The 70173-nt window shown below is 47.6% G+C and overlaps 6 protein-coding genes across 7 annotated transcripts; 5 read left to right on the top strand and 1 right to left on the bottom strand.

Moving 5' to 3' along the window:
- The first annotated feature begins 7285 nt into the window (after positions 1 to 7285).
- Positions 7286 to 11176, top strand: LOC136471315 (amino acid transporter AVT6A-like). Of its 2 annotated transcripts, none has more exons than XM_066469045.1 (6): positions 7286 to 7838; positions 8450 to 8874; positions 9572 to 9724; positions 9833 to 10036; positions 10123 to 10588; positions 10706 to 11176. In XM_066469045.1, the coding sequence occupies exons 2-6, from the start codon at positions 8463 to 8465 to the stop codon at positions 10836 to 10838; spliced, it is 1368 nt and encodes a 455-aa protein (XP_066325142.1). In that variant the 5' UTR covers positions 7286 to 7838; positions 8450 to 8462; the 3' UTR covers positions 10839 to 11176. The 2 variants fall into 2 exon arrangements, with proteins under 2 accessions (XP_066325142.1, XP_066325141.1); XM_066469044.1 differs by having other exon boundaries at positions 7286 to 7968.
- A 1658-nt stretch (positions 11177 to 12834) lies between these two features.
- On the top strand, positions 12835 to 14090 carry LOC136468682 (biogenesis of lysosome-related organelles complex 1 subunit 2-like). The gene is made up of 2 exons (XM_066467169.1): positions 12835 to 12960; positions 13767 to 14090. Exons 1-2 carry the CDS (start codon positions 12835 to 12837, stop codon positions 14088 to 14090), a joined length of 450 nt encoding a protein of 149 aa, XP_066323266.1.
- A 2515-nt stretch (positions 14091 to 16605) lies between these two features.
- On the top strand, positions 16606 to 21932 carry LOC136475946 (uncharacterized). Its single transcript, XM_066473604.1, has 6 exons — positions 16606 to 17151; positions 19571 to 19607; positions 19700 to 19936; positions 20008 to 20055; positions 21033 to 21475; positions 21615 to 21932. The coding sequence occupies exons 1-6, from the start codon at positions 16778 to 16780 to the stop codon at positions 21688 to 21690; spliced, it is 1215 nt and encodes a 404-aa protein (XP_066329701.1). The 5' UTR covers positions 16606 to 16777; the 3' UTR covers positions 21691 to 21932.
- Positions 21933 to 32372: 10440 nt separating this feature from the next.
- On the top strand, positions 32373 to 33262 carry LOC136471314 (uncharacterized). Its single transcript, XM_066469043.1, has 2 exons — positions 32373 to 32527; positions 32610 to 33262. Exons 1-2 carry the CDS (start codon positions 32431 to 32433, stop codon positions 32855 to 32857), a joined length of 345 nt encoding a protein of 114 aa, XP_066325140.1. The 5' UTR covers positions 32373 to 32430; the 3' UTR covers positions 32858 to 33262.
- Positions 33263 to 50327: 17065 nt separating this feature from the next.
- LOC136475945 (lycopene beta cyclase, chloroplastic-like) lies at positions 50328 to 51989 on the top strand. Its single transcript, XM_066473603.1, has one exon. The coding sequence runs from the start codon at positions 50329 to 50331 to the stop codon at positions 51787 to 51789; it is 1461 nt and encodes a 486-aa protein (XP_066329700.1). The 5' UTR covers position 50328; the 3' UTR covers positions 51790 to 51989.
- A 265-nt stretch (positions 51990 to 52254) lies between these two features.
- On the bottom strand, positions 52255 to 64669 carry LOC136475944 (protein STRUBBELIG-RECEPTOR FAMILY 8-like). Its single transcript, XM_066473602.1, has 16 exons — positions 64396 to 64669; positions 64134 to 64266; positions 63521 to 63592; positions 63371 to 63436; positions 63227 to 63298; positions 63051 to 63122; positions 55817 to 55888; positions 55664 to 55729; positions 55526 to 55591; positions 55118 to 55446; positions 54371 to 54624; positions 53792 to 54063; positions 53577 to 53712; positions 53333 to 53472; positions 53096 to 53252; positions 52255 to 52828 (listed from the first exon to the last, which is right to left on the bottom strand). The coding sequence occupies exons 1-16, from the start codon at positions 64481 to 64483 to the stop codon at positions 52670 to 52672; spliced, it is 2154 nt and encodes a 717-aa protein (XP_066329699.1). The 5' UTR covers positions 64484 to 64669; the 3' UTR covers positions 52255 to 52669.
- Positions 64670 to 70173: the final 5504 nt, after the last annotated feature.

The following is a 70173-nucleotide window of genomic DNA, read 5'->3' as shown; positions in this document are numbered from 1 at the left end:
CTCTTCAAGATCTTTCATGAGCTTCTCATTGTCACTCTTGAGCTTGACATACTCATCATAGTCATTGCACTCAACCACTTGCTTACCTTTGCTACTAGATCCATGCTCAATGCTCTCATCAATTAAATCATCACATGAGGTAGCTATATCAATCTTAACAACATGGTTAGTAGCATCATGTGGCTCATTTGGTAAGAATTCTTGTGCAATAATAAGGGTATCATAATTGATCTTTAGAGTTGTATATTCATCTTTTAGCTTGTTGTGACTAGTGATAAGCTCATTGTGCACCCACTCAAGTTTATCATTTTTATCTTTAAGCTCTTTCTTAGAAGATTTGAGCTCCTTGAGTTTGGATGATATAGAATCATTTATTTCTTTGAGCTCATCATTAGCCTTTTCTAATGTATCACACTTAGCTAAGAGTGAATCATTTTTAGCATCAAGTTTTTCATTTGTAGCTCTACTCTTTCTAATGATCTTAGTATATTTTCTTAATATTTTGACAAGATCATCATATGTAGGTGAGTCATCATCATCGCTATCGCTATCATCATCACTAGCATGTTCATCATCACTACTATCATCACTTTTAGTTACCTTGCGTTCACCTTTAGCCATAAGGCATAGGTGTGTAGAGGATGATGGCGATGATGGCGGTGAAGATGCAAGATCAATAGCAATGGCGGCCACCTTTTCATCGTCACTATCATCATCGGATGATCCACTTGATGAATCAATGTTCGTGAGCCAATCACCGACAATGTAGGCCTTGCCACTCTTCTTCTTCTTGTAGAAGTCCCTCTTTTTGCCATCTCTCTTCTTGTATGGCTTGTTCTTTTTCTTTTCATCTTCATCGCTTGAATCATCTTTCTTGCCCTTGTTCTTGAACTTGTCTTTCTTGGGCTTTGTGCATTGATGAGCTAGGTGGCCAAGTTCGCCACAATTGTAGCAATCCATCTCGGAGATTGGCTTTCTTCTTGAGCTAGTGAAGAACTTCTTCTTCTTGCCGTCAAACTTGATGCCACTCTTGTTTAGCCTTTTTAGCATCTTGGTGGTCTTCTTCACCATGAGAGCAAGGCTCTCTTCATCATCTTCATCACTTGAGCTCTCATACTCAAGTCTTCCTTTGCCTTTATCTTGGCTAGCTTTGAATGCTAAGTCCTTCTCTTTCTTCTTTGTAGAGGATGAGCCATCTTGTGGTGTGATGTGCATGTACATCTCATGAGCATTGATCTTTCCCAAGATTTGTGTCGGTGTAGCAGCGGAAAGATCACCTTGATGTAGCACGGTCACAATGTGCCCATATTTGTCAATGGGGAGGACACTCAAGATTTTTCTCACAACGTCGGATGGTGACATTTGAGTAAGTCCAAGCCCATTGACTTCCTCTACAAGAACATTTAAATGAGAATACATCTCATTAGCACTTTCTTTGGGAAACATCTCAAAAGAATTTAGCTTTTTAATTACAAGATGATAGCGTTCCTCACGCTCACTCTTGGTTCTCTCATGGAGCGCACAAACGTCCGACCATAGTGCATGGGCGTCTTTGTGGTTCCTTACACGATTGAACACATCTTTGCAAAGGCCTCTAAAGATGGTGTTGCGAGCCTTTGCATTCCATTTTTCATAATTTACTTCATCGCCTTGAAGTTGTGCGGCATTCTTAGGTGTTGGGAACCCTTGAGAGGCGGCTCTAAGAATTCCAACATCTAGAGCTTCTAAGTATGCCTCCATGCGGATTTTCCAATATGAAAAATCATCTCCCTCAAAGATAGGAGGAGGTCCATCCCCGTGAGACATCTTGCTCTAAACGATTAAGCTTAAAAACGTGAGCACAAGGCTCTGATACCAATTGAAAGGATCAAGATGCCCAAGAGGGGGGGTGAATTGGGCTAATTCTAAATTCTCTTGCAATAATCAAATCCTACGGATAGCCCAATTAACCCCTTGTGCCTAGAAAAGTGTTTATATCAAACTAATGCACAACAACCTCGCAACCTATGTTCCAAACTTACTCTAGCAAGCAATTCTATGGATGTAAAACAAGTATTGAATTGCTCAAAGTATATACTCAAAGTAAGTGCTCAAAGTAAATAGAGAGAGAAAGGAACGCGGCGATGTTTTGCCGAGGTATCGAAGAGTCGCCACTCCCCACTAGTCCTCGTTGGAGCACCCACGTAAGGGTGTAGCTCCCCCTTGATCCGCGCAAGGATCAAGTGCTCTCTACGGGTTGATTCTTCGACACTCTGTCGTGGCGAATCACCCAAAGCCGCTCACAACTTGAGTTGGGTCACCCACAAGCTCCGCCGGGTGAACACCGAACTCCCAATCACCACCAAGCCGTCTAGGTGATGGCGATCACCAAGAGTAACAAGCACGAACTCTCATTTGACCACGCGAAGCCTAATGAGAAGATGGATGCACACTTTGCTACTCTTGATTTGCTAGTGAGGCTACTCTCTTGGATTCTCAAATCACAAACACCTCACTAGGACCTTGCTCTTCTTGGCACTCACAAACGTGTTTCTCAGCTGTTGGAATGAGCAAAAGTGACTCCACTCACGAGTGGAGCTTCTATTTATAAGGCAGCCTGAAAAACTGACCGTTATGAGCTTCTGCGGGACGACCGGACGCTCCGATCATTTTGACCGGACGCTCCGGTCAGTTCAACCCGTGCAACAGTTTTCAAGTGATGACCGGACGCTATCAGGGTCCGGTCAGCAATGACCGGACGCGTCCGGTCGCTCTTGAATGCTTACTGTACTCGACCGGACGCTGGATACTCAGGGTCCGGTCAGTATCGCCCGGACGCGTCCGGTCGCTCTTTCTCAAGTCTGGACCCTTATTGGAGTCGACCGGACGCTGGCCCTCAGCGTCCGGTCACAACGACCCTCCAGCGTCCGGTCACACCAGACTTGTTCTCCTCAGTCAAATGAACTGACCGGACCCTGCGGCCAGCGTCCGGTCGCACCGGAGCCAGCGTCCGGTCAGTATTTGACCCTCCATTCACTTCCAACTTTCGAACATATGTGAATGAAGTTTGCTCCAAAGGATCTTAGGCATTCATAGGAGCTACCTAGAGCTAGTTTTAACAAGTGTGCACCACACCTAACTCACTAGACTCAACTAGGTCAAGCTACTCGTTCATACCCCCCTTCATAGTATAGCCAAAGGAAAAATAAAGTCCTAAACTACTCTAAGTGTCTCTCTAACTTCAATTGACACTTAGAACTAGTTATCCTTAACCTTGTCGTTCATCCTTTGAGAACCAAAACGATTTCCATCGTAGGGGCATGACAACCTCGATTGCCCAATTGATCTCCATTACCATGACCTAACTTAATTGTCTCTGCAAAACACACGTTAGTCATAGTAATCTTGTATTGACATTAATCATCGAAATCCAACTAGGGGCCTAGATGCTTTCACTAGTTATTTTTTATTTCTTTTTTTCCATAACGTGTTTTTCCTTTTTTGTCCGATGTACTTTGAAAATACCTTATCAAATTGACTCAATAATATATATATGATTTTTCTACGAATATGATTCCATTATTTTATGCAGTTACAACTTAAATTTAATTTATATCAATTAAAAATCTATAATTGCACTTAATAAATTAAAATTATCAAACGGATCCAAAAAAATTACCAAAATTTCACATGAAATAATCTATGTTCTCTAATGCCCGTATAAAAAGTTTTGAAGTCAAACCCCAATTCGATTATCACTTTGACTCTAAATCTTACCGATTCCTTCTTAACGCTACGATTCTTCTTCTGGGATGCTTCGGTTTGTAAACGTCGTACGTGACAAATTATGCAAAATCTTCTTAATTTTTTACCACAACCTCCATGTATGATATCATCACATCATGACAAATCTAATGATTTTCAGACTTCGTTTGCTTTTTTTTATAATTTAAAAATCATTCGGCCACACGTTTGTCGTCGTGTTTCCTGAACAAGATGTTCAAAATTTCTTTTTATTTCCCGAGTAAGGCCTCACACTAGACTCAATAATATGAATATTATTTTTCTACTAATTTTATTCTATTATTTGAATCACTTGCAGTTCAATTTTGACTTATACAAAAAAATTCCTTGAAATACAATAAATTAATTAAATATAGCAAACAGATCCACAAAATATATCAAATTTTAACATGGAATACCACATGTTGTATGTGGAGAGTAAAAAAAGTTTCCAGGTCAGAAGAGAAAAAAATAAAATTATTTGTCGAGTGCCAAATAATTACACTCGGCAAACATATTTCTTTATCGGGTGCCAGACAACTACACTCGGCAAACATATTTATTTGCCGAGTGCCTAGTTTTGCCGAGTGTTTTTTTTCTAGTTTGCCAAGTATCGAACTTTGTGAAAGGTCCTTGTGTGGTTTTGGTAATTGAGTGACAACCTAGGTGGACTAATTATATTTATGTAAGATACATAGGTGATTAGTCCATAGGTACATGTGTGTGAGCAACATATGCCATGAAGGTGAAAATGGCTTAGAGATGTTGCAAAGCTCACACATGTGATGATGAAGGAGCTCATTGCACATGAGACATGACATTGAGTCATGTGATCAAGGCGGAGAAGATCAAGACAAGACTTGGCTTGATGGACCGGTTGCAAGCGTGAAGGGCCAGTCAGAGGCTTTGGAGCAATGGACCGCGTGGCGGTGAAGCTTGAGCAAGACTTGGCGCCGATGGACGAAGGCAATGGTGAAAAGCAAGTGAAGTCAAGATCGATGAACCAATATGATCACGTGATGATATGAAGTAGATCATATCATTGTTGATCGTATTGGTGCATATGTTGCATCGATATTGGAGGAGATGGAATGGAATGCGCAAGGTAAAGGTATAACCTAGGGTATTTCATTTCACCGGTCATAGGTGTATAGAGAAGTTTATGACCGGGTTTAGGATAGATAGATGTACTATCAAGAGGGGCAAACTTGTTTGCATATCAGTCATCTAGTGTCATTCGAGTGATCTAACTTTGCATCGTCGCTAGGATCGAGTGGCGTGGCAAGTTGAGTGGCTAACACCCTTGAAAATGTTTGTGAAAATATGCTAACACATGTGCACAAGGTGATACACTTGGTGGTTAACATATTTGAGCAAGGGTGAAGAAGATAGAGTTGAAAACGAGTTAGTCGCGCTGGTTACAGAGTGACAGGACGCGTCCGGTATGGTGACCGGACACGTCCGGTATTTGGCGACGTTCTCAGCGACCGGACGCGTCCGGTCGCCACACCGAACGCGTTCGGTGTGAATCAGCAAAATCGGTGTTCGGTGAAACAGTTGATCGGACGCTGGCAGCGTCTGGTCCGGTGTGACCGGACGTGTCTGGTCGTCCGTGGGTGCTTACTGTACTCGACCGGACGCTGAGGCTCAGCGTCCGGTCAGCTTCTAACAGTCACGTCTAGTCGGCCCTGGAGGCTTACTAGACTCGACCGGACGCAGCGGCTGAGCGTCCGGTCGTTTTGTGCTGAGCGTCCGGTCGTCTTGTCAGAGAGTCGTTGGAGGCAACGGTAGGACACGTGGCGGTCAGACAGCTACCGGACATGTTCGGTATAGCGACCGGACACGTCTGGTATTCACGATCGGTGCGTCCGGTGCTGCGTCCGGTCGACCCGAAAAATGCCCAGTGAAGGGGTAACGGCTTTATTTGTTCGTGGGGTTATAAATAGAAGTCGTGGTCGACCTTTGGCCGAGAGCTTGAAAGAGCTGAGCACACTAGAGCTTTGGTGGCTTGTGTGGTAGTGCTTGGGAGCCCTCCATCTCACATATACTTGATAGTGATCATTCGATTGTGTGAGAGCGATTCTAGTGCGATAGCATCGTGAGGTTGCATCGAGTGGCACTAGGTGATCGAGTTGCAAGCCGGTAGTGCATGTTACTCTTGGAAGTTGCCACCTCCTAGACGGCTTGGTGGTGGTCTCCGTCGAAGCCCACAAGAAGCTTGTGCGGTGCTTCGGAGAAGTGCTTTATGAGGGGCATTGTGCTCGCCCCACAGGAGCCGCGAAGAGCAACTTTAGTAAAGCGTGTTATTGAGCTACCCTCACTTTCGGGGTAGGTTCTTACGATGCCCGACGTGCGGGCTTGGCGGGTGATGCCAATTAGCCACCGAACCACTAAGTGAGCGGTCGACACAACGGGGACTAGCGTGTTGGCAAACACATGAACCTCGGGAGAAAAATCATCGTGTCAACCTTGTTCTTCCTGTTGATTTGCATCCCCGTTACACAAGCTTGCGATTATTTTCATATACATTAAGCTTATGTTGTTGCTCTTGTAATTAGTTAGCTTGTATAGCTTACTAGTTACCTTCTTGCTTGTGTAGTATAGAAGTAGCTTTCTTGCGTGACTAATTTGGTTTGTGTAACCTTGTTAGTCACATTGCTTAGTTTGTGCAGCTAAGTATTTGCGCTCTCTAATTTGGCATTGGTTGCATTGTTATTGAGTATTGCTAGTGAGCTTAGTTGGCTTTGTGCTTTTACTTACTAGCATGTGTAGGAGCTCCCTTGTTGCTTAAAGTACTAGTGTTATAGATTTGTGTGACCTTGCTCCTAGAATTGGTTAGGTGAGCTCCAACTAGCCTGGCACCTTTGTTGTTTGATTAGTATCTTTGGAAGGTGCTAGAGAACATAGATAGAGGGGTGTAGTCTTGGCTAGACCGATCATTTTAATTCCGCACTTGTTTCGGTTAGCCGACGCGATTAATTTTAGAAAAGACTATTCACCCCCCTCTAGTCCACCATCTCGACCCTTCACTTTGTCGAGTGTTTTTTTGCCTCGTTTGCCGAGTACAATTATTTTACCGAGTGTTTTTTCGCAGCACTCGGCAAAGAGCTTGTTTGCCGAGTGCCCAAGGGAATGTACTCGGCAAACATAAAAACACTCGGTAAAGTGTCGATTTCCGATAGTGCAGCTTCGTGATGTCACACGAGCAAAAAGAAACTGCCGCAGAAAAAAATCTTATGGACCAAATTTTGATTTTTAGTGGTGAATTATTGGGTATACTCTTAGGGATGGCCTAATTTATTCCTCCTATTTTTTTAAGTTGAAAAACACTATATTTTGGGGAACAAAATTTGAGGTATTCTTGGATAAGATGTTAGGCTAATATATAAGCCGTTTGTGATGATTTATATAGCTGATTTGTTGAGATATAGAAAAATACTATACCGAACGGAGCCGGCTTATCAGGGCAGGCAAACAGAGCCCTCGTCCGGTATTCACGGGGGGTGACGGGATAAGATTTGGAGATCGGATGCATGCAACTGTTTTCCTTTCCTCCCTCTTCGGTCGGATAAAACCCACCGCCAACAGAATTTCCACCCATAATCATCATCCTCAACAACAGTCTCCAGTCTCCACCGACCTCTGCCGCAGATCCATCGCTCTCAGCCACACCACATACCGCCGCCGCCGCCTGCCTCTCTTCGTGGATAAGGCCAGGCCAGTCCGGCCGGCCAGGCATTTTATTTGCGTCCAAGAAAGGAGCAATCCAATCCGGCAAGTAAGAGGAAATTACTAGAAAAGGGCAAGTAAAGACCGGCCGCGTCACCGGCACCGCGGCGGCGGCATTGATCCTGCCCTGCGGAAGGGAGGGAAGGAGGGAAGGAAGCCAGGATTGGGACGCAACCTGAGCTGGAAAGTTGGGCCTTTTCCTCGAAAAGGGACGGGGCCGCGGCGACCCGGGGCGGCAAGATCGCCCTTGGACGGTTCTTGGTAGGCGGAGAGAGATATTATATCATAATAATACTCTGATATCACTCACCTACCCGGTCCGGCGTTCGCCTATAAGAAGACCGGAGGTGAGGAGGAGGGAGCTCCCTCTCTCTGCAACCACAAGTTGTCCTCTCTTTGGTTTAGTTTAGTTTGCGCTGCTGGATTTGTTCAGGGTTTTGGTCTTGTGTTGAGGAAAAGAATTGGGGTTCTTGAAAGGTATGTTCTTTCCTTCCTCTCGTGCGTCCATCTTTTAGAGCGATTGATGTGAAACCGTGCTGCTGTTAGATTTCTTTGCTTGGCATTTGGGTTATCTAAGAGCCGATCCCAACATTTCCTCTTTTTTTCCTGAAGAGAAATTTAGTGAACCTGTTTGGATTAAGGGGGATAACAAGATCTTTTGTGGATGATGTGTTGAGTATCTTATTAGTAAGTGTCTCTATGAATTAAAGAAGCTGGATTTTAGCATACCTTACTTATGTGAGTTTTGGTGTGCATGGATTTCTAAGCTCAAATTAGCACTCCATAGTGATGTGAAAATCACTGGAACTTCCTGTGTGGTTGTTACTACTAGTTCCCTAATCCATAGGTACATCACATCGGAGTTGATCATCTAATTTAAGACTAGTCAAGGAATAATGGTTGAAGATGACTAGCAAAGGAAGGTTCCAATGCGCTAATTCAAGTTTCTCACATACAGGTGAGTGAAACAAATGGGTATTGGGAACAGATCATCAAGCAATGTATCGCACAAAGCGATGCAAGATGAGACCACGCCGCTTCTCCCGATCAAAGCTGAGGAGGACGCAGTTCATGAGTTTGACGGAGCTTCTTTCTCTGGTGCGGTCTTCAATCTGTCGACGACCATTGTAGGGGCCGGAATCATGGCTCTGCCTGCGAGTATCAAGATGCTAGGCCTTATCCCTGGTATTCTAATGATCATCCTTGTGGCGTTGCTCACCGAGGCATCCATTGACATGCTGGTCAGGTGCAGCCACCAGGGCAAGATTACATCCTACGGGTGGTTGATGGGTGACACTTTTGGTCAGTGGGGGAGAATTGCGCTACAAGCATCCGTGGTGATAAACAATGTCGGCGTGTTGATTGTATACATGATTATTATTGGTATGCATCTGAACATCATCATTTATGCCTACTTTGGTGTGCTCTCGAGTATTAAACACTGGTGCTTGGGAGTATATGTTTAGGTACTACTACAACTTTTAAGTTGCTACTCAAAGTTGTGTAATCTAGAATTACTTGAAAGCTCATGAGTTCCTCAGCTATGCATGTTGAACAATTCATAACAGGAGCATCCTTAATTGTTGATAAAGCTTATGACGATAACTATGTTTATTAGGTTGATCCCCTGCTTTGAAATGAAAAGATATAACAATCTATTCTTCATCTTCGTTTGCCTTGGTTTTTAAGTTACTTTGTTTATACCATTGTAAGGTAATATAATTGTTCAGTTATAACTTCCAAGAAGGGCGGGCCTGGTGCAAGCGGTAGAGTCTTACCGCCTGTGACCGGAAGGTCCCGGGTTCGATTCGCGGTCTCCTCGCATTGCACAGGCGAGGGTAAGGCTTGCCACTAACACCCTTCACTAGACCCCGCACAGAGTGGGAGCTCTCTGCACTGGGTACGCCCTTTTTTTTATAACTTCCAAACGTTGTAACAATCTTATTTTCATGATTATGTTCATGAGAATAAAGTGTATGAAGTGGCCATTGTTCCTTTAGGAATTACTTATTATCCCCTGGATCAGACCATGTGGACTACTACTGATACTGTTTGTTCATTATTTTATTTTTTTATCTAGGCGATGTCCTATCAGGAATATCATCAACAGGTGTTCATCACAGTGGCGTATTTGAGGGGTGGTTTGGACCTCATATGTGGAATTCTCGTCCCATTGTACTCCTCGCTACAACTCTTCTTGTGTTTGCTCCATTGGTGAGCTTTAAGCGTTTGGGTAAGCATGTTGTCCATTGACAAAAATGACACATGTTGTCCATTGACAAAAATATGTCATTTTTACTTTCTGGGACCCCTTTACTTACTGTTACTTCTTTGGCCACAGATTCATTGAGATACACATCTGCACTATCAGTTGCTCTTGCTGTGGTTTTTGTTGTCATCACTGCTGGGGTTGCTATTGTCAGACTCATCCAAGGAACTGTGGAGTTCCCTAAACTGTTTCCTGAGATAGATGGAGTTAGTTCTGTCTGGAAACTGTTCACAGCTGTGCCTGTTCTTGTCACTGCCTACATCTGCCACTACAATGGTGCGTCCTCCTAGTGTCCACTTGGTTTGCTGTTTGTCATTCGTTTCTGTATTACTAAATGTGTGTTTCTTGTGCTTCTATTACAGTTCACAGCATTGATAATGAGCTGGAGGACAAGACTCAAATTAAACCAATTGTACAGACCTCACTGGGACTCTGCTCAAGTGTTTACATTGCAACAAGCTTCTTCGCATATCTCCTCTTTGGCGAGGCTACCCTGGCTGATGTGCTTGCCAACTTTGACTCTGATCTTCGCATTCCATTCAGCTCTGTCTTCGATGACATAGTGAGAGTGAGCTATGTTGTCCATATCATGCTTGTCTTTCCTATAGTCTTCTTTGCCCTTAGGCTCAACTTGGATGGATTACTCTTTCCCACCGCAAGGCACATTTCCCGTGACAACAAGAGGTTCACCATTATCACCATCTCACTCATTGCTGTAATTTATCTTGCTGCCATCTTTGTACCGAGCATCTGGGATGCGTTCCAATTCACTGGCGCCACAGCTGCTGTGCTTATCGGTTTCATCTTTCCTGCCATGATTATACTCAGGTAACTTGTTATCCTCAACGAGTGGTATATGACTATGTATCCCTGCTTTGTAGGTATATTAGACTTATGCCATTTTGCACCTAACAGTATTTTTGCTAATTCGCCTTTTTTCCATAGGGATCCATATGGTGTTTCGACCAAGCGTGACAAGGTTTTGGCGGTAACAATGATTGTGCTTGCTGTGGTGTCCAATTCTGTGGCCCTATACAGCGATGCGCTCAACATCTTCTACAGGAAGCAGGAGGCCTAGAGTCCATACCTCAGGGGAAAGAAAAGTTCTTTGTACAGGTCTAGAGTGATTGTTGAGCTTTAAGCTACTACTGAGCAGCGTGCCACTATATTTCATGGTGGTCAATAATTTTTGTTTGGTCACTTGAAAGAAACTTGGTTTGCTGCGAATATTTGTCTAGTTTCCTGAACATAAACCGCCTCCACATCTGGGTGGGCCACTTGTGCTATGATCACCCGTGGATCAATTTTTTTGTCTTCCGTGGTTGTTCATCCAGTCATCTTTAATGCATGACTGAAAATGCTGTATATATACAATATAATATATAGATGATAAAGGGTAGATTCCCTACTTTTTGTCTTGTTTTTCTATTTGCATCTGTTGTGTTGATCTTAGAAGATGAGGAGGTAAATGTCAGCTGGCGATGTGTTTTATAACAATATCCGCTAGCTTATATGCACTGATGCAGTTGCAAACTGAAACAGGTACTCCCAATATATGAAACTCTGACGGGAACGTATCTAGTGCAAACCAACCACCCCGTGCAACCTTAGAAACTACGAATCTGGGTCACAAGATGCCAATCCAATAGACATGATTAAAGGTGAGATTTTGCGCTTAAGCCCCCCCACCAGCAGGCCATTTTTTCAATACCCTCTGCCTCTTCTAACCCTGTCCATTGGATTAGCATCTTGTTGTCCAGATTCACAGTTTCCAAGGTTGCACGGGGTGGTTGGTTTGCACCAGATATGTTCCCAAAACTGAAACCCACGTCAATTTGGAGACATCAGCTGGATGGTTAGACTATCATAAACGTGCAATCCTGCATCTGAGTAGCTTTGAAGCAAGAATGTCTTAGGTTCTGACTTTAACATGGATACTTCTATATCTGCCCGGAGGGATCATTTAGCTAATCAAAGTTGCGTTTGTTTGACAGATTCTTGCAAAGCATGGAATTTGCGTTGCGGGCAAGAATATGATCTTGTTTGGATACACTTGTACCTATCTCAATCTGCGTGTATTGAGATGGTCGAGTGAAAAATTAACTAACTTCATGCCAATCCACTTCAACGCACAAATATTGATATAATACGAGTGCATCTAAACACGTCCTAAAGTGATTTAAGAATTTATATTAAGTGAAAAATGGAAACATTATGGGTTAGAGCTGTCAAACAGGGGATCCATGCTACGATACCGCTGGAGCAGTAAATTTGAGCTCAGAGTTAAACAGCACACGGAAAGAGATAGGGCTGTCGGCGCACTTTAGTTCCAATTTTTGTGTCGCCTCATGTTTATTTTTTAAAAAAGTTTTTTACTCCTATCTCAGAATAAATCAACTCCTGGAGTTACCTTAACTCAATATGTTTTTAGTTTGACCAACTTTATGGAACAGTAATATCATCTTTGATACCAAATAAGTATATTATATAAATATATTTTATGGTGTATTTAGTGATACTAATTTGCATTAACTAATATTGGTGTTATTTTCTATAAATTTGATTAAATTTAAGTAATATTTAGGAGAATTCTAAAAGTTGATTTATTTTGGGATGGAGGGAGCAAGATACAGCAGAGAAACAACAGAGTCCGGAAGAAAATCAGATTTTTAGGATATATATATGATTATCCTGACCAAAATTATGTACCCAAAACTACTTTTATTTTTCGATTGGGTAAATTTACTTCGAACACGAGTTGTTGGGCCAGAAGCCTCTCCACCGCGACCACCGGCCTCCGTTGCGGCTGTAGGGGCTCCCGGGCTGGCTCTTCCGTCCTGGGCTCCTGGCGAGCTTCTAGCAGCTGGCCGCCAGAAGAAGGAAGAACCACACGCCATCGGCCCATCACCAGTTCACTACCAACCACGTAGTGGGCCTTACGGGCCTAATATTGTGGGCTTGTCCTTGCCACGGCGCATCAGACCAAAAAGCTAGGCGTCGTTGGCTCGTTGCGATCCAAGACTGGCACGGAGCGGTCAGCGACTCAGCTGTTCGGAGGAAGCCCAGCGCCGGCGATGGCGAGTGCGAACCCGGCGGTGGCGGAGGCGGAGGCGGAGGCGTCGGTGCGGTGGGACGATCTGTCGGAGTCGCCGGCTGAGCTCTTCACCAACGTCTCCCTCATGGTCCGCGGCGAGCTCCAGGTTCTCTCTCTCGACTCTAATCGAATCATTCTGGGGGTCGCGCAATTACAGCCGCGTCCTCACTTTCCTGGAATTAGGCAAGCTGGTTGATTATGGTCCATTCCCGGTTATCGATTCCACGAGAGGAGTAATTTTAAGTGCGCATTAGTTAACTGCTAATGCTTGGTGATGATTTGGTATGGCAACGTGGCAAATCACGCCGTAACCCTAATGTGAAAGACTTCCCCACTGTCCTGCTTTACTGGCGGCCAGCAGCTTCAAATTCTTTGTAGTTAGGAAGATTGTTGCGTGTATTCTCTAGCTGGATGTTTGCTGAATTCGATGCATTCAGGGTTTTTCTTTTTTCCATTTGCTGTGCTCCCATGTGTGCTAACCCTTGAGTTCAAATGATGGGGTGGTAGTGGTAGCTCTGCTTCTCCAAACCTCTCAAACATCTGTTGCAAATGGAAGTACGTATCTACAGTTAAGGTGTTAAATATGCTATGCTATTTGCAGTGCTGCTGTATCTAAATGAATTCCTGGTGAATGAATTTCTTCGGACCGGTAGTCGGAGCAGCTAGTTGTGAGTTGTGAACACTGATTACTTAGTAGTTTCTAGTATTGATTTATATTTACAGAAAAGAACAAGAACGGCTCAAGTATTGATTTAAGTTAGAGATGTGTGACTTAGGAAAAAGCTATTGTGAACTATAATTTGGAATACAGGGAGTATTGGTTATGTTGTAAGCTGCCATTTGCGGTTACAAGCAACTTTCCATTAAATTTAATTTATTGACCAGGACTTGAGTGTATGTCATTGCTTTCAGGGGACTAACAATCAGCTGGCTCTGCTTGAGAAGATGAATGACCGTGTAGCACAGGAATACAGCAACTATGGTGACATTGCCGCCGGTCTGCGAGTCTTTGTAGAGCAGCTGAACGAGAAAAACCGAGGCTTCGACGATTACGTGCCGCAGATCGATGCGATAGATCAACAGGTGACTGAGTTTGAGGCAGTGGTGTCCATGCTCGACAAGCACGTTGCCCTCTTGGAAAAGAAAGTAAAATCGGCCTATCACATTTCTGCTACCCAATGGTCTCCCATCCACAGACCACTACTACGCAGTTTCTTTTGCCGACACTTGAGTTGAGCTTATCCAAGAAACATATTATATTCTGGATGAATGACGAGACAGCGCTGTAGGTGCTGCTAAGTTTCCACCATTGCAATGATGCAATCAGATTCCAAGTTGTGCTGGAGTAACTTTTAGACAGATTAGCCAGCAGTTGTGATTTTGTCCCTCACAGTAGTAGTACTGTATTTTGTAGTAGTAGGTATTAGTGCCAGGAAATTGATACGAGTGCTGGATTTTACGGGGCCTAATCATTGCCTACTGAGGCACAAGAAACCTGTCCCTGTTGTGTACTGTATAGTAATTTCTGGATCAATGGGCGAACTGCATCTTGCAGTGTACGCGCATGCTTCCAAGATTCCTGCAGATTTTCGGTCCACGAAATTGGCTGCAGGAGACTGGTCAATGACATGTGGAGGCTCTGGAGCTGAATCCTCCAGTACCAAAAAATTCTTGAGCTGGATGATTTCACATGCAGATGCAGCTCTGCATCTCATGCTTCTTTTATTTATCATTGCCGTTGTGCTGCCTGAGCTCTTCTACTACGTGGGGCTGAACTACACATCCTTTTTTTTTGTTTCAGCGGAATTTGATCGTTCGGATGCCTTTTCAAACTGCATGATTTTCGAGCAAAATCTGGCCGTCTTTGCTTCGATGGGATCAACGCCTCAGGCCCCGTTTAGTTCCGAAAATTTTTGGATTTTGGCTACGGTAGCACTTTCGTTTGTATTTGATAAAAATTATCCAATTATGGACTATTTAGGCTTAAAAGATTCGTCTCACGATTTCTCGGCCAATTGTGTAGTTAGTTTTTTTTCATCTACATTTAGTACTTTATGCATGTGCCGCAAGATTCGATATGACGGAAAATCTTGGGTCGGAACTAAACGGGGCGTCAGTGGAGCACGGCACAGGCAGATTTGACCTCCGTTTGTATTGCACCGGGAAACCCGTCGACTTGACCTCGTGCTCACTGCCCAGACGTCACAAGATGCGAAAGGGGATTTGTATATATTCGAGCAGAACATGTTTCCTTGAGAATGCGGTGAGTGAGACCATTCTTGGAACAGCGACACTTGCCCTCGCCACAAGTTAAATTAAATTATTAGTCAACAAGAGGACAGCGATTGGTTTGGTTTAGACTAATGTAACGTGACAGCCAATCGAACAGGGCGATCATCATATCCTGCGCCCGCAGACACTGTGCGGTGGGGCCGGGCCCTCTGTCAGAGGGTGCAGGCAGCAGTGACAGTGAGCGGGCGATGGGAGAGCACCTGTCAGTCCAAAATAATGGCGTGCCATGGGCCATATGGCTGGCCTCGGCTGGTTTAATTCGGGAGGCCGCATTGTATCGTGGATTATTTACTGCTGGCTGGTTTGGTGTGAAAGAAAAACACTGTTCCCGGCTGGAAATTTACGATCATTTACGAGCAAGCGAACAGGCGTCGGTCCTTGGACTTTTGGGATATTAATAGGCTCCGTTCCCTGGTATGAAACTGAAACTGGCTGGAAAACACTGTTCCGACTGAAAAAAGAAATCGAACAAGTCGAATATGGGGTAAGCCGAACAGCGTGATGGTGGTGTCGGCCTTTTGCTGATGCGTATGGTCACATAAATGGCTTCTAAAACGAAAATGATTTAATTAACTCCCTTTGTCTTCTGATGGCAAAGAATTGGTTGTATATGCTGACGGTGGTATTAGTTTATGTGTTATATATAATATAACGATTCATCATTTTTAATGGGCTTTTGCAAGCATCGATCCTTTGGAATGTTTTATTTTTTATTTCACTATGCACATAAACGCCAAAGACTTTGGTACGGCATATGGAATGCAAGAAAATAGGAATAGATTAAGCCAATGGATTGTTAAATTAAAAAGAAAAAGTAGCGATGGATAAGTGTTTAATTCATCATTGAAGCAACCACGTGTTATCTTAGCTAGAGATTAGAGACCCCACGAATTTAAAACGAATCTGTTGTACTACATAATCATTTAGAAAGATTGTAAAAAACAATTATTGACGGTGTATGTTCCAAGTAAATAGAAATAGAAAAAATCAACATCAAAATACAATGTACAACTAAGATGAGAAGTGGCCATAAACCTAAGAGCATGATATGCATCGAAAACATGCAATGCTCATCATAATAGTGGTGCCTTATACATGTGATTGTACGTGTTAACACGTACTAGCATTGTACCATATAGATAGATTTGACAGCATAACTACCACACAAGGTTCATGTCCGGCCAATTGCCCAAATTTCATCATAATACTATCCAAATATACACCAGAGAGTTATATCTAGTACCAATACTACCCAAATATATAGTACTCATATCAATTTCTATTTTTTAGTAGTACACATGCACCAAAATATCATAATGGTATTTGCACGTCACTATCGTTCCATTTTTCCTTTTTTTTCAAACTGTTCAACCGAGGTTGTTGGAGACCTGTTCTGCTTCAAACGACTGCCATGCCTTGCCGAGCCCCCCTGCCGTGCAAAATCCACCCAAATCATCGTCACAATTCACACCCAGAATTGACTACTCCACAGCCCTCTCCTCTCTCTCCTTCCCCTCCCTCTTTCCACGACGCCAGACGAAACTGAAAACCATCGACGCGCTCCGCCCACCCTTCCCCCGCGGCCCTCCTCCGCTCCGCCTCCCAGCCCAGCCCGCAAACCCTAACCCTAGATGGGCGCCGTCACGTCGACGGTCGCGGCGCGCTTCGCCTTCTTCCCGCCGAGCCCGCCGTCGTACGGGGTGGAGCAGCCGCCACAGCCGCCGGCCCCTGCCGCCCCCGAGCCGGCGCCGGCGGCGAAGGCGGGGGAGGAGAAGGGCGGCGTCGGGGGAGGCCCGGTGGTGGAGCTCACGGGCGTCCCGCGGAGGGGCAACGTGGAGGCGCGGCGGCTGCGGACGAAGCGGGGCACGGAGGTGGTCGCGATGCACGTGCGCCAGGCGGGGGCCAAGCTCACGCTGCTCTACTCCCACGGCAACGCCGCCGACCTCGGCCAGATGTACGAGCTCTTCGTCGAGCTCAGCGCCCACCTCAACGTCAACCTCATGGGGTACTCGTACACGCCCAGCCCAGCCCGTTCCGTTCCACCTCCACGCGCTCACCTCCCCGATTGAGTTGCATTGGCTCAGATTGCGTTGCGATTCGATGCTCCCCTCTTGCAATTCTGTGCCGTTGGGACCACCGTGGGTCTGCAGTGTAGCCCTGGATCTTACTGATCGTGTGTCCCTGGATCGGAGCTACTGCTGCAATCTTATCTCGACTCTCGAGTTAGAATGCCGCTCGTGTTCATTTGGATGAAATGTTGGGACACTGGGGCGGATCACTGGGGTTGCTGCCTCCTACCTTCGATGACAGATGCAACCTGACCAATTACTATTGACTTGAGGCATTCATGATCCCAGTATGAAGCTGTACGAATGCTGGAATAGTGCTTGATGCTGCTTGGTTTGCTTGCAGTAGTTCACCTTTTTTTTTTTTCTTGGCTTTGAAATCCTATGTTTGACACTGTTACGTTAGCTGATTTGTGGTTGTCGTCATTTTGATTTTTCTGTGAGGCTGTTTCATTTTATGATTGGTGCTCTCCAGTCTATGTAATTTACTTAATGATATTAGATAGCACAAATAACATTTAGATTTTTAGTTCCTAATTGCTATAGGTTATTTTGTGACTGACTTGATTCTATGTGAGGTGGCATGGAGCCTGGTTTTTGTTTGTTTGCATATATTTTGATTGTTAGATGTTACTACATTTCTTGGTTTAATTGGAACTGTTCACCAATGGAGTGTGGTACAAACAAAATAATTTCTTTTGGGTAACAGTGCGCTGAAATAGCACGTGCTTGCAGGAGCATGAAATTGATACATACATTCATGCAGTTTGTCTGTTTGGTAGTGCTTGTAAAGTTCTAATACTGAAATTGCTGGTCAAAAGTTTCAGTCGAGGAATAATTTTGCAAATCTTTTGTTATTCACTATCTGAGGAAGTTTTCGAACGGTTAAATTAATTACTGGCAGTTGGTAACTCTACATAAGTGGAAGTTAGGAAACACAAATCTTAGTATTATTTTTCTTTAAATAGAAATGGTTTATCTTTCTTGCTTGACCATTCTGGCACTTTATTTTGAGCACACTTCCGTTAAAGATTCTGGGGTTAGCCCATTTGTTTCGCTCTCCCTGTTTGGTTTGGTGAAATAGCTCAGGAAATGAGGAATCTTTGTTTTTAAATTTCCATTCGACTCTACTTTAAGGTCCATGTTTCAGGGGAAAATAAAGCTGTTAAAGCAATTCTTGGTCCAATGTGCCTGATGATTGGTGGTCTGGTGGTTGATTGTCGATGCGAGAATCATTGATTGATTCAGTGAATCTAGCAGCTGTAGCCAATTTAAAATTCTGTGGTTAGAAAGAATTGCCTGTTGGTTTGTCCTCTGCTCCTTTTCTTTAAGCCAAGCTTTTTCTTGCTTTTGTTATGTTGTTTGCTAATAATATAATCGGCATTCCTTTCATCTTTTTTCTTATTGCTCTGTCCTTTGAACCCACTTTTTGCCCTCTTTATAGCCATGCATTTTGCCATGTACCATCATGCTGCGTGGTTACTTTAACTAGTTGATTGTGTTTGGTTGAGTAATGTACCTTCAACATCACGGAGGACTGCTTCTGACATGGCCCATAGGGCTTTCGTGGCTACCTTGGGACCTCTGTTATACTTAAATTTCTTGCATGATTACTAGATACCATTCATAACTCAGGCATCAGTGTTCATTACCAGTGATTACTGATACATGTTCCTAGAATGGAACTTAGCAAACTGAAATGTCTTTGCATTAACCGAGATGCGCTATCAGGTATCAGCTGACTTTCATTTTTCTTATCAAATTAAAAAAAGGTGAATATGAGTCGTGAACAGCTGAAAGTGACTCAGAGAAGTAGCTTAAACATTTTTTTTTCACAAAAGAGCTGAGTAAACATGTTCATGCTCATTAGCCTATCCATTAGCTGCTGGATAATACCATAGGTGTTCATAACTTCAAAGTGATTGTGTGATCCATATGTTGCCAATTTCACATGGTTGAGTGTCACAACTGCACTTTATTTTTTCTTTGATATTGGCAGTTTGTGTTTGAAGGGCGGGCCTGGTGCAAGTGGTAGAGTCTTACTGTCTGTGATCGGAAGGTCCCGGGTTCGAGTCGCGGTCTCCTCGCATTGCACAGGCGAGGGTAAGGCTTGCCACTAACACCCTTCCCCAGACCCCGCACAGAGCGGGAGCTCTCTGCACTGGGTACGCCCTTTATTGGCAGTTTGTGTTTAGGAGGTTTCATAATCCAAAAAATAAGAGTATTGTCAGATGAAACCATTTTCAAAGGTCCTTATGTTTTGGAAACCGCATGGTGAACCGCTCAGCCCCCTCCCGCCGCACCCCTTTTAGCCTAATTGGGTGAAATATTAATACCTTGTCTACCATTACTTTGCAGCTATGACTATTCTGGTTATGGGCAATCCACTGGGAAGGTACACACCTTTATTTGTTGGTAACTTCTAACTTTTTCTTAATATCATTAATGCTCATGATGCTAACCCTTTATCTTTATCTGATACTGCAGCCTAGTGAACAAAACACTTATGCTGACATAGAAGCTGTATACAGATGCCTCATAGAAACCTATGGAGCTGCTGAGGATAATATCATTCTTTATGGCCAATCAGTGGGCAGTGGTCCTACTTTGGATTTAGCATCCCGATTAACTCGTTTGAGAGCAGTTGTTCTACATAGCCCAATTTTGTCTGGCTTAAGAGTGATGTATCCTGTAAAACATACTTACTGGTTTGACATATACAAGGTAATTAATATACCGATGTTCTTGATCTTATTAATTGCTTAACCACATCTAAATTTGCCTTGTATTCGCAGAACATCGACAAAATTCCATTAGTCAGGTGTCCCGTGCTAGTGATACATGTGAGTATTCTTCATTTCTATAGCAAACCTTATGAGGACATGCATGTTTTCGCTCTTTCTTGAATTTTTCATTAGCATATGCATGTAGATTTTTTTGTTGCTTTAATGCGCTTTAATGTTACATCTGTGAACTTGTAGATAAGCGTTATAGCATTTAGGCTTCTTAATGGGGGGAATGCCCATACACATCCATTATTTGAAATGTTTGTTAATTTTATGGGAAGCCATGGACTACAGTCCTACCTGGGGGTTGTTTTAACGAGGGGATAGCTCCAGGAATTTTTAGGAAGGATTTGACCCAAATTCGCTGTCCAAACAGGACCCTGTTTACACAAACCTACATTGTCTAGTTTAGGCCTTGGGTATTCGTTTTAAGACCTGTTATTTTTTCACCAGAATGTGTTACATTTTAGTTTCTGAAAAAGCGTCGTCAGTGTTTACTACATGATACACATTATCGTTTATGACGTCTACAGTTGTATCAAACTATCCAATTGGGGCTTTACCAAGTGTAATCGACTTATTATTGATTGTTGCTTATAAATGTATGCTTACTTTTGGCAATACATCATGTTAATTGAGTTTTGATTAACCTGCTAGTGAAACAATCCTCATGCGAGCACTATACGTAGGGCTATCAAAGCTATTGTTTCTGGCAGGAAGACTTAATTACGTAGGCATCATCAAAGCTATAGTTTCTGGCAGGAAGACTTAACTAGATGGTAAAAGTTTTCTAGGTTTGGTGACTAGAAAGATGAATCACAATTGAATGCTAGTGTTTTATGGAAACATGGGGCAATTAGTTTGTTAGTAGGATCAACTTTGTCATGATTCATACTACAATTTCGTACTATACGTGTAGTCATCTTTGGAAAAAGTTGCTAAAGTTTTCTCCAGATGTCCAGCCTGTTCATTCTAGTCAAGATGCAGAAGCAGCATGCACATGCTCCTGATTTTAATATGATATCTTCTCTCAGGGTACAGCCGATGAGGTTGTTGACTGTTCCCACGGGCGGTCACTGTGGGAACTTGCTGAAGTGAAGTACGAGCCTTTGTGGATCAAAGGCGGAAACCACTGTAACCTAGAACTGTACCCGGAGTACATCAAACATCTGAAGAAGTTTGTTGGAGCCATAGAGAGATCGCCACCTCCGCCTCCGATCGACGAGTCCACGGAGAGCTCAGGCCCGTCGGGCTGCACCCTGACGGAGCCCGAATGTTCAGCGGAGGACTCGAGGAAGAGCACGGACTGCAGGGACAAAACACGGCCAAGCATAGATCAGAGACGCAGCACGGACCGGCGGGAGAAGCCGCGGGGCAGCACGGATAGGAGGGATAAGACGAGGAAGAGCGTGGACCATCCCGACAAGCCGCGGGCGAGCGTCGATCAGTCGGATCGGCCGAGGAAAAGCATCGACCGGTACTGTTTTACCCTACCAACCTGGCACATGTTTTTCCGATCATCAGTAGGATGCTTTATATATCGATCACATGTTAAGGTTTTGTTGATGAAATGGTGTGTGTGTGTGTGTGTGTGTGTGTGTGTGTGTAACAAACAGGTTTGGAGGCATGATGAAGTCGGTGAGGCTGTGCAATATCGACTGCTTCAAAGTGACAGCAACCTCTGGGAGCTGAAGAGAAGGAAATGATATGGATAGTAACAGGAAAGGTTAGTGTTGGGAGCCGTCTGTATGTATTCTTCTTCCCTTTGTGTAACTTATTCAATTGGGTGATTGGTTTGGCTGTAGTAGGAGTGTTTTTGTTTTCTTTTTTCTTCCTTCCTCATACAATACAATGGGGGCTGGCTGGCTCTGTATCGTTTCCGTTGGGTTGGGTTGTTCTTTTTAACATGAGATGAAATAATAATAATTTTGTTGATAAAGAGACGGCTCCTCTCCTCTCCTGCAAATTGATGGGCGATGCCTGAGGGTTTCTTTCAGTTCAAATGCTTGTCAACTGCAATGGCGGCACGTAGGCGAGAGGGATCTCTGCGGAGTGGTGGAGGTTGATGGTATTTTTGCATGCCCGTGTTTGTGTTTTCACGACGTTTTTTAATCGATGAACAGCATTTTTCTGGCAACAAGGCCTTGTTTAGATCACCTCTAAATTCCAAGTTTTTTCATTCTCTCTCCATCACATCAATTTTTGGACGCATGCATGGAGTATTAAATGTAGGTAAAAAAAATAACTAATTGCACAGTTTGGTTGTAAATCACGAGACGAATCTTTTGAGCTAGTTAGTCCATGATCGGACAAAGTTTGTCAAATACAAACGAAACGTGCTACAGTGTCCAGATTGCAAAAATTTGTAATCTAAACAAGGCCCAAATTAGAGCAAGACTAATAATACAGCCGACTGGCTGACTGTAAGGTTCCTTGCAGCCTTCTCTCAACCTACTCATACAGTAGTTAGCTCTTTACAGTTAATACATGGTCTACTTGTCTCTCTCATAGACTTTTTTGGTTCTTGTGCCCAAACCGGCTGTAAGCTTACAGCTCACTTCTCCTCTCTCTTCTCACATCTCTCTTTCGTCTCAGCATTTAGTCGGCTTACAGCATGTTATTATACTTCTTAGTCGACGAAACTTTCAGCCATCGCTCGTCAGCTAAGCGAACAGGCATTGGACACCGCCGCAGGCCTCGAGCGCGGCGACCGACGACGAGGACGTGTTGGGAAAGGAACCGGGCGGACTCCGCGCACGCCCTCGTGTCCCCCGAGCACCGCACGTTGAACGGAGGACGACGAACACGCGCACGCACGCACTCCTGTCCTGTTCCTGTTCCTGGCGGGTCGCGCCTTCACACGCCCGGGTCCGGGTGGCCTGCGCGCCGGCCTCTCATCCGTGCGAGGTCGAGGACGCGGCGCGGCTGCGTTGCGGCGGTCCCGCTCCTATCCTGAGACTAGGACGTGGGAGCAGTGTGCAGTGGCCGGCCAGCAGTGTTGCCGGCCCGCTGCCTTCTCCCCCTTGCCGTTGCTCGTTGCTGTTGCTGTGTCGGTCGAGTCGTGACTCGTGAGCCGGGTAACTCTTTGTATCCTTTTCAAACTCATCCTATCTTGTATAAAAAAAACTCATCCTATCTTTTCTACGATATTTTCAAATAAGTTAGTTGCACAACTTATTCTAAAAAGGCGTCCATAAATGTTTTGGGAGTATAAATTGTGTGTCAATAAATTTTATCTAGAAAAATTACTTGATGGAGGCATTATGAAACTGTTTGTTAAAAAATATAGTGAAATGAGTTGTTGCAAAATTTTATGTTTGAAGTTTAGTCTGTAATAAAAATTTAAAAAGACAAAAAGGGCCTCAAACAAGTTGAACAACTGAAATTATGTGCACAAGTTAACCATAAAAATTATCAAAAGTTGCATCACAACGTTTTCTCTCATAAAAGTTGTGATGAGCAAGTCATGCTGAGGAGTTGTCATGATAGATTTGTACACAAATAGTTACATTCAACATAAGTTTACAAGTTTCAAAAACAGAAATTTAGACATGAAATTTTCTAATAAAAATAAAAAGTAGGCGCCCTATTGGCCTATTGGGATTCGTTAGGAGCTAGAAGTAGTTAGAGCATCTCCAAGAGTTTCCAAAACTCACTCCCAATCTTGATTTTTTTAGCAAGATTGAAAAAAGATGCTCTCCAGCAACTTAGTATCTCAACTCATAATCTTTCCGCACTTGGAAAAATCGACCTAATCACGCGAATATATACGCGCGCATATCCATCAGCCAATACGAAGGTGGAAGGATGTGAGAAAGAATAAAGAGTAGGACAGGGTTCCTGATGCAAATGTACAAGAGAGAAACTGAATATAAAAGTGGCTAGGATGATTCAGAAATAGTCCAGGATTTCCGATGCAAAATTATGTTCTATATTGTAGGACCGACATTTTTGAAAACTATTGGAGGAGCCCAACAAATGTGCTCCCAACTTTTTTTAGTCACTTGAAAAATTCATTGGTTTGCTAATTGTTTTTTTGGAACTATTGGAGATGCTCTTGGCTGGTTAATAGACTAGTAGCTTAATTACTACTATTTGGAGCCATCGGGCAACAAATGGTTGAAATGTTTATTTTTTCTAGAATGTGCATGCCTTTATTGTCTAGTGAGACAGTGTGTTGGAAAGGGAGATGGGAGTAGTGGAAGGCCAAAAGGGTATTTCATTTTGACAATCTATTAGTTGCTATTAGTTGTGCTTGGTCAGCTAATGAGATGTTTACCAGATGGTTATCTGCATTTGTTTGGATGCACATAAAACTTCATTAGCAATTACTCCCCCCGTCCCTAAAAGAATGCAATTATGGAACAGTATCATGTTTTAGTATATCATCTTTGACCAATTATAGATAAAAAAAATTATAAATACTTATAATATAAAATAAATATCATTAGATTAATTACGAAATGTATTTTCATAATAAATTAATTTGAAGCCATAAATGTGAATATTATTTGTTAGAAATTTGGTCAGATGTGAAGCACTCAAAGTGGCACGCAACCTATAGTTGCATTATTTTACGGACAAAGGTAGTAACTGTTATTGCTATTGGATCCAAATAGGCTCAACGGTAGCTTATTGTCCTATAGAGCGTGGGCCTTGCTACGGTACTTCAGTTACACTCTACTAAGATCTTAAAGAAATCAGAGCCTTTAAGATGGAACGATTATATATGTACTCTAAATAAAGAAATTTCTAGGATCCCATCATCCCCTCACGCCAACAATTTTTTTTTATCCCTTCCTTCCTTGTTTGAATTGACATGATTGTAGGTAAAGAAAAAAAAACCTACTTCTTTGTTTGGTCCCCGTGATGAGTGCACATAGGTTTGCACGTGGATAAATATTTCTTGTTTCTCTCAAAAAAAAAGTTTGGATATTAAAGCAAGAATATATGACAAAAGAGTAAGAGCCAATTTCATTCCTACTCCAAGTCATAATCAGAACTATGAAGAACTACACACCTTTCGTCCTTTTGTTAGATCTAAACATCTTCAGGATACAGTTCTCTGCATCCTACTTTTATAAAAATTTGTGATGTATTGGTCGTGTCTGTTGAATTGGCTGTTTATCCTTGTTTAGTTGACCGTGTATCCCGTTTAACTGGTTTTATATCTGAATAAACGCTAAACAATAGGTGTTCGACTGTTTACCGTTTAACATTTAAGTGAACATTGGTTTTATGTCTCGTAAAACCCCTTATATTGGGTACAATTTCTAAATCATTGTATACACTATATCACAGGGGTAGATGGAGTATATTAGAGATTTTTATGGTGACTTCGTTAATTTTGAAATCTGTGGATTTTTTTTTAATTTTAACACTTTTTGATAACTAATTTTAAATCTAACGCTGTAAGTTTTTTTAAACTAACACTTTTGGCCGCGCCTATTGCCCTGGCGCGGCTAAATGCCTGTGCCGCGCCATGCATGGTGGCGCGGCAGAGGTCTGACGTGGCGATGACCGGTTTCGGTGACCGTTGACGTGGCAGCTCTTGCCGCGCCACCGATCTTGGTGCGGCATTGTCGGGCCCTGATCCATGGCGCGGCAGAGCCGAATAAATACCGCGTGGCCGGCCGCCCGCCCGCCTACCGCCAGCGCCCGCACTCGCCCATCCGCCGCCAGCCGCCGCGCCCACGCCCACCCGGCCTCGCCCGCCCGACCACGCCGCGCCCGGCCACTCCCGCCGCGCAGCGCCCGCGCCAGCCGCGCCACGAATGCCGACGCGTCAAGGCCGCCCGCTCCTAAGGTACCTCCTCTCGATTTCATATTTTTTTGCTTATTATTGATTTAGGATAATTAGTGATTTAGGATAGTTAGTAATTTAGGATAGTTAGGGTTGATTTCATATTTTTTTGATTATTATTGATTTAGGATAATTAGTGATTTAGGATAGTAATTTAGGATAGTTAGGGTTGATTTCATATTTTTTGATTATTATTGATTTAGGATAATTAGTGATTTAGGATAGTTAGTAATTTAGGATAGTTAGGGTTTTATGATTGGTATTGATTTATGATAGTTAGTGATTTAGGATAGTTAGGTTAGTGAATTTGTTTGTGATTTACGTAGGTTTGAGGTTGTGTGTTCTAGTATAGTTAGGATTTTGGGTTTAGGGATTGTTTATGTATTTATTATTTAGTTTATAGTTAGTTATTTAGTTAGGTATTTTGGGCATAGATACTAGTTTACTTTAAACCCAAAAGGGTTTAGGTATTTTAGGGATTGATTATGTATTTATTATCTAGTATAGTTAGGATTTTGGGTTTAGGGATTTAGGATAGTTCGGTTAGTGATTTGTTTGTGAACTTACTAATGTTAATTTAAATTTTGTTAATTTGAATACTCTAACGCTTTGTTTATCAATTCGTAACAGGATGGTTCCTCCCACGCAGCACCCGTTGTACCCCATTCTTGAGGTGGAGTACGACGACCAGCACCGAGCACACATCTTGAGTGACAATGACGCAGAGGTGTCCTTGCCTCCTTTGAGGCCCCGCACGCACACCAGGGCGCACCAGTGGGACAAGCGTTATGCGCCGTACATACGGCGTACTGGCTTTCTGGAGCTTGTCCGTGTTGTCAACCATGGTCTTCCGCCCCTTGACCTAGCACTACTTACTGCAACTGTAGACAGGTGCGAGTGCATTCTTTGTACGTAAACTTTCTTCTAACAAATTTGAGGCAACTAATAGTCGTTCTATTCTTATAACAGGTGGAGGCCTGAGACCCACACGTTCCACCTACCTTGTGGCGAGATGACCTTGACGTTGCAGGACGTGAAGGCTATTTTAGGCCTTCGGTTGGGGGGACTTCCAGTGACAGGGATAGTTGACAACGATCACTGGAGGGAGCTGGTGGCTCAGTTTACTGGCTTTCTTCCACCGGACGACGATGCTTCCAAGAAAAATAAGTGAGTAATTCAAGCCTATTTAATACTTACATTGCTTTCCTGCAGCCATGGGGTCTTATTTTCTTTGGTCAATTTCAGGAAAAGTTCTAGGGTTTCATCGTCCTAGATCACGAAACGCTTTGATTACTTGGACCCACAGGCTGAGGAGGCTCTGATCGACAGGTTCGCTCGTGTGTGGCTCTGGCACTTTCTTGGTGCTTTTCTCTTCCCAGACGCCTCGGGCAACACGATCAGCTGGATGTTCCTTGACATACTATGACAGCCGTGGGAGAACATAGCGGCGTACAGCTGGGGCAGCGCAGTCCTGGCATGGACGTATCGATAGCTATGCGTTGCCTGTCGTTGCACCTCAGGATATGCGAACCTTGAGGGTTGCTCGTACCTACTTCAGGTGTGGTGTTGGGAATGATGGCCCGTTGGGAGGCCCCTTAATAATGGTTTACCGATAAGTACTTCGGTTCACTATATTCTTGGAGGCAGTTACATATGAATTCATTATTAATGACTAATTCATTATCGTGTTCAATGCAGCGATGGAACGGGCAGGATACACTACCTACAGCTCTGTATATCTGGACGAAAGCAGAGTTAGTTAGAGGGAATGCGAGGCGCAAGTACAGGGAGTACACGGACGGTCTCGACGTCCTGACACAGCACCAGGTTACGCTCTCTTTACTATCATACTTGTGTCTTGTTCGATGTACAACCTAACTCAATTACGAAATTTTAGGTGCATTGGTGTCCTTGGGATTCTCCGGAGCTCCAGGACTATCTCAGTCCTGTCACTAGGGACGAGTCACACGAGTATCGCTGCGATGCCCCTCTTATTTTCTTCCATGTGGTTGAGATTCACTTGTCCATTCGGGTCTACAAACGGTTTGGGAGAATGACAGGCCGCCCACCACCGCTTTACTCCACCAACCAAGAATTGCACGGGTCTGTTATCGATTAATAACAATGCTACAATCCAGAGGTGTGTGGTACAACTAACATCGTTTTGTTGCAGGTATGACCGTAGGAAGAGGTACAAGACCAAAGATTGGCGCGTGACACACAGCTCGCACATCCATTTGTGGCAGAACAGGGTACGACATCCGGTCCATGCGGGTCCTCCACATGACCAGCACACCTTCGATGAGTACCTGCGGTGGCTTCACAGGTCTACGAGGACACATATCAAGCCCCCGTACACTAATGTGGCGATTGACGAGGACTCGGAGGAAGATGTCATCGAAGATGTGTACGACGTTACCACTAGAGAAGACACACAGCTGGAGAGAGCCCCGCTTCAAAGATACGTGGTAATATACTTGAATGGTACAATTTGTTATCCTTTTGGTATTAAGTATGTGTACTAAAACTGTCCAACTGCATTTCTGTACCCAGGCGACATAATTATCAAGGCTGTCCAACGAAGCAGCGTTCCGGCTTCACGAGTCTAGAGGTCAGGGGCCAGGCGTTCTCGTGGCTTTTGTGGAGGTAACATAAACTTATCCGTTTCGAAAATGTTTCTTTAGTGTATATGCGTTTGGGTAATGCACTAACTTTAACGTCTATTTATGCAGAAGGTGAAGAAGAGCTGCAGGAAGCTAGCTCAGAAGCTGAGCTGCATGGACACTCCTTATGAGGAACCGCCACTCCCGGCGCGGTCGGGTGGCACGTCTTCAGCCTCTTTGAGGATACCAGCCGGCTCTTCTCAGCCGATGACTTCGGCGCGGTCGGGTGCCACTTCCGCGGTGCGTACACCACCACATCATAGCGTTGGGAAGGACCCTACAACCGAGGACGACGATGACGATGACCCCCTGGGCTTCCACAGACAGCACGACCAGCGAGATGATTGGCCGCAGCACGAGATCGGCATGTCTCAGCTAGGTGGTGCCCCGCTTGGTACCCAAGGAGCCTCACAGGTACTATCAAAGATAGTTTATTTAAGGGAAAATTAGTTTCATAGCACAGAAAGATCACGAGAATCGGAAAATACCACGGAAAGATGTAGGTCACGTGAAATACCATTGAAAGATCACTATGTTGCCTAAAACTAGCAGTCTATCACGGTTTGAGCTAACGATTTAAATCCATACAGTCTGCTGCTTCTTTCTCCTTCCCACGCGGAATGAGTGAAGCGCTGCGGCGAGGTCCGGACCTACCACCATGGCGCGCGGCTAGTTGCTGCCGCCATTATAGAGCACGGCTCCCGCGGGGGCAAGGCAGCTGCCTCCGGGCGTGGCCACTATGTTGGCGAGATGGCGTTGTCGTCATTGCCGAGCGCGGCCCATGCAAGGGCGAGGCAGCAGTCGCCCTCCGCCGCCGCCAGGTGTGACACTGCACTAGGAAGATGGCGCTATCGCTGTTGTCGAGCGTGGCCCCTGCGAGGGCGACATATCCACCACCGTTGCCGCCGTTGCCGGGCATGGCCCCTGCGCTGAGGGAGATGACGTTGTTGCCAACCAGTGTGGGCGTGCAGAGGTGTTGTCATCGACGAGGCCAGGTACTGCTGCTTCCGCCGCCGACCTTGGGCATGGCCCCCGCGCGTGGAGAGTCTGCCCGGTTGCCGACTAGCATGGACGGGGAGATGCGTCGTCACCGGCGAGGCGTGACGGAATGGAGCATGCTAGCCATGGTGGGCGGAGGCAGGGTGGAGCGCGCGCGCCAGCCAGCATGGGTGGAGGCAGGGTGCTGGCGTAGTGGAGCTCAGCATCGTGGTCGCGGGCCATCGGCGCATGCGCAACCCTCCTTTGCGGCGTCGGAGTGATGGATCGAGTGGATTTGTTTTTGTTTCTTCTTCTTTTTTTGCGTTTATTATATTGACGGAGATCACGGTGCCGACGTCGTTGCCTCCGGGAGGGACGGAATGCTATTTTTAGATAACATTTCTATTTTTTGATGGTATTTTACGTAACGACGTTTTTTCAGTGGTATTTTCCAATTCTTGCAATCTTTGAGTGCTATGAAACCAATTTTCCCTTTATTTAAATACGTAGGCTCCATGAACTAACGATCATAAAGAATTATAAGTAATCGTGCGTATCATATACTTACAGGGTACGAGCCATACGCACCGTCGATGCGACCATACCGACGTTGGCTACACTCCCAAAGTGTTGCCAACAAATCCGAAGAGACAGAGGCGTCCGAGTGATCCTTACACTCCTGAATCTTAGTTTGTTAGGTCAAACGAATATTGGCGTCCGAAACTTGCGGGGTTATTTGGTTATGTATGTCAAACTTATGTCAAAACAATAAAAATGTTACGTGGCAGCTTGTCAACTTGTGCACGGACTTCATTTATCTGTTTCATATTCGTTTCTTTGCGTCGCGGCAGCACTGCCGGCGAAATTAAGTACCAACTAGTTCGGGAACCGGCAGTCCCGGCGTATCTCAACGCCGGTGGCAATTTTTCATAATCGATTAGTTAAATTGGTGGTTAACCGTATTATGAAAGATGGAAAACAAATCATTGGCTTATCAAATTCTTTATTCGGCCGTGAAAAAAATTCAACAAAAGATAGAAACAAATCTACTATTGATTTTATGTCAAGCAATACTTAGAATAACTCCCACTATCGGCGCGACGCGTTCGGATTAAACCGTTCAGGTACCACCGGCCGAGCGGCGGGCGCGGCGGCCAGGCGGGCTTGCTGCTCGGGCAGGCGGGACTGGGTGCGGTATTTATTCGGCTCTATCGCGCCACGGATCAAGGCACAGCACTGCCGCGCCAAGGTCGATGGCGCGGCAAGAGCTGTCACGTCAACGGTCACCGAAACCGGTTGTCGCCACGTCAGACCTCTGCCGCGCCACCATGCATGGCGCGGCACAGGCATTTGGCCGTGCCAGGGCAATAGGCGCGGCCAAAAGTATTAGTTTAAAAAAAAACTTGCAGTGCTAGATTTAAAATTAGTTATCAAAAAGTGCTAAAATTAAAAAAAAATTCAAATCTGTCAGCCCAATATATTTTTTTTATGAAACAAGAGTTTTACCCCCTACTGGTCTTTTACTAAACTTGAAAACGAAAGTACAAGCCTGACTGTACATCTCATGAAACAAAAAAGGTTAAAAAGAAAATAAGAAAGATTATACAAATGCTTGTAGCCATAATATGATCCATAGTTGCTTATAGAAATAGGCTGGGTGTATGTGCATGTGCGTAGTGTCTATAGTGCGTAATAAAAATACATATATGTAATATCGAGATAGTTTCTCTATTTCTCATATTGCATCTTAGGACATAATATGATCCATGGTAATTGACATCAAAATCATCTTAGGCTCCGAGTTGAGAGCGAGATCATGCCCTTTCGCCGTGGAGGATATACAGCCCCCTTGACGCTGACATGCCAGCACCAAGCAAAGATGCATGAGACCGGGATCTCCCTTCCAAAAAGACCGAGTTGACTGTCTGATGGGCCGGAAGTTTAAATAAAAGAGAGAGAGAGAAAAACTCTGGCGCGCGCGGTTCGTTAGATTGAGGTTAAGAATCAGTATTTGACACTGTAGTGCTTTTGTTTGTATTTGATAATTATTGTCCAATCATGATCTAACTAGGCTCAAAAGATTCGTCTCGTAATTTACAATCAAACTGTATAATTAGTTATTTTTTTATCTATATTTAATACTCTATGTATGTGTCCAAAGATTTGATGTGATGAAGAGAGAGTGAAAAAACTTACGATCTAAACAATAGTAGTAGCCGTTCAGTTTCGGACCAGACCCGCTCGAGGACGGACATCCTCTCCTCGTAACCAGCAGGGATAACATGCAGCACGTCCCCGGTGTCGGTGTCGGTGTCGAAGCCCTGCCATGGCACGCAGGTCGTCGCAGCTTTCGGAATCATGCCGCCATGATTGGCGCGAAGAGCCACGCCTCAGGTCTGAAGACGAGGCCACCAAAGCCATGCGCCCGTGTCACTCACGCAATACCATGGCGTGGCACGGGCGCACGGCGTCGTCGTCTTGAATCCAGACGACCGTACCATGCGCGGCATCAAGATCGATCTCCAACCCCACGCAATGAAGCAATGGCGATCGAGGCCTCTATCCAATTACAGCAGCTCAGAAGCTAAGACGACGTACAAAACACCATCGGGAGAAGCAAGCAGCTTGACAAGTGACAGGGGACAGGGGACAAACTGGCCATCAGGCCAATGACCAGCTCGGTTAATCAGGTTCAGGTCGCAGAGCCCCACGCCCCAAGGGTTTAAAAGTACAGGGACGACAGACAGCACACCATGCTTGCATGGCATGGAGTCCAAAGCTTTGACCAATGGTGTGTGTGTACGTGTGCGTGCCTCTGGACTAACCCGGCCCCTTTAAAACATCTCTGCGTGCCAGCCTTTCCAGTTTGTTCCTGCCTTTCCTTTCCCTTCAGACTTCAGTGTTCAGTTTCAGTCAGTCAGTCGGTCATATTCACGCACGCTTCTTTCAGAGGCCGGTTGGCAGCAGGCAGGTAACAGTAGATTAGTTATGCGGCGGCAGTTGAAGTGCGTCGGCCTGCTGCTCCTGCTGAGCCTCCTGCTGGCGGCGCTCAGCCCCGTCGTCGTCGTCGCCACCGCGCGCAGAGGTGAAACACACGCACTTCAGAGTTCAGACAGATTTTGTTTGCGCAATGTGGCTGGTGCTTGATGCACCTCTTCCATTTGCAGAGCTGCCGCTAATGGCGGCCATCGGCGACGAAGGGCGACAAGACGTGAGCAGCTCAAGAACTGCGACGGCAGAGGGAGGGGCGGAGGTCATCGTCAGGAGGAGGAAGGAGGTGGCGACGAAGAACACCCGCCGTTTCAGAAGAACCAGCCGGAAGATGCCTGCTTCGCCGAAGTTTAACTTCGGTGGCCGGATACCCTTCACCGCCGACTACCACTCCGTCCACAGGCACCCGCCCACGCACAACTAGAACTTGCAGGTAGCTAGCATCAGCCTAAGACATGCGCCTTCCTGTTTAGCACCTAATTAAGCCGTAAGGAGTACTTCTCCTGTCTTCGTCACAGAAAAGAAAAGGAAAGGAGTTCTCCTGTCTGTATCTGAATATTACTGAATAGTGGCACCAGTTCATTAGTTTTTTTTTTATAGCTTATTCTAGGTTTGGATCTTTAGTAGTAGTGGCATATATGCTACTGTGCAAACTGTATGTTACTAGCTTTTTCTTTCTTAGGTTTAGTTCTTTAGCAGCGATATATAGTATAATAGGTACGCAAGGTGTGCATATGTTGGGGGCCATTTTGTCTGAACATGTAGTCGTCAGTGTGAGCTCTCGTCAGAGAGACCATTGCTGATGGATGTTCTCTTCGGCTTCCATCGTCTTCTGTATGTGTGTACTGACAAGTGCGGGTGATGAATTATATTGATGATGAACATGATCGTCGTCATTTCAAATAATGTTCAACGTGCGCCTTATTACCATGCATGCTCTCTTGTTCTTTCTCTCATCGTCGTTGCTGCTAATTATGTCAAATTCACATGCAATTTGCACATACTATTTGTGAATGATGCGAACATTCTTTGCTGCCGTCTATGTTGATGCTACTGCTGGCCTTCATGTTCACTAGCAACTGATGTCCGCGCTTCGCTGCGGGTGATGTGCTTGGTATAGAAAAATTCTTGAAAAATATGGCTCATATGTCTAATATTTTCTCATCGCGTTGCTACGAAAGGTTGGTCTATTTGGTACATTAAATGAAAAAATATGGAAAGGAAAGGTAACATGGCTTTTTTCATTATAATGTTGTAAACGAACATAGAGGTTGTTGTTTTTACATGTGCCTATTCTAGGCCAGCAAATCAATGACACATTAGTGAAAAGAAGTATTTGATAGAGTTGGGCTCAAACAACTAACACACTTAGATTCAAAGCACAACATTTGCTAGGATTACATTATAGGTGAAAAGAGTAAAAACTATAACACAAGTACGTCTCCTAACGCGAGGGTTTACAAAAGAGTGAATTAGGATCCACTCCCCTTAGGCGAAACTACAACACATTTCGTAAATCTAGAATTACACAAAAGATTACACGACGTCGAACACTAAATTACACCGGGATTTAAAGTTACATAGTTAAAAGCAACCTAGTACAACTAAGGCTTACTCCAGAAGTCGGGATAGACGAGGGCAATGGAGAAACAACAAGATAATGATTATCTAAAACATGGCGAACATCGTGAACCCTAAGACCAAACTAACCAACGGTAGACTTGAACTTCTTTGAAAACCAGATCTCTTTTTCTCAGATTACACCATCACCTCTTTCAGACGAACCTAGTTCCACAATGATGATTGGATCTCGTAGCTCTGCTTCGGATTCGAGAGGGATGGGGATGAAGAAGAAGAGTAAGGACCAAGGGCATCTTATAGTGGCGAACGGAGATGGGACACAGCGCACCGGAAGTGGAGACAGCATGGATGGGATACACTGCCGGTTCACGCTGTAGGGATAAAGTCGTCCATGGCGCGCTCCCTGCGCAAGCGAGCGAAGGGGGGAATAAAGGAGAGGAGAGAAGGTTCGCTCGATGAGGGAGACGTGCGGGCGGCCGTGTCCCCAAAAGAAGAAAGAAGGGAGGGGGTCCGGTACGGGGACGAGGGCGAGGATCAAGAGCAGACCGGAGGCCGGGAAAAGGAGAAGCGCACAGTGCATAAGGACGACGAGTGCGGCATGATGTCACGGCCATGCGAGGACAGTGTGCTAATGGGCCCGACACCGACGGCGTCCGCGGGGCACGCAATGACAGCGACCCGGCGTGCGTAGCGGGTCGAGCTAGGCACAGTGCTTGAGACTTGACATCCACTCATGCTTTTCTAAGCACTCCCTACTACCCAAGGCTAACTTTTTCTAGGTGTTCTTCTTTACTTCCCTTCCTTGTCCACAATATGCCCCAACTTTTGTATGAAGTGAGATCGCAACATACATGCTTCCGCTGAAACCACCTCCTCTTGTTTACTTTGAGAGAACACTATTTCAACAACCCGTTGTGGATTTCCCGTTCAAACACCCGAATATTTATATCAAAAGTGGTATGGCAGTGTAACTTGGTAAAGGTACTTGGTCAACAACCTCGATACCAGCGCGTGCTGAGCAGTGTCACCATGTGGCAGCTGTTCCATAGGGGCCCTCGGTTTTGTCGCGGCACCATTAGCTATTAACCAGGCAACTACTACCAATTTACACACAATGAAGACGGTGGGGTCATAGACCACAGAATCAGAGGAGTATTGCAAGGAAAGATTCAAACAACAAGGGTTCCTTTCGCAACAAGGGACAAGAACTTCAAATCCAACAACGGATTTGAATTAAAGAGATTCAAGTGTTCTGCTAGAACATTCACAATTAGTCGATACAATGGCCTATGTTATCCAATCACGACTGGTCTGCTCGCATCCGAATGGTAATTTCTCTTGTAACCCACTTAACATCATCCTCGAAAACCCTAAGCACGTCTAACGAGACTTAAGGTAGATGGATGCAATAACACAGCGAAATGAATAAAACACATATTCCGAACGTCCTTATGCTGGTACAACATACAGGCACTTACTCTCACATTCTCGACACATCGTTCACCTTTCCTACGATCGGACTACCTCAACAACTATGGATGAAATACAATGGAAAGATTACAATACCAGTGGATAGCGATGAAAGACACTACTAACTATGGGTACATCATCCCAAGGTAACTAATCTACTTTAGACCACGCATCTTCATTCTTGGGCTCGGTGGATTCTTCTACCACCCTGGCTATGGATCTGCCTCCTCTCTTAGCAATGGTTGAGTGAGAGGAATCAAGGGTTCTACTTCTACACTTCTAAGGGTGGAGGTGCTAGCGGTACTGCAACACCGGTTCTCCTTTCTAACGGGTGGATAGGGATCCCCTCCACGATCAAGGGATCCTGCCGTTCAATAGCCAGCGTCCTCCGCTTGGTCCTAGTGATAAGGTAGGCCTCTCCCAACTGATGGGCATATCGATCTTTAGCCTCCTTTAGAGCTTTCGACATGGTAGCCTCTCGACTCTCAGTGACTGCCGCACTAGCATGCGCTTCGACAAGCTGCACCTGGAGCATCCTGGAGAAGATCTTGGCTTCCTTGGCTCGCCGAAGGCACTTCCTTAGCTCCGAGGCTTGCCGGTCGTACTGCTCATCCAGAGCAAGCAGGTACATGGTCAAGTGCACCGTGGTAGGACTATCTTCTTGCATATCCCACCCTTGCAAAGCCTCCATGCGAGCCCTCCATGCCCATCGATTCTTTTCCAAAGGTGGAAAGAACCTTATGAGGGTATGGGCAATGGGCTCTTCATAGATCTGGCAAAGGTACCGCAAGGCTTTGCGGGCCACAACCTGGTAGGTGTCGACGAAGCGAAACCCGGTTGCGGTCACATTCTAGGCTTCAGTGATGTCGGGGAACTCTTCACTCTTCCCAATATAGACGGTAACTTCACACCGCTCAGTGCCATGCTTTTCATACTCACGGCCCTTATACTTGGGACGATCTTTGACTCCGAGCTTTTGCAGGGTGGCATACAAGATCTTGGGAAAACCCTTAGTGTTCATGCAGTAACTACTAACCTAGGCTACTGCCATCACTGGCGGTGGTTGCAAGAAAGGACTGAGCGAAAAGCTAGCTCAAAAGGAAAAGCTAGGTGAGCTAAAGTGCATCGAGTGGTGGTACCAGTAGCTAAGCCAGACCCTGCTTATAAAGGCAGAGCGGTCAGTGGTCCTAGCGCAGTCCACCAAGGTTCCAGCACGAGATCACTATAAATGAATCGACTGGATTTTTCGCGCGTTCGAGGTGAGCGATGTCCAAGGCCATTAATGACTAATACGGCTGCAAGACAAGGTTCTGACAAGAGCCCAAAAAAGAGTACGAGGTGACGCGGGTCATAGCAGGCATGAACCACAGGCGACACAAATCACAAAGCCATAGTTTAGCATTAACTCCAGAACAGGAATGAGTCAGTCGTGCACCATACAACACATGTGACACTTATGGATGGCGATCTGCAAGCAATACATGCACTACAATGCACAAACAAGATATGCATGAATGCACGTCCTATATGTCCTTCTACTATTGCCAACATAGAGGGCAACCGTTCTTAGATTTTTGGCACATGGTTCTCTCCCTGTAGCTAATCGATACTATCGGACTATGCTCGGGCTCAGTGTACCTATAGAGAACTTGATTAAGCCTACCTAAGCTAGCAGAGTGCCATCTATCCTGGATACATAACCATAGTAATAGGGCTACTTATATAACTTCGCATGCAACGTCCTAACTTTTTGAAAAGAATTTGTTGTCAAGTTTTAGTTTAGAAATAGGTTCTGAAGCTTTATTTCCTCATTTATGCTGATGGGGCTGCTGGTAGTGTAGGGCACATGAGCGGTGCAACAAAGCCAGTAGATCTTCGGCCGTAGTCCACAGCGATCGCCCTAATGTTTGCCATGGTGAGGTGGACATGGAGGTGCTAAGGGATGATGGGACGCTGCACGGCTGGGAAGTTGAACTTGCACTGGCTAGGGAGGCGCTCACCATAGAAGCAGAACATGGTGACATCATAGGCTAGCACCGCCTAATGGGCATGCTGAAACATGACGATCCACAACCTAAATCGAATGTGCGGGATGCGGATCTCCGTAGCCTGCCCCAGCTTCACTCTTTCATGCCCGTCCAGCCCAGGCCCTTTTGTGTGTGACGGCAAGCGGACATTCTTCGTACCATAGCCAAACGCCCCTTACGGTGTTGCTGGGCACGTCCCCTCATTGCCGATGCCATGTTGTTGCTTGGCACGGCTACCACAGCCATAGCTCATCACCTGCAACGTACAAAAAACAAGAGCAAGTGCAGAGCGGTGGTGTTGTGGAGATGAATGAGATAGAGGGTGTGGTTTTAAAGACGTGGCCAGAGATAGTGTGACGTGAACCTCAGGAATTGCCTTCTACTTTGTCAGGACCATATAAAATCTTACAGACATGGTTTACGCTTCTAAGGCGTTGAAAAAGTTAGTTCAAATTTGGTCACCTCCATTCTTTTTAGGTTCATACTTCACTACTTGCGGCCGGGGAGGAGTTGTGCCACCGGTGCTCAGCTTCTCGCCATTAATGGTGTCGCTGTGGCGCCATGGCTGCACAGGACAATGGGACGATGCTGCAGGTGGGTGGTGTGGCATGTAGCGAGGGGGGTGGATGCTCATCATGCATGGCCAGTGGCTCGTAGCGTGATGGTCGGCACGCATGCGAGTACTAACCGCGTGCATGTTGCTGAGGCCTTTGCTTGTGTCTGCGTGCTAACTTTGCATGGTACATACAAATGTACGGCGGCTAGTTAGCATGGTTAAAGGTAACAAGGTGTTGCTAGTGCGTGTGTGGTAAATGTGGTGGTTGTCTGCGTGCGTCCGGGACCGCTAGGTGAATTTGGTGGTTGTCTGAGGGACGTTCTATAAGTGCATTCTATAAGACCGCATATACGGTGTGCTGCTCGTGTTGTTGCCATGCATGGAGAAGGGAGAGGGAGGGAAGGTGGGAGGTGGGACCCGCTATCGTGGCGACGTGCGAGTTGCCGCAGTTAGCGAGGGGCGTCCGGGCGCTGGTGCGCTGCGGCGGCGATGGTGGTGGGGTCGGCGCACACACCGTTGTCGGGCATCGGGCAATGAAAGACCAAGTCATCAAAACCGTTTATTTCTTGCTCATGTGTCTGTAATTCAACCATCTTAACCATGCCAACGTTCCATTGAAGCACAACCAGCAGACACATTATATATGTCCCATGGTTGCCTGCTTTTATGTTGTGTCTAGGCTACTATTTACTTAGTCGTGGAATTGGAACACCATCGAAAATATAATCTAAGAGCAACCACAATGTTGTAGAAAAGTAGTCCATAGGCATTAGAATAGTCTACCAGCTAGCTGAAACATTGTAGACTTTGTACGTATCAGTATGTGTTTGGTTACATGACACACGACAGGTAAGTTAATGCACTTATAGAATGTCCCTAGGTACACGTGAATTTTTTAGAGTACTGCCATTGGGTGCCAGCGGGTGTGCTAGTCCTTGTCGCCATAGGCAAGTGTGCTTGCCTAGAATTATGCTAATGATGCTTAGGCTTCAAGCATTCTACGGCCAAGTTGCTTGTTAACACGGTAATAGAGTTTGATTAGGAGACGCTCCTTCTCATTCAATATGGAATACATGTCATCACAAACGCGCACCACATGTATATATCTGAAGGTGGCAAATAGGGGCGGGTACATATGCGAGCTTACACATAGATAATATACACACAAACTACTGCAGGGACGAACTACAATGAGGGCTTCTCCAGTGGGGATAGAAAAGCGACTCATCATCCAACGTGGAGGCTAGAAAAATCGATCGACTGGAGTATATGACTCATGCTGAAGAGAGAGAAAATCGACTCATGTTTTAGGGTTAACTCCTCCCGAATAAACAAAGAATTTGGCCCACCTGTAAGAGCTAAGAGCGGAGACGGAGCGGCAGCGCCGGAGCCGAGTTGAGTGGGGGCGAGCGACTTAGGCGGCGGTGGCAGGCGACGAGTCAAACGGCGGCGACAGCCAATGAGTTGAACGCTGGCGACGGCAGTTTGCATCGTCTCCACACAAAAGGGAGCTCGGACATCCTATGCGGCGGCGGACGCCATTTTGTACGTCGGCCTGGCAGTGGCAACGTGCGCGAACTGCAACCTCTGTCTGAACCAGGCATGCGACGACACTTCAGCATTCAGAACCGTTGGAGGTGGAAGAAAGTAGTACGATGGAAGAAACAAAAGTCACGTTGTTTATCGTTTTTTAATTTACCGTGGGGCATGTGGTACTGTTGGGCTAGGAGTCGACTCATGGGCTCAGTTGACGTGGCTGCCTTTATCTGAGATAGGTCGACTCACCACTGCAGGTGCCCCTAAGGCCATAGCTACTGATTCCTCGTATATGAACTATAAAGAGGACACATGGAGACACTGGAGGGCTGGGAGGGGTGCGATGAAGCATTGGATGTCACATGCTTATATAGGCAAGAGTTGGAGGAGGAACGGACGCCTCTGCATGCATGGGTGCGGATGCAAGTATGGTAGCCGTATTAATGACGACCAACCCCAACCACCGACCACCTCGGGAGCAACGTGCACATTACCCAAGCCATCTCTTAGATGCATAGATGCATGTGTAAGTACAAATATTCCTGCATGATCGGTGAATTATTTTTATCTAATGGTACGGAGAAGAGGCATTAAATGTGTCTACCTACCCGACTTGTTTTTATCTGATGGTAGCATGGAGAGGAGGCATTAAATGTGTCCACCTGCTTTCGACTCACCCTGCGTAGGTGAAGATGTTCAGTGCTTTTAAATTTACTGAGTGAATTTCTGGATAGCTTAGGGAGGCACTCGTGCATATATGGAAATTTATTGTCTAGTATCTATTGATAGTAAATTCATTAATGTAAAAAGAGAAGGCACATGTGATGTAAATTCCTCCTGTTATAGTTACTTTTTATGTAAAGGACACGTGAAAGTATAGTGATGTAAATCCCTATACCGTAGTCACTTTTTACATGCAAAGTACACCTACAGTTTATAATGTCCTTGCATGTGTGGTCATTTAATTTGTCATTTATTTCATTGATGCGTCCCCTTGCTTTATCTATCCACTGCCGAATGCACGGAGAAAGACTAGCTGTGACGCGTTTTATCTGAGTCGTAGAATTTATATCTAACACATCAACTAAATAGAACATACGTGAACACTATGAGACACCGCCTAGACGACGTGTCTTCGTATCTCTAATGACATGGACTGCTAGCCAGTTTAGCTCTCGCATAGTCCCAGACACAGGGCACATCTCCTTGTCAGGCACTCAGGCATGAATAAACATGGGGGCATGGCAAATACGGTATTGCTAGTTTGCTACCAATTTGGACGGTTTGGAAGGTGACAAGTAGTGGGGGGTGAGCTTCCGATGTTGTGCTCGTGGTGGCTGTGGAACCCATGTCTTCGCTCCACCTATTCTTGTCTCTTACCTGCGAAGGCCGGCGCAGGATCTATCGGTAGAATCGGCAAACAGCCTTTTCGCAGACTTGCCCTTCATCTTTCCTTGTATCATGTAACGGTGTGATCCATTTTCGTGACTGCAAATGAGAACGTCCCTAGACATTTTGAATAGTACACCCCTTCATTCCGAATTAAATAATTTTGACTTTTCTACGTATGTAAAACAAAAATTATGTATCTAGCCAGAACGACTTAGCTCGTAGAATTCAAAATGGAAATGGAGGGATTATAATTTTGTTCGATCAATGGTTCTTGAGCAGATTTTATGAAGAGCAACTTAAAAATTGTGTTCGATCGATCCATGCAATATTTGGATCTCGTACAATTTGAAATTGAGGGAGTATAATTTTGTAGTTCTTAGAATTAGCTAGCATTTACGAATATTGGTCCTTGATTAAGTTTTACGGGGCACCAAGCCATTCTACGAGATTGATCGAACACAGTGCTAAGATCTTGTTTGGCTTAGCTTCTTCAGCAACTTCAAAAGTGTTTCTCGCCAAACCGGGTTAGATAGAACAACTCCTTAATTAAAGCTTCTTGAAACCTGCTCTCACGTGCATGCATGGAGTGGGAATTGGATGGAATGAAAATACTAGCTTCTTCCGGATCCATCTCTTACATCTAATTGAGAAGTAGTTTTTCCAAATGTTTTTTTTTCAATATAGCTTTAACTCCACCAGTGGAGCTGTTCGTGGAACTGAAGATAAAGAAAATTACTCCATAAGTAAAGCAGGGTTGTACCAAATGAGGCCTAAAAGTAATGGAAAGCCAAAAATCAACACCTTTTGGGTTTTTGTGATCTCATCTTCCTTTTCATATTGAAGTAGCAAGGCACTCCACTACAGGTTCAGAGGCAATATAGAAGGATTGAAGAATTATGATGTTCGGGGAAGTGAAAAGGAGACGACGGGGAGGGAGCTGATAGAGGAAGTTCTTCACACAACTCAATATCAGGGCCTTCTACTAAGATTGTAGCAAATTCATTTTCTTCTCCCTTCAAGTTGAAGCCTTTCCTGTCTATGGGAGTGCCATATTTGATTCTTTGTTCTTTAGTGCTAAGTCTAATCCAAATGCTTTCATGTCATTATGTCAATGTCCAGCCGAGGAAAATGTTTACAATCGATCTCGTGCGAAGTGTTTTTTCAAAATCAGAAAATTAAAACCCTAGAGACTACCCTGTTCTCTTGAACTTATCAGCCATGGTACAACGTTTTTCTCTCACAACCAAACAACATCGAGCCGGCTTATTAGCCGTAGAAACCATCAACCGAACAGTACATTCCGTGCCCTACCCTATATAAATCATTCTGGTCCCTGGCTAGTGGCAATATGGCCCACGCAAATTAGAAAAACATGGCATCCACTCAGCATATGAAAGTGCCTTCAAAATTCAGATATACATACTGTCGGGTTCATAAACCCGGGGTCCCTCGAGGACTGGCTTCCACGCCCGGGCTCGGCCCAGGAAACAACATATAGTTTATGGGCTGGCCCAAGAGTCTAAAACACAACGGGCCGGAAGGGCAGTCCGGTCGCCGACCGGAAGGTCTACCCAAAAGAACAAGTGCCCGTTCGTCAGCTTCTTCGGCCCACCTCTCCGACCGGAGCGCTCGCTTCGGGCACCAGCCGTCTCCAAGCGGTCTCTCCAATCGAAAGGCCTGAAATACTGCTTCCTACTCCGACCCCGCGACTCCTACCCCACGACCGGGGCTCGTGGGAACCATGCTCACCGCTCTTCTCCGACCGGCGCACTGGGAGCCGACTAGAGCCATCTAACCAGAGGCACCCCGTTCGGAAGGAACCAGAAGATGTGCGGAGAAAGGCAAGGCATGGCTCATAAGTCAAAACCACTGTACCAGGGACCATACCCTACACGAAACAGTGCTCTACAGCCACCCTAACACAAAGTATTGTAGGGATCGCTGAAAACTCCCATACGGTAAGCCCCTCGCGTGTCTCTGGACATCGATCGTAGTATGGGCTCTAGGATTTGCTATACCGGGTGAACATAGCGCGGCTCCTCACATGCCACTAAGCATCAAGAAGTATTTGCAGGTACCGACATCCATTCTTCCTAAAGAAGATAGCTCAACCTCCCGCGCACATCTGACATCCAACAGCGACATCGACAGTATTGGGGGCGTCAATCATTATCCAGTTTTCAGCAGCGTAGGCAACAAGGCTTAGAAACATCCGTACTCTCTCCCTCTCACCTGTAAAGCCATCCCCTTCATCTATAAAAGGGGATACGCTCCCTCATACGAGGAGATCGACTTCTTCAAGCTCAGACTCACTAGGTTGACATCAATACCTTACAACTACAGGACCACCAAGTTCCGACCGCAACCCTTCCGGTCGAAGCCAACCAAACCTCTTGTACACCCCCTCCTTTCTCCTTCTCGTTTGTAACCCCACTACAGACTTTGAGCACCTAGGCTCAGGAATAAAGTCACCGACCGACCCCGACTAGACGTAGGGCACGTTGCCTGAACCAGTATAAATCCTGTGTCATTGAGTGCTAGGCCACCTCTGATCACAACGTACAGCAAAACTATAAATATTTACTAGTTGGTCACTTTCTGCACTAACAGTTGGCACCGTCCGTGGGGAAGACGCTGTACGTTCAACACTCTTTTGGTCATCGGATGGCCCATTTTTCCGCCACCCATGCCGTGGTGGGCTCGGGCGATATGATTCGTTTCGGCTCGCTGGAGTTCCTCGCACTCTCGCCCGTCGGGATGCGGGTTCCACCCGTCTTCGAGCCATCCCAGGCCTTCCACTTCGAGAGCCTGGACTTCGTTGCCGACCGGCTCAGTGTACTCCACCTCCATGAGGAGGCTCGCGACCCGGCACCCATCGGAGGGACATCCTCCATCGACTCCAGGACGCGCAACTTCGACGGTGCGGCATCTGCGCTTCATTCCGAGCAAACTCTCTACTTAAACCCCGCTATGAGTAATATACATGTTGTTATTTACTTACTATGCTCTATCTTCCGCCAAATACCTGGTGGGTTACTATTGTCTCCGTCGCAGCCGCCATACGGCCAGTTCCCCTATGGCCTCGCGTCTTCCACAGATGCTTACGCCCGGGGACTCCAAAAGGTCCTGGCGCCGCACCCTCTCATGTCTGAGTTTGTGGGAATGGCGAGCTATGCTCCCACCTGTTTCCTCGACATCATGGATGACGACGTTGGGAGCGACGGCTCCAGCATAGGCGACATGCCGCCTAGCCACCGTTGATCTCGGGAGTACGCTGTGGCGGATGCCCCGGAATAGCCGCTAGGGGTAACGGAGTCCTTTTGGACCCACACCCCATCGGGCCCTCATGCGGAGACCCTCAAGCTCACATGTGAGCACGGGGAGGACCTACGACGACAGTGGCCGCATCAGCCACCAACTGCACCAATGCGCTCGACACACCACACTACGCCCCGTGCGCATAGACTAGCGAGCGGCGCTCGGGGTCGCCCCTCTTCAACCCTAGCACAACGCCCCAGTTCGGGGGACCGACCCCCCATAGTTCGCTCGGGCCAGTCAGAACATTGCCGCCGCGGCAACGCTCCTGCGTAGCCTGTCCAAGCCAAACGACCCTTGCGAACAGGCAATCCACCAGAACCTCCGGGCACTGGTGGAGACCATCGCCGTTCAACAAGCGAAGTGCTCCGTATCGCGACACCGACTCGCGGCCTCGCTCCTCGTCCGGGGAACAGGGATGCAGCAAATGGGGCACTACACCCTACCATCGCCACAACCATCGATTGCGACATAAGAAGTCGCAACCGCACCTCATCTTGACTTGATGACCACCCCATGCCGACTGCCTATCTACGCGCGGCTCGGGCCAAACCGAGACGCGTGCAGCGTCGACCGGAGTCCCAGCCCTGACAGCCTAGAACCACGGACCTTTGTCCAACACCCCCAGCAAGCGTCTTTTCCGCCATGCTTCAACGGGGGCCGCGACAAAGGTAAGGCTAGGCGCCAGGATCAAGACAAGGGCCCCTCCACATAGAGGGGAGAAAAGAACAGAAAGGATCACCGCCAATCGGCTAACTTCGCGTCAGTCGCCATGGCCGATCACACGGGCACGTAGCCCCAGCAAGACCCTTCGAGCCACTTTCACGATCTCATGAAGAGCCCATGCACCAACCACGACTACCCTATCAAGCACCTCTACAAGGACTGCCAGCTCCTCAAGCGCCTACTGAGGTAGGCTGGCAGTCCAAGGGAAGAAGAAGGTGAGGAAGCAGCAGCCAAGGGCAGGGGCGCAGCGGGCAAGGATTAAGACGACTGAAGTGATCTGACCAGAAGCCAACCGACTGAAGGACAACGACGACGACGCTCTCTCTGAGGACCTTAGAACAGCTATGTCTTTTCTTCTTTTCCTAAGTTTCAGTCTTACCTTTACTTAGCGAACGCTCCTATAAGAGCACCCCGACCCAAACACTTTTTGGCTCGGGGCGCTCGGGGGCTCCACTAGGGGGCTCTACTACCCCTCTGTTTTTGTTTTTACCTTAAGTATTCTTTTACTTTTGTATGAAGAAACTCCTTCCTACCTGAGCAAAAGGGCAGTTCGTTCCTTTGTTTTACCTTACGTAGCTTTGCTTTGAAACATTCCGACTGATTGCACCCCACCTTTTCCTACGGTTATGACCGGCCGAGCCTCGCGGGCCACGTCCTGGGCTCACAAAGTTGCAACCTACGGAACAAACGGGCAGGTACGAGAAAGAAAGAAATTTAAAACAAAATTATGCTAAGGGAGGACTAAGGAACGAAAGGAAACAAGCTTCCCCGAATGGAGCAACTCCATCACAAAAACAAAAACCGATTGCAGTCATTAAAACACACGCGAACATTTTACAAAGGGGTTCCCCCCATGAACTTAAACTTCTTACATTTACTAACTACTTATATTTAAAAAGGTATTAAACCGACCCGGCGGCATCTGCTGACGGCGCGACCGACGAAGGCGTAGGCTGCTCGCTCCCCGGCAGCACGACGTTTGGTTCGATCAGGGCCGAGGCGACGTTCCCCCCCGAACCAGGCTCCGTGCTATCTGTAGGCTCAGAGGCATCCTCTCCATGCATGCTTCGGGCCATGTCTTGGCGACGAACATCCATCACCCACTCGGTAGAGACTTGCTCTGACACCGACCGCGCGTGCAGCAGCAGGCTCACCCCGATTGACTGGATGTCCTCCATGCTCAGGCCTTCAGCATATCCGCCGTAGATAGTGGCAAAGTCTAGATTCGGGTGGTACGTCGCCACTGAGGTCAGCACCCTCGACGCTCCATAAAATAGCCCGCTCCTGATGAGGTCCTTGACCGCGTCTAGGACCGCCAGCTGAACTACGGGCGCGCTGGTACTTGGCGCCGACCCGAAGACTTTCGCGACGATGAGCTGGGCAGCGTTGCGGATCTGGCCGAGCTCCCATTTGAGAGCACGTCGCTCTTCACGGGACTTGGCTAGCTCCTCAACATTCTGGCTGAAGTTCGTCTTGGTCGTCTCTAGGTCTCGCTCTAGCGCCTTCACCTTTTCACCCACCTCTACAAGAAGGACGACAAGCTCAGAAATAGGCTGGGGGGAAAATGAACACCACGAGAAAACAAAAAGGTACGCACTGATGCGAGAGGCCTCAAGAGTGGAGAGATCCTCTGCCTGGCGAGCCGCCTGCTCACGCAGCTGGGCACTCGCATCCTCCATCCCCATCACCTGGTCCCGGAGCGTGAGCACTTCCCGATCTGCTTCCGATCGGGCCCTTTGCTCCGCCTCTAGGGCCTTCTGTACCGACTCCAGGGTGGCTCGCTTCGGCTTAAGGGCTGCCAAGGACTCTTGGAGCGCTGCCTCGGTGCTCGCCAGGGACGTCCGTCGCCTCGCCTTAGTCTCCGCCTGGTGGACCTTTGCCGCCTCGAGCCCTCGCTCGGCAGCAGTCGCTCGCTCTGCTACACGGTACTCCTCCGCCCGCACCATAGCCGCCTCGCCCGCCCAGGCCTAGGACTCGTGGCAGGCGGACTCCACCCGGCGCTCAAGCTCGGCCATCCGGGCGTGTTCCGCCCAGAGGAAGTGTGACTTGCGGGACGACACCTTCCTTATTTCCTGTGAAAAAAAGGCATGATAAAAACAACCGACGAAAGATTCAAAGGGCAAAGAGAAGTACCAGAAACTCACCTCCGTGGTGAGCTGCAGGTCGACCTCAACCAGCTATCGGGCAAACTGAGCCTGCTTCCGGGCGCTCTCTAGCTTCGTGGACAACTCGGTGAGCTCGGACACCGCGGCATGCCCTTGCCCCCCAAAGGTGTCCCAGAGCTGGTGCTCCCGGGAATCACGGAGGACGAACCTCGCCTTTGACGGGTCCTCGGGGAAGGGCCACTCTAGGTCACCCTCTGATGAACCAACGGAGGGCCCAGCCTCCAACTAGACCACCGCCGGCTCCTACGGCGACACCGCCAGCTCCCGCGGCGACACCGGTGGATCTGCCACGGTATCCGCCTCGTCGTCAGACGGGATCTCCACCGCCACGTTCGCATGAGACGCCGCCTGGCGTCCCAACTCCATTTCGGCCATGCTTCCCTCCCGCGACTTCAGCTTCGACGGCAAGGATGGGGCGTGCAGCCCTCCACCTAGCGAGGTGGGGAGCTCGCCCCCCTCGTCTCCTCCACCGTGACTGGCGGAGGAGGGACCGCAAGGGTTACCTCCGCCACCGGCATCGGGATCGCCGCCAACAATGTCGCCACCGCTGTCACGTTACCAGCAGCCGCCCTAGGGGACACCACCCCTAGGAGGGAAGGCTTCACCGCCACCCTGCTGCCCTCTCTCTCGCCACAACACGCTATAGAGTGGGCCTCCAAAACCCCCTCTATTTTATTACAAATCATTCATACATCCATACGCGCATTCATCTCGTACGCCTGAACCCCCTGGACGGTTAGGGCATGAACCGCCCGGGGGCTCGGGAACTAAGCATCGCACGTGCAGCAAAATACACCAAAACGCTCCGTGTTATGCCACGAAGCAGCGGCTTGCCTCATTTGACATGAGCAACCAAACAGAGCCAAGGGAGAAAACCATAGATGAGCACCGTGTGGCCTTCGCCCGGTCTGGCAAACCGGGTCATCTCAACCTTCTCGTTCGATCCTGAATCTCTTGCCAAGCCCACAGAATATCCATCGAGGGAAGGCCATTAGGCCACCCGAGTCGGTCTCCGGAACGACCTAGGCATCTACCGGGCTGCAGGTAAAGGAGTAGTGGAATGCCACAAGAGGGCTATGCCGACCCCGTCACGAACGACGGATCCGGATGTCACTCGATCACACCCGTTAGCGAGCTCACCGAGCTAGTCTTCGAGCCTGAGCGATCGGGACAGGCGACAAAACTCAGCCCCTCCGGTTGTGAGGAACCGGATGAGGTAGCGCAAAACGACTCACACCAACCCCCGCGAAGGCCCGACAAGGCACGAGGGCTCAAATGCCAAGGGACCGCGACTCCGAACTCGCGTCGATAGGATCGGCGACATCCGGCTACGGCTCTTTGGATCGCGACTCCGAACTTGCATCGACAGGATAGGCGACATCTGACTACGGCTCTTGGGACCGTGACTCCGAACTCGCGTCGACAGGATAGGCGACATCCGGCTATGGCTCTTGGGACCGTGACTCTGAACTCGCATCGAGTGGATCGGTGACATCCGGCTACGGCTCTTGGGACTGTGACTCTGAACTCGCGTCGACTGGATCGGCGACATCCGGCTACGGCTCTTGGGACCACGACTCCGAACTCGCGTAACGGCTTCACTAACTAAAACTAACTCTTGATCCACGGCGCGCACCGATGCCTAGGTCTACTAGCGACTCCACCTTGCCCGATCCCACAGCGCGCATCGATGCCTGGGTTTACTCACGATTCCGCCTCACCCGATCCCACGGCGCGCATCGACGCCAAAGATCAAACTCTGTTGCATCTAAAACTAAGCTATCTTCGTTCACGGCGTGCATCGACGCTAGGGCTTGCGCGCCGGGATCAGTAAGTTCTGTCTCAATCCAATCCCCGCGATTAAAAACACCTCAGCTGCACAACGACGCCATGGTTAAACAAAATTATGTCTCAAAACTCAAAACACGTGCACCCATAGACACAAACACAAAGAACCCCCAGCCGGTTCCGCCCGAACCACCCGGGGGCTCGGGGGCTACACCCGCGGGTGCGCTCGCGCGCACCCGCCAGCAAGACAAAAATTCCCCGGACGATTCGGCTCAAATCGCCCGGGGGTTTGGGGGCTCCTGTCGGGTTCATAAACTCGGGGTCCCTCGAGGACCGGCTTCCACGCCCGGGCTCGGCCCAAGAAAACAACATATAGTTCATGGGCCGGCCCAAGAGTCTAAAACACAACGGGCCAGAAGGGCAGTCCGGTCGCCGACCGGAAGGTCTACCCAAAAGAACAAGTGCCCGTTCGTCAGCTTCTTCGGCCCACCTCTCCGACCGGAGCGCTCGACCTCCCGTGCACATCTGACATCCAACAGCGACATCGACAGTATTGGGGGGCGTCAACCATTATCCAGTTTTCATCAGCGTAGGCAATAAGGCTTAGAAACATCTGTACTCTCTCCCTCTCACCTGTAAAGCCATCCCGTTCATCTATAAAAGGGGATGCGCTCCCTTCTACGAGGAGATCGACTTCTTCAAGCTCAGACTCACTAGATCGACATCAACACCTTACAACCGCAGGACCACCAAGTTCCGACCGCAACTCTTTCGGTCGGAGCCAACCGAACCTCTTGTACACCCCCTCCTTTCTCCTTCTCGTTTGTAACCCCACTACAGACTTCGAGCACCTGGGCTCAGGAATAAAGTCACTGACCGACCCCGACTGGACGTAGGGCACGCTGCCTGAACCAGTATAAATCCTGTGTCACTGAGTGCTAGGCCACCTCCGATCACAACGTACAGCAAAACTACAAATATTTACTAGTTGGTCACTTTCTACACCGACACGTACCTCACTCTAAAAGTCACTTGTCATGCTAAAAAATTCAAGCATGTTGTTTCAGTTTCAACGGACTAGACTACCCTTACCCCCTTGAAGACTTATGCCCCATGTGCATCTACCATTGGTGATCCATATAGAACATATACCAGATTTAAGGGGGGGAAAAACAACATTCACAAAACATTTGAGGTGCTTGGGTGAAGAATGCCATTGGAATTGGATCGACACTGGTGCCCCCACTGAAATCAGCTGCAGCTGCAGCTTATCACCACCGCCTCAGGCTCGGGATTGCACGGCTCCACCGCGCTCGAATTCCCCCCCACCTCCCCCATCATGCCCGCCACCGCCATCCTCCTCCGCACCCACCACCACCCCTGCAAGCTGCCGTCGCCGCCGCCCGCGTCCGTAATCTGCCGCGCCGCGGCGGGGCCGGCGTCGGCCGCGGCGCTGCGGTCCCTGGCCCCGCCCACGCGGCCTGAGCTGCTGTCCCTCGACCTGCCCCGCTACGACCCGGCGCGCGCCCGCCCCGTGGACCTCGCCGTGGTGGGCGGCGGGCCCGCGGGCCTCGCCGTGGCGCAGCGCGTGGCGGAGGCGGGCCTGTCGGTGTGCGCCATCGACCCGTCCCCCGCGGTGGTGTGGCCCAACAACTACGGCGTGTGGGTGGACGAGTTCGAGGCCATGGGCCTCTCTCACTGCCTCGACACCGTCTGGCCCTCCGCCTCCGTCTTCATCGGCGACGGCCGCGCCAAGTCGCTCGACCGCCCCTACGCCCGCGTCGCGCGCCGCAAGCTCAAGTCCGCCATGATGGACCGCTGCGTCGCCAACGGCGTCGTCTTCCACCAGGCCAAGGTCGCCAAGGCCGTCCACTACGACGCCTCCTCCCTCCTCATCTGCGACGACGGCGTCGCCGTCCCGGCCAGCGTCGTGCTCGACGCCACGGGCTTCTCGCGCTGCCTCGTGCAGTACGACAAGCCGTACAACCCGGGGTACCAGGTCGCCTATGGCATCCTCGCCGAGGTGGACGCCCACCCGTTCGACATCGACAAGATGCTCTTCATGGACTGGCGCGACTCCCACCTCCCCGAAGGGTCGGAGATCAGGGAGCGCAACCGCCGCATCCCCACCTTCCTCTACGCCATGCCTTTCTCCCCCACCAGGATCTTCCTCGAGGAGACGTCCCTGGTCGCGCGCCCGGGGCTCGCCATGGACGACATCCAGGAGCGCTTGGCCGCGCGCCTCAGGCACCTGGGGATACGCGTCCGGAGCGTCGAGGAGGACGAGCGCTGCGTCATCCCCATGGGAGGGCCGCTGCCCGTCCTGCCGCAGAGGGTGGTCGGCATCGGCGGCACGGCCGGGATGGTGCACCCGTCCACTGGGTACATGGTGGCGCGCACGCTTGCCACCGCGCCCATCGTGGCGGACGCCATCGTGAGGTTCCTCGACACCGGCAGCGGCATGGGCGGCCTGGCAGGGGACGCGCTCTCCGCAGAGGTGTGGAAGCAGCTGTGGCCCGCCAACAGGCGGCGGCAGAGGGAGTTCTTCTGCTTCGGCATGGACATCCTGCTCAAGCTGGACCTCGAGGGAACGCGCCGGTTCTTTGACGCCTTCTTCGACCTGGAGCCGCACTATTGGCACGGTTTCCTGTCATCCAGACTGTTCCTGCCGGAGCTCTTGATGTTCGGCCTCGCACTGTTCGGGAACGCCTCCAACACGTCGAGACTGGAGATCATGGCCAAGGGCACCGTGCCTCTTGGCAAGATGATTGGCAACTTGATACAGGACAGAGATGGGTGAGGAGGGTATGTATACCTATATTTCTCACCTGAAGATCTGATCTCCATTTGATCTCTGATTTTGGCATCGATGATGTTCAGTGTATTTACGATTTGCAAACATGTATTCACAAAACACAGTTAGCAACAGCAGTTTAGGACCCCCTGTCAGACAGCTGGCTGAATTTTGGCTAAAACTGACTGAAAACACTGTTCTGGCTGAATTGTTGTGAGATAAAAATACTGTTTCGGCTGAAAAAAAGAAGCAAAATAAGCCGAATATGGGGTAAGCCCAACGGAGACAGTCATACTTGAGAGCTGTATAGTTGCAATTGCACATTGAGGGATGTTGTGACGATCCACGTATCAGATATCATGGTCTTCATATAAAAGGACCAAATTTCCAACAAATCTCACATGAAACTGGCATTTGTGTATTATGATACCCCGTTCTTCATGTTTCAGGAACATAGCTGAATAACATGAGGTAGGAACCGGACTTAACTAAAGAGAGGTTAAACATGAAACCAAAGAAATCATTCCAGTATATGTAAATGACTGGTGAGGTCTAGGAGATTTCTGTCATTAAAACTTAACAGAGCATCGATCATGTTACATTTCTTTTCCTTCTTCTCTACCAATAATCAGCTATACACCACCTTCGATTCGAGCCTCAGTTTAGATACAGCAGCAAGTATACTGACTGGAAAATGAGATGGATGTAGAAGACTTAACAAAGTTGAACAATAGGTACCAAAATTATCTTCTCAAACTCATTCGATCCTGAATTGCTATGATCTTCTCGAGTTCTCCAATTCATATGGCTATATGAGTGTTCCATATATTTTCCTTGCAAATTTAGCCTCCGAGCTGCTTTGCGCTTGTATCATGGAAGCACTTGCTTAGAATGAAAGGTCTCTCAGGTCTCCTTCTCGTTCTGGGGCTCTGTATGAAAACCCTAGCTCTTCTCCTGATTGCCGCCTTACTATGCTAGCCCTCTGCATCAAGCGCACAAGTTGCTGGACAACCTCTGACATGGGTGGACGAAACTCTGGCTCAGGCTGCAGAAACAAAAGATATAAACATTCTTAGTATATGTCTCCTTAAGGAAAAATAGGAGCCCAAAGGAACCAATAAAAACTTTCCAGTGAATGATTTTATGTGGTAAAGCACCCATCTAAGTAGTAGACTCAGAAATATTAACAAATTTGGCACTATTCTGCAAGACAGTTTCTCCACGAATGATTTTTTAAAATTTTTAAGGCCACCATGGGAGCTTGGCCGTTACAGATCAACAACATAACATGCATCACAAATCAAGAATATACCTGAACGCAGAGTGCAATTATGTCTGCAAAACGGGAGAGTGATTTAGCTGGGTACATTCCATTTAATGCCGGATCAACCATCCTAGCAAGTGAATCAATATCATGAAGCTGAGGGGTAGCCCATCTAACAAGGGACTGTTCTGACCTCTCTCTGGAACTGCAATAACCATCCGAAGGCTATTTCAACTTCTTACAAGATGCAATGAACCAGGATTGGATACAAGCTAGATCACATACCTGTCTAGTGGCTTCCGCCCTGTCAATAGCTCTAACATTACCACTCCAAAACTGTACACATCGCTCTTTACAGTATAAATGCCAGACATGGCAAACTCTGGGGCGCTATAGCCAAATGATCCAAATACTTCAGTTGAAACCTGCAGTGACAGGCCAATTAGTTAATCCATGGACCAAGTAGAAACTACAGATTCCAAAAATGGGTATTTGAACAACTTCAGTAGAAGAGATGTGTGTTACTTGCCTGTCTTTCAGTATTTGGAGTCAAGGCAGCAAGTCCACAGTCAGATAGGTGTGGATTATGCTCCTCATCTAGTAGAATGTTTGAAGACTTAAAATTTCTATGAACAACAGATGGCAAGCACACCTCATGCAGGTACCTACAAGAAAATTTGAAGACGTCATATGCATCCTCTGCCATAACCTTGGAGTACAAAGTGCAGTACGGTTCAAACTTACTCAAGTGCTCGAGCAGTGCCTAGTGCTATCCTTACGCGGATGTTCCATGTAAGCTTCCTGCTCATTTCATCAGAGAAGTGCAACATATCATGCAGTGTTCCATTTCCAATGTACTCATAGACAAGAAGCCTTTGCCCATGTTCAGCACAATATCCTGTCAATGGCACGATGTTTGGATGCCTTAGCCGTGACATGCTCGATACAGCCTCAAGGAAATTGTCTTCTTCCTGTAAAGAAAGCGCGGCGCTATCCATCTTTTTAACAGCGAGAACCTGTAATCATAACACAGTAACACACAACTGAGGTGCAGAACACAGGATGACTAACAAACAACTGTCGTGCAGAGGGTCTGAAAAACCATGTATATTCATAAACCACTACCTAAATAAACAACAAAAGCACGAGGACTTGGCTTCATAGCTATATCATTTATAAAGAATGTAACAAGACTAATCTATTGATAAATGACACTACACAGATTTATAATGCATTAGAATGGTTTGCAGTCGAGTATTAGCAAGAAGGGTTGCGATAAAATACACCAAATATATAGATTTTGATTTTAGTAGGACACTGTACCTTTCCATTTGGGAAATCAGCCTTATAAACACGACCAAGTGAACCCTCACCCAAAAGAGAATCTTGACAGAAACTATTAGTAGCAACTTGGAGAGAAGCAACAGTATAAGGTGTTGCGGTTATGGGGACCTTTGTCTTTCTCATAGAACCATTTTTACCGTAAACTCTCTCAGGAGTCATTTTCTCAGGAGGTGGTAGTTTTGCAGTTGCTATAGAGGTATCTTCAATCTGCTCTCGGATTTCCCTGCTAGAAGCTAGAAAACAAAAACGAAGAGAATAGTGAGAATATCAACTATCAAGGGACCGGAATATCAGAGTTATGTAATTGTGCTCTCTTCTGGTTGTAATCTTCTGAACAAGAAACCTGATATCATTATAGCTAAATGAGGCCATTAGATATATTCATAAAAAATCCCATGTTTTCGAGTTTTATGCCATTGTATTATCTCTGTCCTAACTACAAAACTATATTACACAATTATACTGATCTTGAGAATGAGGAGTGCATGCAAAGGGAGCAAATTCCAATGGTTCAAGCTCTGGTCATAATTCAAGTACAATAAATGTTTAATCATCACCAATGTCTTCAATTAGTGGTTTCCAGATCAATCAAGCAGTGGTACAGTCAAAGGTTACCTCTTTAACAAAAAAAAAAGCATCTTAGCTAACTGAATAATCTATATTTATCTAGCATCAACCAAGAAGTGTACTGCAACATGACATTATACATCATAAAACATGACATACCTCTCTCAATGTTTACTGTCAGAGGACCTACAAAATCTTTTGATTCACTGCTGGCATCATCAGTTCTTTTCCGAGCATTGCACATGCAGCATACCAAAAGCAGAAACACACATAAAACAGCAACTATCGATCCAGCAATTATGCCCACAAGCGGGCCTGTCCCAAGGCCTTGCTTCTTGTTACTTTGAATAGTGGGGGTTTCTGATCCTTTAGGAGCATCACCTGGCGCCTGAGGACGCTTAGGACGATTCCGTGGCCTTTGAGGGGGCGGCGGCATAAAAGGTGGCGGCGGGGGAGCAGGTCCATTGGCAAATGAGTTCCCTTCAAGTCTGTGATTGCATTTACAGCATGTAATTAGAACCCAGCAATGACAATTTCCATAGAAGTGAAGTAAGACTTGGAACATACGTTAGATCTGGAATGGAGCTGAATTCTTTTGGTATCCAACCACTGAAATTGTTGTTTGCTATGTTCCTGTTTAAAAAAGTTATTAGTTATCAAGCAAGCATGAATAGAAGTTGAACTATTGTCTGACAGTTTACTTACAATGTAGTAAGGCTTAGCCCACGGAGAACATTGACAGAACCCGTTAACTGATTGTTTTGCATATAACTGCAAAGCAGGTAAACATGAATCCATCCTCGTTGAAAAACTAATGCAAAGTAGAAGCTTTCTTTGAAGAGATTGTTTAATACTTACAGACTTGAAAGATTTGATAAAGAACCAATAGAATTGGGAAGATCCCCTGTCAATTTGTTGAAAGATACATCTCTGTCAAGGAGTACAAGTTGTATAAGATAGATTCATGAAACCAAATGGACAGTATGTTTTGTTGTGTCAAGTAAAATGTTACTTCTTATGACCATTATAAATGCTAAATTTTCCAAGGAACAACTGCATGTACTCCTAGCCTAAAGTCTTTACCGGAAGACTGTCTTTACACTTTTACGGACTAATTCAGATCCTCCGAAAATTCAGGTTATGAAAAAAAGTATATGATCCATCTGATATAGGGATGTTGATTTTGTACGGTACAAGAACATGAAATTATCTGAAACTCCAATTCTAACAGCCATGTAAATCGGTAATGTTTTCATCTCCTGGTCAACTTCTACATCTTAGTTCTCCCTATGGACTATGAAGCAAACTGGCATTCGATGGAGTTTTAAACAAAGATCCGAAGAAGAAAAAAGCGCACCAGATGGTTTATATGAAAGCAAGTGAAAGGTAATGTTGCAAAAGGTATCTCAAAAGTGTGACAATGGCAAGATTGCCTAAGGTCATCTCCAGTGAGGAGTGTAAAGAGATATAACATCCTGCGTGGTCAAATTGTATAAGATAGATTCAAGAAACCAAGTGCACAATTAAAATGTCAAGTTGTTTTGTTGTGTCAAGTAAAATGTCACTTCTTATAACCATTATAAATGTTATATTTTTCAAGGAACAATTGCATTTACTCCTAGTCTTAAGTCTTTATTGGGAGACTATCTTTATACTTTACGGAGTAATTCAGATCCTCCAAAAATTCAAGTTATGAAAAAAAGTATACGAGCCATCTGATATAAGGATGTCGGTTTTGTACGGTACAAGAAACATGAAACTATCTGAAACTCCAGTTCTAACAGCCATGTAAATCGGTCATGTTTTCATCTACTGATCAACTTCTACATCTTAGTTCTCCATATGGACTGTGAAGCAAACTTGCATTTTATGGAGTTTAAAGCAATATATCATCCTGCGTGGCAAGGCAATGAGTCGATTCAATCACTAGAGGACATTAAACCATGGAGGAGAGAGAAGAGTCAATGCAAACTGAAAGAAGAGATTGCTTGGGAAAACTCAGTAGATTGATTATGGAGGTACCAAATGAGTACAATATATAGGCAAGGATTGTCAAGGGTTTATAGAAACACCCAATCAACGGTGATCCTTGCCTAAACCAAGATCATCTACCATAAAACCCCAAGGGGCGCCCAGCCCAAGCCCAGGGCGTAACAGCCCATACAACAATGCTAATAGCCCAAGCTACAGCCCATAATATAGCAGTCTAACACGCCCCCGCAGTCTGATCGTCGCCACCGCGCACGTTCAGGCTAGACCTGAACTCTGTGAAGACCGAAGATGGAAGACCTTTGGTGAAGATGTCCGCATATTGGGATGAGGTTGGCACATGCAGGACATGAACATTACCAGCAGCAGCCTTCTCCCGAACGAAATGGAGGTCAATCTCGATGTGCTTGGTGCGCTGATGCTGAACCGGGTTGGAAGACATGTAGACGACGCTAATGTTGTCACAATAGACCAAAGTAGCACGCCGAAGGGGGGCATGGAGCTCGAGCAAGAGCTGACGCAGCCAAGAGGCCTCAGCAACACCGTTGGCCACCGCGCGGTACTTAGCTTCAGCATTGGATCTAGAGATTGTATTCTGACGCTTGGAGGACCAGGAGACGAGATTATCACCGAGGAACACCGCGTAGCCCGAGGTGGACTTGCACGTGTCAGGGCAACCAGCCCGATCAGCGTCAGTGTAGACCACAAGATAAGTGGCAGGAGATGGCCGCAATAGTAGACCCAAGTGGAGAGTGCCCCGAACATAGCGAAGGATGCGCTTGAGTGCTGCCAAGTGTGGTTCCCGTGGGTCATGCATGTGAAGGCAGACTTGCTGGACAGCATAAACGATGTCAGGCCGTGTGAAGGTTAGATACTGTAATGCGCCAGCAAGACTTCAATAATCTGTTGCATCAGCCACAGGAGGACCATCAGCAGCTGCAACCTTGGGGTTTGTGTCGATTGGAGTAGAACACGACTTACACTCAGCCATCCCAGCACGGTCCAAGATATCCAGCATATACTGCCGCTGCGAAAGGAAGAGACCGTCACCACACTGCTGAACATGCATACCGAGAAAGCGATGCAGTTTGCCAAGATCCTTCATTGAGAACTCCTGTTGGAGGGCCGAAATGATCCGCCGAAGGAGACCCGGGGAGGAGGCTGTGAGGACGATGTCATCCACATACATGAGGAGATAGGCAATATCTGAGCTGTGCCTGTAGATGAAGAGCGAGGTGTCTGACTTGGCTTCGACAAACCCGAGAGACAACAGAAAAGTGGTGAACCGACTGTACCAATCGCGATGAGCTTGCTTCAACCCATACAAGGACTTGTTGAGCTGACACACGAAGTCCGGGTGGGTGAGATCCTCAAAACCAGACGGCTGTACACAATACACTGTCTCTGACAAGAGGCCATGTAGGAAGACATTCTTCACATCGAGCTGGTGCATGGGCCACTGGTGAGACAGGGCCAGAGAAAGCGCGGTGCGAACTATGGCAGGCTTCACAACTGGACTGAAAGTCTCTGAAAAATCCACGCCAGGCCGCTGAGTGAAGCCGCGAAGAACCCAGCGTGCCTTGTACCGCTCAAGTGACCCGTCGGCGTTGAACTTGTGCTTGAAAATCCACTTCCCGGTGACCACATTAGCCCAAGGGGGGCGTGGAACAAGGTCCCATGTGTGGTTTTAAAGAAGAGCAGCATGTCCTTCCTCCATAGCAGCACGCCAATTCGGATCGGCGAGTGCGCTGCGGAAGGTCTTGGGCACTGGAGACAGTGGCGTAGCATGATAGAGAGCAGGAATCCGGAAGCCGGTCTTCGCGCGCGTGGCCATGGGGTGCTGGTTGATCACTGGGGGGAAAGCAACAGCACCCTTAGGCAACAGCGCAGGTGCAGCAGCTGGGCTCTCCCGGCGCGGCGTAGGGGCAGTAGCTGGTTGAACAGCAGCTCGGCGCTCAGCAGCTGGCTGGACAGTAGCTGGGCGCTCCCGGCGCGTGTAGACATGACGGACTGCGGGAAACCGGGCGGAGGTCCGCGAGGCTCGGCCAAAGCTGCAGGTGACGGCGAGGTCGAAGAAGTCGGTGCCGCACGTGGCCGTGTAGGCGATGGTGACATCGTAGCCGCACGTGGCTGTGCGGGCGAAGGCGAGGCAGGGGCCGCACGTGGCTATGCGGGCGAGGGGGCAGGCGCAACTGGTGGAATGGCTGGGAGCGCATCAAGCGCTGCTGAAGCAGCCAGGTCATCATCGGGGTCAGCCGCAGCCGCACGTGGTTGTGCGAGTGTCAAAGGACCAGTGCCTGCAGAGAGAAACTTATGTGCTGGTCCGATGGGAGCCGGCACATAGTCAGTAACGTCCAAAAACTCAAAGTCTGCCGGGGATGGAGTGGAGGCATGCTCAGCATAGGGGAATGCTGACTCGTCAGAGACGACGTGACGAGAGATGATTACTCTATTGGAAGAGAGATCAAGGCAGCGGTATCCTTTATGATGAGCTGAATATCCCAGGAAGACACACAAGGTGGATCGAGGGAAAAGTTTGTGGGGAGCTGTGGCGGACAAGTTGGGATAACAAGTGCAGCCAAAAACGCGTAGGTGATCATAGGAGGGCGCTGTGCCGAAGAGGGCGAAGTGCGGGGTGGATGAGCTCGGCGTTTTGGTGGGCAAGATGTTAATGAGATATGTGGCTGTCTGCATAGCTTCGACCCAGAATGAGGGTGATAGGGAAGCCTGGAACAGTAGGGAGCGAATCACATTGTTAATGGAATGAGTGATATGCTCGGCCTTACAGTTCTGGGCGGAAGTGTACGGGCACGACATGCGGAGGCGAACACCATGGGTAAGGAAGAACGTGCGGGAGCTGGAGTTGTCAAACTCACAACCGTTGTAGCACTGAACTGCCTTGATGGTGGTGCCGAACTGAGTGGACACAAGGGCAAAAAAGTGAGCGATGGTCGGAAAAGCGTTAGATTTCAACTTCAGAGGAAACGTCCATAAATAATGTGAACAATCATCAAGAATAGCCAAGTAATATTTATAGCCCGAGACACTAAGAACAGGTGATGTCCACAGATCACAATGTATCAGATCAAATTTATTGGACGCTCGAGAAGTTGACAAATGAAATGGAAGACGGACATGACGACCTAATTGACATGCATGACAAACAGTAGTAGTATCATGACGACAAGTAGGAAGACTCGACGCAAGCTTGGAGAGGGCCTCATGTCCAGGATGACCGAGGCGGCGATGCCAAAGTGAAGACTCGGTGGCGGCAACCAAGGATTGAGCAGCTGGCAGCCAGAGAGGGTACAACGGTCCGGAGCTATTGCACCTGACAATCACATTCCGAGACAGAAGATCCTTCACAGAACACTCAGTCGGGTCAAACTCAACAGAACAATTGTTATCGATAGTGAACTGGCGAACAGAAATTAGGTTCTTAATAAGTTGTGGGGAAACCAACACATTATTAAGACGTAAAGACGGTGAAATGACTGTAGAGCCAGTGGATGTAATGGGGAGTAAGGATCCGTTACCGACAACAATGGATGATGGAGTAGGATACCACGAAGTAGTATGTGAAAGTGAATCGGAATGTGAGGACATGTGAGATGTTGCACCTGAATCGAAGTACCAGTCATTGTTGTTTTGTGGCTGCTGCAGCGTCATGGTGCTGAATGTCGAGGCCAGAGATGGCTGATCCCATGTAGGAAGTCCGTCGTGCGGTTGGTAGTAGCCGGGGGGTGGTGCAGTCCAAGACCCGGCGTTCTCCATGACCGGGGCAGGCACAGCATGCTGTTGAAGAGTCTGTTGGGCCAGCAGAGCGTGCTGAGGGGTGCCAGGCAATGGCGCAAGTGGAGGCCGCTGCCCAGGTTGTGGTCCAGGCCACATTTGGATGGCCCCGGCCCACGGGCGGTAGATGGAGGGCCATGGCGCACCCCCGGAGCCGGAGCTGCCAGGCTTAAACTGTCTACCAAAGGGCGCGCTGGACTGGGCACCTGGCTGCGTACCAGTGGGCGCCGGGTTGCCACCAGCGCCATCGCGCCGGCCGCCGCGTTTTCCGCGGCGGTTCTTGGAGGGAGCAGAGCCACCCCCGGAGCCTGCGCTGGAGGCTGCAGGCTGCTTAACAACAGGAGGACGCAACGGGGTTGACGTAGTGGTGGAAGCGGCGAGCGCTGTCGATTGAGACGACGACGTGTTCTCCATCGTCAGCTCCTCCAGGAGGAGGTCAGCCTTGGCGTCCAGGAACGTGGGGAAGGGGCGCCCTCGCCGGAGATGCATGCCGACGGTCTTGAAGCGCTCATTCAGACCGCGAATGAGGTTGAGGACGAGGGTGCGGTCGGTGACGACTTCACCTAAGTCACCAAGCGTGTCCGCCATGCGCTTGAGCTCCTTGCAGTAATCGGTGATGGACAGATCACCTTGAACGAAGTTGCGGAGCTTGGCGTCGAGGAGGAGGGCGCGTCTCGCGGTTATTGAAGAACTGGGACTCCACGGCGCGCCAAGTGTCGCGGGCAGTGGAGTTGCGCGCTGAGATCGTCGCGGCGAGGTCGTCGGAGATGGTGTAGAGGATCCATGACTTGACAACGCAGTCCATGCGCTGCCAGTCAGGGAAACCAGGTGCCGGTAAGTCCTGCAGGACATGGTGTTGAAGGGAATACTTCCCAACGATGAGGAGGAACTGATCGCGCCACCGATTGAAATTGCCGGCGTTGAGGTCGAGAACAACCGTGACAAGATTGCGGATGTTCTGGACCGCAACAGCCTGGGAGTGGAGGTTGGCGATTGCAGCAGCCTCTTGCAGAAGGAGGGCTTGATGCAGATCGGTGTTGTCATTGTGGTCGGAAGCGTGATCGGAGAGGTCGTCCTCATCGTCCCCGTCCGCAGGAGCGCCAACGGCGGCGCGTTCCTGCTCAGCGCGTGCCAGGGCGTCGTGAGCGCGGGTGGCGGCGGCGACGCGCTCCAAAGCGGCGGCCTGGGCTTCCTTCTTAGCTACGGCGGCGCGCGCAAGGGCGGCATCGCGCTCAACCTTCCGATTGGCTGCGCGCAGGTGCGCAGCGGCATCCACATCGGCAGCAGCTTTGGTGGTGGCGGCAGCCTTGGCCTGGGCATCGGAGTCTAGGCTAGATACCGTGGGGACAGCAGCCTTGGAGGCGACGGCGGCGGCGGCTGCCGATTTGGGAGAGGGGGGAGGAGTCACAGGCATCACAGCACAGGGAGGCCGGCGCAGATGGGTGGGAGGAGCGCAGCCGAGGGGAGGGCGCGCTGGGGACGAGCGCAGCCGAGGGGAGGGCGCACTGGGGAGGAGCGCAGCCGAGGGAAAAGGCGCGCTAGGGCAGCGGAGGCAGAATCGGGGGGAATACCCAGACTCGTGATACCATGAAAGAAGAGATTGCTTGGGAAAACTCAGTAGATTGATTATGGAGATTGATTATGGAGGTACCAAATAAGTACAATATATAGGCAAGGATTGTCAAGGGTTTATAGAAACACCCAATCAACGGTGATCCTTGCCTAAACCAAGATCATCTACCATAAAACCCCAAGGGGCGCCCAGCCCAAGCCCAGGGCGTAACAGCCCATACAGCAATGCCAATAGCCCAAGCTACAGCCCATAATATAGCAGTCTAACACAAACATATGGATCGATTCATAGCGAGTAAAGAAATGGATCCATTCACTGGCTGGCAGAGCTGCAGCAGTGCACATCATGGGTCTAGCCCCTGCAACCGATTTCTTTTATGTTCTTAGTCCGTTAGCCAACTCATTCGCTGGAGGAGGGATGAATCAGTTTGGTTGTATAAGGAATCCAGGCATACGTGTCATGTGGGTGAACAATTGTCCGATGCAAGTATGCAACCACTGCGGATTCCTTAATGATACACTCGATTCTTTTCCATTCTGTGTTTCCAGAGGGGAAGCGCATTCATTCTTAGTCGATGTCTTGGGATTTCAAGCAAAGGCAACTATGTCATTCCTAATGCTCCATTTTACAGAACACAATTCATCTGCTCATTGGGCATTGGGATGAAAGAGGGGCGGTGTAAGAAATTAATGAGGTAAAGTTAAGTCTTGTAATAAAGAAAGGATCAGAAAATCTTACAACTCTGAAAGTGAATTGAGGCTTCCAAATAGATCACCCAGTTGCTGAGAAAGTGAGTTGTGGCTGAGATTGCTGCATCAAAAGTTTCAGTGAATTATACTTTTCCAGCATGATCTAACAGTATATTGTGCAAACAAAAACATAACAAGGTAAGGTTGCACTGGTTAGCAGCTTACAGGTATTGAATCGAATCCATATTTGATATAGAGTATGGAAGGTTGCCATTGAAATTGTTGCTACCCAGATTCCTGCATCACCAATCACAGTCAAACGCCAGATACTACAGAACAAATATACTAGGAGGGGAACAAGACACATACAGATTGGTGAGATTAGGTGGCAGCTGGTAAGGGATTGAACCATGCAAGTTGTTATTACTCAAATCTCTGCATGTTATGAAATTGTGGATCAAAACGGTGGTTATAATTATATAGGGAAAAAAAAGACTACAGAGAAGTTGCAGCTCTCACAGCGTTTTCAAAGAGAACAGGTTGGAGAGTTCGTATCCCAGAGAACCATCGAGCCCTATCCCTGGAAGTTTGCTGCATATTGTGACAGAACACAGAAGAAATGCAGAATTGATGAGCATTACATCGTTTCATGACTAGGAATCTCCATAACCACACAAGTAGATAAAGGAGTTCAGCCACCAATGAACAAAATTTCGAAGAAAGAAGCAAGTGAAATAGCAAAGGTCTTGAGAAACATCAATTTGGATTGTATCACAGCTTACTAATCCTAAATTGTCATTACTCATTACTAGCATGAATGCATAGATGAACAAATAAAACATAATGCTAATAGTTCGATGGCCTTGTGGTACCGTCTAAACTTGAGACTAGCACAGACAACAACATTACATCAGGTGCTCCCATTCTTACCAGCTCCCACAAGCCACAAACTTAAAGTACAACAAGGATCAAACACCGGAAACCAGCCAAAAAAGCCATGGTCATTTCCATCGCTGAACCCACCTAATGGTAAGGGGAATCATGGAACTGAAAAGGCAATCAATCTACTACACGGTGATGCAAGATACCTATCAACAAGGTTCCTTGGATGTGGGCGTTCACGGGATCTTACATTTCGGTGACGCCGGCGCCGGAGCAGGTGACGCCCTGCCACGCCGCGCCGCAGGGGTCGCCGCCGCTGGCCGACCACCCAGCCAGCTGCGACGGGCTGTTCAAGGAGGTGTAGAGATTCCCCAGCGCCGCGGCTGCAACAAGGAACCGAACCATTATTAATCGCACGCAAAAACAAGAAGAAAGGAAAACCCACCACGCCACCCCCAGAAAACCAAGAACCCCAGCCGGAACCCGGAGCGCCGCCCACCCAGGGCTCTTACCGTCGGCGGAGTCGGTTTCGGCCCCCGCTGGCGCCGCCGCGAGGGCAAGGAGAAGGCCGGTGGCGAATGCGGCGGCCAGCGCCTCCATGCTTGGCCTGGTCCCCACACACTCTCCCTCTTGACCTTTCTCCCTCCGCGGCGAAGATGGCTGCTTTCCTCGGTTGCTTATCCCCTACCAGGACGACACGGCCATGGTGTCTCTCTCTTCGGAAGCGGCGTGGTAGGGATGGTGCCGGTAAAGACTGCAATTTTTTTAGCTCCCCCTCTTAAATGTCTGTTGGCTTCTGGGCTGCTTACTGTTCTTGACTCGAGCTCTCTCGTCTCTCGGGCTCTCTCGTCTCTCTTCTGTTCTGGATGCTGTTTCGAAAGAGAAAAACGTTGTATCATAACTCACATGCATCGCTGGTAGGATCAAGTGAATATGATAGTTTTTATGCATATTAATTATACTGCTAACTAAGTATTTTGTTAATATGGTAAGGTAGTTATTGAAAAGAAAGAGAAAAATTATAGAAATCAGGTCTAAGTTAGAAACCATATCTACACGAGAACCCAGACATGAAGCGATATGATTGTTAGAGAATGAGGAGAGAATATATATGATTGGATAAAAAACTGTTCGGTAGAAACTATTTGATTGGGATATGGTTTATATATATATATATATATATATATATATATATATATAGTGTTTATAAAAATTAATAGGTATTGGGAGGTGTTTTTGATCCGGTAAATTAATGTGGGTGGGGTGGGGTGTGGGGGGGGGGGGGGGGGGGGGGGGCGGAATGGGAGTAGGTGAAAGTGTGATGAAGTCCGAGCAGAGCCTGCAGAGGCCACCAGCAAGAAAGAGATGCTGATTGATGCTTTTGCTAATGGTGGACTGTGGACAAAGGTTTATATCAGTTCAGTCAACCAACCATGATCTGTTGTTTGACTGAGCAAGACAACAAGTTTTCACCATTGCATTGCATGTTCCATCTTTCTCCTCACCTGAAACACACTACTCTACTTGATTCCAACTTTCCATATGATTCATGCCTCTAATCTAGCTAGTGCTTCATTCCTTATGTATATATTTTTTAATTGCTCGATGCCATGAAGGCATGGACATAGATCTGACAAAGTTACGTTCAGACGCGTTCCCTTTAGCACGAAGCTATTCTAGAACCAGGGATGCGTCCCCTTTTGTCTTTGTGGAAATGTGGGCATGCATGCCGATTAATTAATAAGCTTATATTTAAGATCCAGATCCAGGTATAGTAGCAGATAGCAGTTCGTTACATGTCACATCAGCTACTTGGAAAGTTGGAATGATGGCCTAGTACTACAACTGCAGCTGTGCTTCCCCCGGCAAATCACCAGATCTAAAATGGTTGACAGTTTGGTGAAAGGAGGAAAAAATAAGGTTGAGAGGCTGAGAGCTGAGGCTAACGTTCATGCTCAGGAGTCAGGACATGTGTCTTCCTTCTGAATTCGAAACCTGTTTCTGCTTGGTTTGGCAGATCATGCATGGGTCACGCCGACCGAATTTTTTATATTTTAACTCTTTTTTTTTGTGAAAGTTTCTCACAAATAAATCTTTGGCGGAAAGAATTTAGAAAACGGACCCTTAGCTCGGCGCCATTGATGCGGGCGCCGAGCTAACACGTCTCGGCGCCAGCGTCTCTGGCGCCGAGCTCCTGGGCACGGTAGATGACATGGCAGTGAGCTCGGCGCCAGTCACTCTGGCGCCGAGCTTTTAATACCTATGGGCCCCGCGCCTCTCTTCCTCTCCCTCTCTTGCCCTAGCAGAGCCGAGCTCCGCCGCCGCCGCCGCCCGCGCCCTTGCCTCCACCGGCCGGCCCGCGGCTGGCCGCCCGCGACGCGGCTAGCGGTCCTCCTCCGCCCTGCACCGCCGTCCTCGCCTTAGCCTTGCCTTGGCCTCCACCGCCGGCCTCGGCTGCGGCTCGCCTTGCCGCCCTCCACCGCCGGCCTCGCCCCGCCTTGCCGCCCTCCACCGCCGCCCTCGGCCAGGGCCGCCGTGCCTCACACGCCCGTCGAGCCAGACTCGCCGCGCGGAGCCCCGGGCAACCCGCGCCCGCCGCGCGCCACCGCTATCGTCGGCCGCGCAACCGCCGACCCCGCCACCTGCAGCGACCGGCCGTGCCACCGCCGGCCCGGATCGTCGGCCTGACCCATGCCCATCGTCCACGGACGACCCCGTTTTCGCCAAAACTCCTACCGAAACATTTCTTGCATATAACAAAACGGATGTAATTTAACAAACATAAATCAAAACATCACAAATAAATATCAATGAGAACCATAACTACAATACAACCAATTTCGTTCTAAGAACCCAAAGCAGTTAACATTAAACTATAAACCTAGGGTTTTCCATTTGATGCGCAACAATGAACCCATAACATAACTACATGCGCCTAGGTTTGCTAGCTTTTTCACGCCTTGGCATTATCCTACGGTTGTATAATACATATATTGATGGATACAATGAAACCCTAAGTGATGACGATTATTACGTTCAAAAATCCGACTAATACATACCGAATCGATACGAAAAAAACTAGGAGGGGAGCGAGGATACCTTGCTCTCGAACATCTACAGATCAAATCAAAGTTTCTAAGGTCCAATATGTCGATTCGTGAGGTATGGTGAAGTGTGGAGAGAAAAAACCCGAGAGGGAGGAGAAAGAAGATGAAGAACGCTCGGGCAGGAAGGTTGGCCGGGGTTAAATGGCAGGGAGCTCTGGCGCCGAGCTCGACGCCAAGATCTACGGCGCCGAGCTCGGCGCCAGAGTGACTGGCGTCGAGCTCACTGCCATGTCATCTACCATGCCCAGGAGTTCGGCGCCAGAGACGCTGGCGCCGAGACGTGTTAGCTCGGCGCCAGCACCAATGACGCCGAGCTAAAGGTCCATTTTCTAAATTCTTTCCGTCAGAGTCTATTTATGTGAAACTTAAAAAAAAAGACTAAAATGTAAAAAATTCGGTCACGCCGAACGGCAACTTGGGCGTTGACTAAACACCACTTGGTAAAATACTACTAGTATCTGAGCTGCCCGTTACAACTTGGTAAATACAGTAGTAGTACTACAACCGAGCAATATTTTACAATATTATTATGTTCCTAATCTGTGATCAGGCGTGTACTTAACGAACATCTGTACTGGCATAGGAGCAGTAAATTCTGTTCGTCTGAATTTATTTGACTTATAAGCCGTATCTTTTCAACCAACGAACAATATTCCCAACCGGCCCAAGCGAACGAGGCGATGCATGTGGTGAGTGATTGATTTCATCAACAGCTTGTGGTTGGGATTTGTTACATTGAAGGTAGGACGTACGCCGTGCTGGCTTGGCTGATGAAATATGATCGAAGTAGTACCGCACTAGATTTGTACAAAATCTTGGCATGTCCTCTCGGTCCATCTCCAGTCCAGGGGGATTTGATTAATGGGCATTTGAAATTTGCTGACCAGCACGATACACGGTCTTGACAGCTACTACATGGGCGCAGGGGAGAGGGAAAAAAAAAGTCAAAGACGAGCTGAGTAAGTCAATGAGGCATCAGCATGTTTTTCATTGACGGTTGACGTACCACTGGAATAATGGATCGTGCATTCATGCTGGACCTTTTTGTTACTATCATTCTTGATGAGTTGCTGTAAGTGCAGTCCAGTGCTCAAGCTGACAGGGCTCTCAGTTTTCCCACAGAATCGGCATGTTTCATGTAAACAAGTTGCTGAGATCAGATGGATTATTCGTGTGTTGATAACGAGCAAGCAAACAAACAAAGCGATCGTCTGCATGCATGCACTTTATCAGCCACTACACCAGGAGCACGAGCAGCATGTGACGCCGTGGGCCGTGGCAGGACTTCCATGATGCATGGAGATGGAGGGAGTTGGTGATCGATCCAGAGGCTGGACCTGCTCTGCTCACCAACCAACTAGTGTAGTGTGTTTGAGGACGGTCGTAGTCGGTTCGGCTGGTGTATAAGCCGCCGGCTTATTAGAGCAGCCGGCTCGTTGTCCGTGCGTTCGCAAGCTACTAGAAGTGTTTTCCAGACTGTCCAGTCGAGGTCCAGCACTCCAGCTGCAACCTTCTCCTTCATGCATCCAGCCGTACGTGTCTGGACTCTGGACCATGCATGCATTGATGCATGCTGATCGACCACTTGAGATGTGCAGCTAACTCACCTCCGAAACCTCATTGGATGCTGGAACGAAGCCAAGAAAGGTCGCAGATGCAGATGCAGATATGTGCTCACTCACCTACCGTACCTGCTTGTTTGTGGCTGTTCCAGGTCCAGCAGGTGATCGTTTCTGAATCCCTCGATTAAGTTATTATTGGGATGAACATGGATCCAGCCAGGGAGCAACACCAACTTGCACGCATGCGATGCGATACGATGGAGCATGCAACAGCAACTGGGGATCTGGGGTTCACTTCATGAGAACCCACCCGCCCACGCTGCTCAGTGCTCAGTCCTGGTCCCTCTACTGCAGATCCAATGACCGATCCAGCACTGACACCTTGTTGGTACTGTACTGTGCCATCATGGACATCCGTTGGGTCTGCTCTGCCTCTCTGCCGAAATCTCTCACACCAGATCCACACCACAATTGGATGCGACTGTTGCGATACATTTTTATTTCACCATCAATCCATCATTTTCTCACGGTAAGAAACAGGGTCTTGCACGATTTGCCCCAACACGCGGTTCGAATCAAAACCATTTGAATTGAATCCTGCCTGAATTTTTCGTCAGACTGCAAAAGGATCGTCCGTGCTCGTAGCAGCTACGGTGGTACTAGACAGGTAGTGTGCCTGTGTTGGCACGGGATGCCCATGGATCAAGAAGGCTGAGGATCCCATGCCAATCAGTCAGAGACAGGTGGCCCCAAGCCCAAAGGTTCTGTCTTCCGTCTAAAAAAATTAACTCACGGCTAAGAGTCTTTACGGACCCACAGGGTATGTAGGGTGTGCCACTGCATATTATGGGGTCCGTCAGTCATAGAGATAGGTATAAATTTTCAATGTAAAAAAAATAAAAAAAAGAAAATTTTCACCGAATTACATATGATTTTTTTTTGCTGCGCATACCCAGATAAAAAACCTAGGTCCGTCAGACAACCCTAAGCATTGTACTTAAGAAGAAGACTTTTTCACGCAGGTCGAGAAAACTCTTGAACCTCTGTCCCATCTATACACAGCGGCACCGTAGCTCCCATGAAACTAGGCTGACCTTAGACCTCAACTTTGGCGTGGGACATACGAGAATTTTTTTTTTCTACGGACATGGCCGGTCGGGACCGGGAATGCGAGGGCTAGGATGTCAAGCCAAACTGAGTCCTTTCCAATGAGCGCACATGTGCTCGTGCAGTGCAGGCATGCTTAATGCCATTTGCCTAGCCAAAGCTACGTTTCCATTTTTTGTAATTTAATTATTTATTAAATAAAAAATTGAGCAAAAAAAAAAACAATTGGTCGACTTCCCTAATAAAACAAATAATATGTCCGATTGGATTAACACGGGCCCATTTGTTAGACCAACGCGGAACTGGGCCCAACTATCCTACAGCCCCATGTATGTATAAGAAAAGGGAATAGCCCGGCCCAGGTAGGACTAGGAGCCATCACGTTACACAATGGAAGAAAATTAGATGCATACGGTATGCATCCCAGGCTCCGTGGATACAGACATCAATCTTCTGCCACCTGGATAACCAGCAGCATGGACGGACGAGAGCTGGAGCCGAGCGCATGATTTAC

This window comes from Miscanthus floridulus, chromosome 8 (assembly GCF_019320115.1).
Source record: "Miscanthus floridulus cultivar M001 chromosome 8, ASM1932011v1, whole genome shotgun sequence".
NCBI lineage: Eukaryota > Viridiplantae > Streptophyta > Magnoliopsida > Poales > Poaceae > Miscanthus > Miscanthus floridulus.
This window is presented reverse-complemented; position numbering and strand designations above follow the sequence as displayed.

Bases quoted from the DNA above. Each gene is read 5' to 3' on its own strand.
- LOC136471314 (XM_066469043.1), top strand. From the start codon at position 32,431: ATGCGGCGGCAGTTGAAGTGCGTCGGCCTGCTGCTCCTGCTGAGCCTC. The intron at 32,528-32,609 runs GTGAAACACACG...TTCCATTTGCAG, and splicing joins CGTCGCCACCGCGCGCAGAG to AGCTGCCGCTAATGGCGGCC.
- LOC136475944 (XM_066473602.1), bottom strand. From the start codon at position 64,483: ATGGAGGCGCTGGCCGCCGCATTCGCCACCGGCCTTCTCCTTGCCCTC. The intron at 55,592-55,663 runs GTAAGTAAACTG...TTTTTTAAACAG, and splicing joins GGGCTAAGCCTTACTACATT to GAACATAGCAAACAACAATT. The intron at 54,064-54,370 runs GTACAGTGTCCT...TTATGATTACAG, and splicing joins CTGATTTCCCAAATGGAAAG to GTTCTCGCTGTTAAAAAGAT.
- LOC136475946 (XM_066473604.1), top strand. From the start codon at position 16,778: ATGGGCGCCGTCACGTCGACGGTCGCGGCGCGCTTCGCCTTCTTCCCG. The intron at 17,152-19,570 runs GTACTCGTACAC...ATTACTTTGCAG, and splicing joins CTCAACGTCAACCTCATGGG to CTATGACTATTCTGGTTATG. The intron at 21,476-21,614 runs GTACTGTTTTAC...TGTAACAAACAG, and splicing joins CCGAGGAAAAGCATCGACCG to GTTTGGAGGCATGATGAAGT.
- LOC136471315 (XM_066469045.1), top strand. From the start codon at position 8,463: ATGGGTATTGGGAACAGATCATCAAGCAATGTATCGCACAAAGCGATG. The intron at 8,875-9,571 runs GTATGCATCTGA...TTTTTTATCTAG, and splicing joins TGTATACATGATTATTATTG to GCGATGTCCTATCAGGAATA. The intron at 10,037-10,122 runs GTGCGTCCTCCT...CTTCTATTACAG, and splicing joins CTACATCTGCCACTACAATG to TTCACAGCATTGATAATGAG.
- LOC136468682 (XM_066467169.1), top strand. From the start codon at position 12,835: ATGGCGAGTGCGAACCCGGCGGTGGCGGAGGCGGAGGCGGAGGCGTCG. The intron at 12,961-13,766 runs GTTCTCTCTCTC...CATTGCTTTCAG, and splicing joins TGGTCCGCGGCGAGCTCCAG to GGGACTAACAATCAGCTGGC.
- LOC136475945 (XM_066473603.1), top strand. From the start codon at position 50,329: ATGCCCGCCACCGCCATCCTCCTCCGCACCCACCACCACCCCTGCAAG.